Raw genomic sequence first — 69,792 nt, forward strand, 5'->3', positions numbered from 1 at the left:
GGTGGCGCACGCCTTTAATCCCAGTACTCGGGAGGCAGAGGTAGTAGGATCGCCGAGAGTTTGAGGCCACCCTGAGACCACATAGTGAGTTCCAGGTCAGCCTGAGCCAGAGTGAGACCCTACCTCGAAAAACCAAAAAAAAAAAAAGAAAAAAAAAAAATTGAAGGAAGAAAACGAGAGAGAAGAAACTGCCTGAAGTCACCGGAGAGTAGACTGAGGAACACAAAGGGGTTAAAAGTCAATATTGTGGGCGCCTGAGAAATAGCTCAGTTTGTAAAGTGCTTGACTAAAAAGTGCTTGCTAGCTGGGCGTGCTGGCACACACCTTCGATCATTGCACTTGGGAGGCAGAGGTAGGAGGATGGCTGTGAGTTTGAGGCCACGCTGAGACTAACTACACAGTGAATTCCAAGTCAGACTGGGCTAGAGTGAGACCCTACCTTGAAAAAACAAAACAAGACAAAACAATTCAAAGAAAGAAAAGGAGCCTGCACTTCCAGCCTTGGGAGACTGGTAGGCAGATCACTGAGTTTGAGGCCAACCTGGGCTGCAGGGTGAGTTACAGGTCAGCCTGCAGCAGAGTAAGACCCGCCTCAAAGAACAAGCAAGTGCAAGGCAGATCCGTTGAGACTTAGCACTTGATGGCCTAGTTTCTCAGGGCGGTTCTCTGTATGTGTACAACCAACTGATCAAGTGGGAAATCCACCCCCCCTACCCCAGGTAGGGTTTTACTCTCGCTGAGACTGACCTGGAATTTCAATACATAGTTTCAGGATGGCTTTGAACTCACAGCAACCGGCTACCTGTGCCTCCTGAGTGCAGGGATTAAAGGTTTGCGTGCCATGCCTGGCTCAAATGAAACATTCTCTATAAAACCAGAAGTCGGGCTAGAGAGATGGATTAGCTGTTAAGGTGCTTGCCTGTGCTTCCCCAGGACCCACGTAAACCAGATGCACAAGGAGGCACATGCGTCTGGAGTTCCTTTGCAGTGGCTGGAGGCCCTGGGGTGCCCATTCTCTGTATTTGCCTTTTCTCTGTCTCTGAAATTAATGAATAAATAAACATATTAAAAATAAAAGCCAGAAGCGGGGCGTGGTGGTGCACGCCTTTAATCCCAGCACTTGAGAGGCAGAGGTAGGAGGATCTCGGTGAATTCAAGGCCACCCTGAGACTCCATAGTGAATTCCAGGTCACTCTGGGCTAGCGTGAGACTCTACCTCGAAACCCTCCCCCCCAAAATAAATAAATAAAAATAAAGATAAAAGCCGGGCGTGGTGGTACATGCCTTTAATCCCAGCACTAGGGAGGCAGAGGCCACACTAATTCCAGGTCAGCCTGAGCCAGAGTGAGACACTACTTCGAAACACCAAAACGAATAAAATAAATAAATAAAGCCAGCAGTCTGGGCCTCACCCCACACCTTCTGACTAGGCAAACACAAATGAGCTGGAACAGGACCCCATACACGTGGATGGATACGAAGGTCACTTGCGATGGCCTAACAGACAGCATGCTCAACATAAAGGAATGCAAAGGACACGTGCAGAGGCAGGTGAGGGGCTCCTCAAAACTGTGAGGGGCCTCGGTCCTGGTCTGCCCCTTCACAGAGGCAAGAGGGAACAAGAGAGGAAGGCAAGAGGAGCCCCAGACACCAGGGCTCTCCTTTCCTTCTCGCTCGCTGCTGCAGAACGAGCCCAGGCGGTGTGTTTCTGGATGTGCACCCTGGTCTTGGCAAAGGAGAAGGCTTCCGCCCATTTATGGTCACAGTTAACTTCAGTTCTTGGTTAGACCTCGCTTTCTTTCTGATTTTGTCGACAATTTCGTACATGTCACTCGGGACACGACTCATTTTGCGGTGTTTTGTTCTAACTTCCCAGGTCCAGCCGATCAGGCACGTTCCGTCAGTTCATTTACAGAAACTGTCCCTTTAAAACGTCCCCCCCCACCTTTGACACCTTCCAGGTGGCCCGCCCTCCCTTTCCCGACATCACTTGCGGTTTCTAAGCACGCACCACATCTCCCATAAGTCTTAGCGCTCCAGACGCTACCCTGGGGAACTTCAAGTACCGAAATGCCCTCCTGCCTGGTTCCGTGACCACCAAGCTGATTCATGGGGTTTGTAGTAACGTAGGCCTTGCCGGAGGACTGCAAAAAATAAAAAATACAAACATAAAAATGAAAAAATTAAAAAAGTATCCCAGGAATCCCTGTGCTACAGCGTTGGGTTTCCCTTCTACCTTTCTGCTCGTAGCTTGTTCCTCTCCCTGGAACTCCATCTCCCGCCATGCTTTGCGCTGACATCCCTGCGGCGGAGAGGAGTTATGGCCGACTAGTATCCTGGGAGTTGTAGTTCCTGTATTTGTGATCCGAGTAGGAGGCGGAGTGTCTCGGCGGCCATTAGCTGTGTGTAGTTGTCCGGGACTCGGGAGCTGAAGTGAAGAAGGAAGTCTTTCCTTGGTGGAAATCAACCATGGCCACGGACTCCTGCAGCAGATAATCCTAGAGTACGGAGCAGACGGGCTTTTCGGTTTCCCGCCCTGCCCAATTGGCGGGGCCTAACTAGGCCTCCGTACATCCCCGGTCCCAAGTAGGCCTAGTCGGCCGGCCGGGACTCTCTAAAGGCGGGAGGCGCCATGTCGCTGGTTGCTTACGCCAGCAGCGATGAGAGTGAGCCGGATGAGCCGGAGCCGGAGGAAGAGGAGGTGGCCACCCCGACGCCTGGACCCACTTTAGGGGGCTTGTTCTCTTCCCTCCCCGCACCCAAGGGTCCGGCCTTGCTGCCCCCGCCCCCCCAGATGCTCGCCCCTGCCTTTCCCCCGCCGCTGCTGCTGCCTCCGCCCACCGTGGACCCCAGGCTCCAGCCTCCTCCGCCCTTGCCCTTCGGCCTGGGGGGCTTTCCCCCACCTCCAGGAGTGAGCCCGGCTGAAGCGGCGGGAGTTGGGGAGGGGCTAGGGCTGCCGTCGCCCCGAGGCCCTGGCCTCAGTTTACCCCCCGCCGTGGGCGGTGCTGGACCCCCCCTGGGGCTTCCCAAGCCAAAGAAGAGGACCGAGCCCGTGAAGATCGCGGCGCCCGAGCTGCACGAGGGGGATGTGAGTATCCGTGGAGGGCACTCCCAAACCACAGCGGGTTTGCATGCAGCTGTCGGAGGGACTTGGGGCGATTATGGGGGCTCCTTGAAAATGCATCGGCTGATTGAAAGCCTCCGGAATCCTCTTACAGTGCGATTAATTCAGTTGATGTTGTCAACTTCGGGGAGTTAGGGTATTGGCCATGCGTGTTTCTCATGTCAATCCTGGAACGGACAGGTCCTTGCTTAGAGCCGCTTGCTCCTCCTCCTCAGCTGTGCAGGACTCTTCCTCCCTCTTCCCATACCGAGGACAGGATGAAAGGTGCACGTGGAGAAATGACAGTTGTCAAGACCCTTGGGTTCTCTCTGGAGTCCAGGATCATCTTTGTTTACCCTTGCCTCTAAAATCATCAGGGCCAATCTAGAGAAGATTTTAGAAGGATAGAGTTCTTGGATTCTGTTTTTGTTTTTTCCTAGATGTGTGTGAGCGCGTGTGGAAGTTAGAGGTGGATGTGTGTGCATGCGTGTGGAGACTAGAGGTGGACGTGTGTGTGCATGCGTGTGGAGACTAGAGGTGGATGTGTGTGTGTATGCGTGTGGAGACTAGAGGTGGACGTGTGTGCATGCGTGTGGAGACTAGAGGTGGATGTGTGTGTGTATGCGTGTGGAGACTAGAGGTGGACGTGTGTGCATGTGTGTGGAGACTAGAGGTGGATGTGTGTGTGCATGCGTGTGGAGACTAGAGGTGGACGTGTGTGCATGCGTGTGGAGACTAGAGGTGGATGTGTGTGTGCATGCGTGTGGAGACTAGAGGTGGACGTGTGTGCATGCGTGTGGAGACTAGAGGTGGATATGTGTGTGCATGTGTGTGGAGACTAGAGGTGGACATGTGTGTGCATGCGTGTGGAGACTAGAGGTGGACATGTGTGTGCATGCGTGTGGAGACTAGAGGTGGACGTGTGTGCATGCGTGTGGAGACTAGAGGTGGACGTGTGTGCATGCGTGTGGAGACCAGAGGTGGGTGTGTGTGTGCATGCGTGTGGAGACTAGAGGTGGATGTGTGTGTGCATGCGTGTGGAGACCAGAGGTGGGTGTGTGTGTTCATGCGTGTGGAGACCAGAGGTGGGTGTGTGTGTGCATGCGTGTGGAGACCAGAGGTGGGTGTGTGTGTTCATGCGTGTGGAGACCAGAGGTGGGTGTGTGTGTGCATGCGTGTGGAGACCAGAGGTGGGTGTGTGTGTTCATGCGTGTGGAGACCAGAGGTGGATGTGTGTGTGCATGCGTGTGGAAGTTAGAGGTGGATGTGTGTGCATGCGTGTGGAGACTAGAGGTGGACGTGTGTGTGCATGCGTGTGGAGACTAGAGGTGGACGTGTGTGCATGTGTGTGGAGACTAGAGGTGGATGTGTGTGTGCATGCGTGTGGAGACTAGAGGTGTGTGTGTGTGCATGCGTGTGGAGACTAGAGGTGGATGTGTGTGTGCATGCGTGTGGAGACTAGAGGTGGACGTGTGTGCATGCGTGTGGAGACTAGAGGTGGATATGTGTGTGCATGCGTGTGGAGACTAGAGGTGGACGTGTGTGCATGCGTGTGGAGACTAGAGGTGGACGTGTGTGCATGCGTGTGGAGACTAGAGGTGGACATGTGTGTGCATGCGTGTGGAGACTAGAGGTGGATGTGTGTGTGCATGCGTGTGGAGACTAGAGGTGGACGTGTGTGCATGCGTGTGGAGACTAGAGGTGGACGTGTGTGCATGCGTGTGGAGACCAGAGGTGGGTGTGTGTGTGCATGCGTGTGGAGACTAGAGGTGGATGTGTGTGTGCATGCGTGTGGAGACCAGAGGTGGGTGTGTGTGTTCATGCGTGTGGAGACCAGAGGTGGGTGTGTGTGTGCATGCGTGTGGAGACCAGAGGTGGGTGTGTGTGTTCATGCGTGTGGAGACCAGAGGTGGGTGTGTGTGTGCATGCGTGTGGAGACCAGAGGTGGGTGTGTGTGTGCATGCGTGTGGAGACCAGAGGTGGATGTGTGTGTGCATGCGTGTGGAGACTAGAGGTGGACGTGTGTGCATGCGTGTGGAGACTACAGGTGGATGTGTGTGCATGCGTGTGGAGACTAGAGGTGTGTGTGTGTGCATGCGTGTGGAGACTAGAGGTGGATGTGTGTGTGCATGCGTGTGGAGACCAGAGGTGGGTGTGTGTGTGCATGCGTGTGGAGACCAGAGGTGGATGTGTGTGTGCATGCGTGTGGAGACTAGAGGTGGACGTGTGTGCATGCGTGTGGAGACTAGAGGTGGACGTGTGTGCATGCGTGTGGAGACCAGAGGTGGATGTGTGTGTGCATGCGTGTGGAGACTAGAGGTGGACGTGTGTGCATGCGTGTGGAGACCAGAGGTGGATGTGTGTGTGCATGCGTGTGGAGACTAGAGGTGGATGTGTGTGTGCATGCGTGTGGAGACTAGAGGTGGACGTGTGTACATGCGTGTGGAGACTAGAGGTGGACGTGTATGCATGCGTGTGGAGGCTAGTGGTGGACGTGTGTGCATGCGTGTGGAGGCTAGAGGTGGACGTGTGTGCATGTGTGTGGAGACCAGAGGTGGACGTGTGTGTGCATGCCTGTGGAGTCTAAAGGTGGATGCTGGATGTTTTCGTCAATCACACTCCACTTTATTCATTCTAAATTAGAGCTCACCAAGTGGCTACCCTGGCCAGCTTGGGAGCTGCTGGAGTTCTTGTGTGGTGACCCCAGTGTAGGAGTACAGGTTTGTACCAACATGAGTTGCATGTTACATGAATGTTGGGTGTCCAAACTCAGATTCTCATGCTTTTGCAGCAAGCACTGAGCCATCTCTCCAGTCCTATTTTCTTTTTCTTTCTCTTCTCATCACTCTCTTTTTTCTGTTTTCTTTTCTTTTTTTTTTTTTTTTGAGGTATGGTCTTGATCTAGCTTCGGCTGACCTGGAATTCACTATGTAGTCTCAGGGTGGCCTCAAACTCACTGCTCTCCTCTTACTTCTCCCTCACAAGTGCTGGGATAAGAGGCATGCACCACTATGCCTTTCTTTCTTTGTTTTTGGAGACAAAGTGTCATGAGTATCTTTTTTTTTTTAACATTTAATTTATTTTTTTGGTTTTCTGAAGTAGGGTCTCACTCTAGCTGAGGCTGACCTGGAATTCATTGTATAGTCTCAGGGTGGCCTCAAACTCATGGCAATCCTCCTACCACTGCCTCCAGAGTGCCGGAATTAAAGGCATGTGCTGCCATGCCCAGCTATTTTATGTAGTTTTAAAAATATATTTTATTTATTTGACAGAGAGAGAAAGAGAATGGGCACGCCAGGGCTTCCAGCCACTGCAAACGTACTCTAGACGCTTGCGCCCCCCTTGTGCATCTGGCTTACGTGGGTCTTGGGGAATCGAACCCGGGTCCTTTGGCTTTGCAGGCAAACACCTTCAGCCCTATTTTATACTTATAATATTTTATTTTTTATTTATTTGAGAGAGAGAAGGAAATAGGCAGAAAGAAAGGATGAGTCTGCCAGGGCCTCAGCCACTACAGACACACACACCACTTTGTGTATCTGGCCTAAGTGGGTCCTGGGGAATCGAACCTGGGTCCTTAGGCTTCCCAGGCAAGTGCCTTAACCGCTCAGCCGTCTCTCCAGCCCTAAACATTTTATTTGTTTACCTGAGAGAGAGGAAGAGAGAAAGACTGGTCATGCCAGAGCCTCCTGTCACTGCAAGTGATCTTTAGATGCATACACCACTTTGTGCATCTGGCTTTCAGTGGGTACTAGGGAACTGAACCCCGGGACAGTAGACTTTGCAAACAAGCATCTTTCAAAAGCTGAGCCATCTCTCCAGCTTGACCTTTGTGCACGCTAGGCAAACGCTCCACCAGCTGAGCTACAGCCCCACATACAACCTTTTTAAAAAAAATTTTTTTTGGAACTTTTATTTATTTAAGAGCGACAGACAGAGACAGAAAGGGGCAGATAGAGAGAGAGAAAGGGCACGCCAGGGCCTCCAGCCACTGCAAACGAACTCCAGATTCGTGCTCCCCCTTGTGCATCTGGCTAACGGGGGTCCTGGGGAATCGAGCCTTGAACCGGTGTCCTTAGGCTTCACAGGCAAGCGATTAACCACTGAGCGCCCCCCCCTTTTTTTTTTTCAGGCAGTGTCTCACTGTAGCCCAGGATGACCTGGAGACCACCCTGAGACTACATAATGAACTGTAGGGCAGCATGGGCTAGAGCAAGACCCTATCTTGAAAAACAAACAAACAAAAAGATCCTAGTCTGTATGAACTTCAGTTTTCATTTAGGTTTGGTCAAACTTAAGTGAACATTTGGGTGCTATTTCTAGAGGTAAAGCCAAACTCTTGTTGTTTCAATATGTTAAAGAGGAAAAACCTGGGCGTGGTGGCACACGCCTTTAATCCCAGCACTCAGGAGGCAGAGGTAGGAGGATTGCCATGAGTTCGAGGCCACCCTGAGACTTCATAGTGCATTCCAGGTCAGCCTGGTAGTGCATTCCAGGTCAGCCTGGGCTAGCGAGACACTACCTTGAAAAACAAAAACAAACAAACAAAACCCAAAACATAAAAAAATGAAGAAGAAAATTCCAGGTGTCTGTGGAGTGAGAGCTTCCAGGGTGAAGGAGATTGTCAGCTTAGGAACAGGTGGTGTCTGAAGGTTCTTTGCTTTAGTTCAGTCCTCAGAGAAGTCAGTTGGTCAGTCCAGTGCTCTGCTTTTTTGTTTTTCCCTACTTTCCAGTTCTGTTGAGGGCTTTTTCTCTTCTTTGCATTTTCAGCTTCTTGCCCATGTCCCAGTGTTCATTTCTTTGTCAAGTCATGTCTTCGAGGTGTGTTCTCAGTGAGGACGTCCCTAGCCTACCTGGGTAAATTGCAGCCTCTGGTCACCTGCCCTCAGCCTCTGCTTTGCTTTGTTTTTCCTCTGTAGCACTTAAGCACCATCTCACATACTATATAATTTGTTTCTTTTCCTACCAATAGTATACCAGCTCCTAAAGGCAGAGGTTACTCCTTCTAATGCATTGTCATTCACTGTAAATGAATCTCTATTCATTGTAAGTAGTGCCTGGTGCATGGGGAAACTCCGTATTTTTTCTTCTCTGTGAACTCCGTTGAACGTAGATTCTTCCTGTCTCCCTCTCTATCTGCTTCCAAAACTTTAAATTGTTTTTGTTTTTGCTCGTTTGACACAAGAGAGAGTATGGGTGTGCCAGGGTCTCTTGCCACTTCACACAAACTCCAGATGCATAACTTGATCTGGGTCCTGGGCAATCAAACACAGATCGACAGACTTTGCAAACAAACACCTTCAACTGCTGAGCCATTTCTCTAACTCAAACCTTTAAAAAACAAAACAAAACAAAACTTTATTTATTTGTGTATTTGACAGAGAGAAAGAGAGAGAGAGAGAGTGTCAGAGAGAAAGTCATTATGGGCATGCTAGGACCTCTTGCCACTGCAAACAAACTCCAGACACACATGCACCACTTTGTGCATCTGGCTTTATGTGGGTACTGGGGAATTGAACCTGGGCCATCGGGCTGTGTAAACAAGTGCCTTTAACTGCTGAGCTGTCGCTGCAGCCTGTGGCCAGGGCACATTGTACACACGAGTGAAGGTTGCGAGTAAACAGTTGTTTAGGGGCTCATTCCTCCCTCCCTTACTCCCTGTTGCAGTCCGGTTCGCATTGCTGGTAGAAATCACCTAACCAAGAGTAGCTTCTGGGAAAAAGAGATTTATTTTGGCTTACAGGCTCGAGGGGAAGCTTCACGATGGCAGGGGAAAACGATGGCATGAGCAGAGGGTGGACATCACCCCCTGGCCAACAGAAGGTGGACCACAGCAACAGGAGGGTGTGCCAAACACTGGCATGGGGAAACTGGCTATAAAGCCCTTAAGCCCGCCCCCAACAATATACTCCCTCCTGGAGGCATTAATTCCCAAATATCCATCAGCTGGGAACCTAGCATTCACAACCACCTAAGTTTATGGGGGACACCTGAATCAAACTACCACACTCCCTTCCACAGAACTCCTACATTTTTTGTTTTTTTCAAGTTAGGGTCTCTTGCCCAAGCTACCTGTAGTCCAAAGCTGCCCTCAAACTTAACAGTCATCCTCCTGTCTCTGCCTCTCGAGTGCTGGAGGAAAGGTGTGTGCATCCATTGTCAGGCCCTCTTCTATTTTGATGTCTTCCCCCCCTCACATTATGCAGGTCTTGTGCAGAGAGTGACAGTCACTGTGAGGTCATGCATGCAACAGCCACTTTGTGTCTGGAAGACAGCATTCTGAAACAGTCCTCACCATCCTTTGGTTCTTAACATTCTTCCCATCACCTCTTCCACAGTGGTCCTTGAGCCTTGGAGGGTGTGATTTAGCCAAACAGCAGTAGTAGTTTCTCCCACAGGGCTTATGACCTTCCCAGTCATAGGCTTTTGACTAGGTTTTCAGTACTAGGTATGAATTCCCTCCCATAGAGTTGACCTCAGATCTAATCAGAGAGCTGTTGGTTACTACCATAACAGACATACCGCTATTTTATGAGTGGGCACATCTTGCCTGACTGACCAGTTAGTTATGTAGCATGCAGGGCCCACTGCTAGTTAAGACCCCAGCAGGCCCCATAGCACTTTCCAGCACTTTGACAGTTATTAAAAAAAAACTTATTTGCATGTATGTGTCTGTGGGTAGACCAGGGTCTCTTGTCACTGCAAATGAAGGCCAGATGTATGTACCACTTTGTGTCTGGCTTTAAGTGGTTGCTGGGGAATCGAACTTGGGTTAGCAGGCTTTACAAACAAGTGCTTGAGCCATCACCCCAGCCTCCCAAACTTTCTTCGAGATTAATTATCTCCTCCTTGAGCCTGCCATTTCTAGGACTTGAATCCTAAAAAGCTTCTGTTGCTTCACTGGTTCATGGATGCAACAGGAAAATCATGCATTTCCTTGGCCTCCTGTTTTCTTTCCTTTTCTCCCTGGCCCCAGGCTTTATCTCAGCCTGCTGTGATGTTTGGGGTTGAATGGGAGAGGCGGCGCTTTAAGCCAGTGTGTCTCCCTCCACAGTGACTGCTCAGTTCTAGCTCTCTGAAGGCAGCGTTAGAAAAGGTCAGTGGGCCAAACATGTTGGCACACAATATAATCCAGGCATTTGAGAGGCTGAGGCACGATTGCCCTGAGTTCAAAGCCCACCTGGTGTACACAGCCAGCAAGCAGGGCTCAAATAAGGCAAAAGTAAAAAAGAAAGGGAAGGAGAACTTCATGATAGAGGCTGAAGGGTCTTCATTTAGGTGGCAGAAGTGGCCAAAAACTGGAGTCTTAACTCTTACCCTTGTAACTATACCACGTTCTGAGGTACGGGACAATGCAGCCAGTCGAGACCCAGGCCTTACGTGGTTGTTTAGTTTTATTCTGTTCAAGTTGGTAGTTAATTGGTCTCTGAACATATTTCTTGAGGAAAGGCAGCCTAAGAAGAGAATTTGGTAGGCAAAGATAGGAGGATTGCCATGAGTTTAAGGCCACCCTGAGACTAGCAAGAGAATTCTAGGTCAGCCTGGGCTAGAGACCCTACCCAAAAATCCAAGAAAAAGCCGGGTGTGGTAGTGAACGCCTTTAATCCCAGCACTCAGGAGCCTAAGGTAGGAGGATTGCTGAGTTCGAGGCCACCTTGAGACTACATAGTTAATTCCAGGTCAGCCTGGACCAGAGTGAGACCCTACCTCGAAAAACCAAAAACAAAAACAAAAAAAGTATGGCCTTGGAGAGTTTGGTGCTAAAGCTGACCTCTCTTTTCTCATTCAGTCCTCTTGTGCTGCTTTGTACCTAGTGGGGAACATGGCAGGCTCTGCCCCAAAGTGGCCTAAGGCTTTAGGGAGACATACAAAGCTGTAGATTTTCTCATGGTGGAGCTGGTGTCCTGGGAGTAGCCATTGAAAGCTCTGATCCAGTCCAGGGTGTGAAGAAGGCAGAGCTCAGGCAGGTGAGCCAGAGGCAGAGGAGAGAACTGTGCAGAGAACTGTGCACATGGCTGGGGAAGAGCAACAGGTGCTTGGGGGAGCACTCGGGTGGGGGGCAGTGGTGAGCTGTAGGTGGAGACTGTGGACCTTAGATATGTGCTGAGGTCTTTGCCATGTGTTCTGTGTCACTGAGGAGTCTGGAAAGGCTGATCTCCTTTGTCCCCAAGGCTACATCCACTGGGAGCAGGGCTGCTGCCTGGAGGAGGGGACCCTAGGAGGACTGGGAAGTGTTCAGAGGTTGGAGGACTGACTGGGTGTCCTCACTGAGGGAGAGGAGGCAAGGTGATCTCTGTGCCTTTGACCTAGGCAGAAGGGAGAGGGGCCAAGCAGGTGGCAGTTAGAGTTCATTTGTTGTGAAGTGAAGCCAACTTGGAGTCAGCGTCAGCTTAAATGCTACAGCATGGTGAAGACACTGTGGTTCCCAGGAAGGGTGTGGAGTCAGGAACCGAGGTGTACGGGGTCCACACAGCTGCTCATGGAGACACTGTGGTACCCAGGAAGGGTGTGCAGTCAGGAACCAGGGTGTGTGGGGTACACACAGCTGCATATGGAGACACTGTGGTACCCAGGAAAGATGTGGAGTCAGGAACCAGGGTGTGCGGGGTCCACACAGCTGCTCATGGAGACACTGTGGTACCAAGGAAGGGTGTGCAGTCAGGAACCAGGGTGTGCGGGGTCCACACAGCTGCATATGGAGACACTGTGGTACCCAGGAAAGATGTGGAGTCAGGAACCAGGGTGTGCAGGGTCCACACAGCTGCACATGGAGACACTGTGGTACCCAGGAAGGGTGTGGAGTCAGGAACTGGGGTGTGTGGGGTCCACACAGCTGCTCATGGAGACACTGTGGTACCCAGGAAGGGTGTGGAGTCAGGAACCAGGGTGTGCGGGGTCCACACAGCTGCACATGGAGACACTGTGGTACCCAGGAAGGGTGTGGAGTCAGGAACCAGGGTGTGTGGGGTTCACACAGCTTTTCATGGAGACACTGTGGTACCCAGGAAGGGTGTAGAGTCAGGAACCAGGGTGTGTGGGGTTCACACAGCTTTTCATGGTGACACTGTGGCACCCAGGAAGGGTGTGGAGTCAGGAATCGTGGTGTGCGGGGTCCACACAGCTGCTCATGAAGACATTGTGGCACCCAGGAAGGGTATAGAGATAGGAACTAGGGTGTGCGGGGTCCACACAGCTGCTCATGGAGACACTGTGGTACCCAGGAAGGGTGTAGAGTCAGGAACTGGGGTGTGCAGGGTCCACACAGCTGCTCATGGAGACACTGTGGTACCCAGGAAGGGTGTGGAGTCAGGAACTGGGGTGTGTGGGGTCTACACAGCTGCTCATGAAGACACTGTGGTACCCAGGATGGCTGTGGAGTCAGGGACCGGGGTGGATGGGGGCCATACAGCTGCTCATGAAGACATTGTGGTACTCAGGAAGGGTGTGGAATCAGGAACTGGGGTGTAGGGGGTCCACACAGCTGCTCATGAAGACATTGTAGTTCCCAGGATGGCTGTGGAGTCAGGAACCTGGGTGTACAGGGTCCACACAGCTGCTCATGAAGACATTGTGGTACCCAGGAAGGATGTGGAATCAGGAACTGTGGTGTACAGGGTCCACACAGCTGCTCATGAAGACACTGTGGTACCCAGGATTGGTGTGGAATCAGGAACTGGTGTGTGCGGGTTCCATCCACACAGCTGCTCATGAAGACATTGTGGTACCCAGGAAGGGTGTGGAGTCAGGAACTGGGGTGTACGGGATCAACACAGCTGCTCAAGAAGACATTGTGGTTCCCAGGATGGCTGTGGAGTCAGGAACTGGGGCGTGCGGGGTCCACACAGCTGCTTGCTCTTGACACTCTCTCTGCAGACCTTTATTCTTCTTCTTACCTACCCTACTTTGCTGGTGAAAGACAGCCACCTACACCTCCTTGGTTTCTATTTCTTCCTTTTATAGATCAGCCCAGACTGAACTATAATTAGTCCCTGTTCTAATTTTCCAGAGAATTTGATTCATTTCATTTGGATCTATAGTAAGGGTTGCACCAAGTTTTCCTTTTAGGTGCATCTGAGTCAACGTCAGCTAGCTCTTTTTCTCCCTCCCTCCCTCTTTCCCTCCTTCCTCATTGTGGAGAGGCGCCCCCACACCCATCTGTGGTCAGTTGTCCCTCCAGTTCCTCCCTTACTCCTCCTTCTCTGACTCAAGCTACATGTGGGTTTCATAGGCACAGGGATGTAGTTTTCCCAAATCAGGGTACAAAACATAAAGTTCAGAGAGCAAGTCTACTGTGAGTTTTCTTTCAAATAATGTGCATTCCAGTACAATTTAGAAATTTTTAGGGTTGGGCTTGGGTGTGTCTGTGGCAGAGTACTTGCCTAACAAGTTCTAGGATCTGGCTTCCACCTCCAATGTGGCAAAAAGAAAAGACATAAAAGAAATGTTAAAAAAATTAAAAAGCTAGGTGTGGTGACAAAAATTGGTGAAATAGTCTTAGAGTTTTAAATTTTTCACTACTACCTAGACAGTCTGAACACAGTAGTAATACTAATCTGGATAGTCCTAACATTTTTTCAGTTACTTATTTATTTTGTTTATTTGTTTGTTTTGATTTTTCAAAGTAGGGTCTCCCTTTAGCCCAGGCTGACTTGCAATTTAATTCACTATGTAGTCTCAGGCTGGCCTTGAACTCAGTAGGACTCCTCCTACGTTTGCTCTCAAGTCTGGGATTAAAGGAGCGCATCACCATGAGTGGCTTTTTGTTTTTTTTTTTGTTTTTCAAGGTAGGGTTTTTAGAGATTTTATATTTTATTTATTTATTCGAGGGTGGTAGACACAGAAAGGACGAGAGAGAGAATAAGGGCGCCAGGGTCTCCAGTCACTGTAAAGGAACTCCAGATACATGTGCCACCTTGTGCATTTGGCTTATGTGGGTACTGGGGAATCAAGCCTCGAACTGGGGTCCTTAGGCTTCATAAGCAAGCACTTAACCATCTCTCTAGCCCCCTACAACTTATTTTTAAGGTAGGATTTTACTTTTAGCCCAGGCTGGCCTGGAACTCACAGTGATCCTTCGACCTCTTCCTTCTGCGTGCTGAGATTAAAGGTGTATGCCACCATATCTGGCTTTAAAAAAATTATTTATTTGAGACAGAGAGAGAAGCAGATAGAGAGGGAGAGAGAGAGGGTGCACCAAGGCTTTCAGCCACGAAGTCCAGATGCACGTGCAACCTTGAGCATCTGTCTTCTAAGTGCTGGAATTTAAGGCGTGCACCACCGCCTGGCTTTTTGTTGTTGTTATAGGCTCTCACATAGCGCAGGTTGGTCTTGGAAGAAAAACCACCTTGAACTCCTGATCCTTCTGCCTTCACCTCCCCAGAGCCTGGAGTTACGGATGTGAGCCACCGCAGCCAGCTCATTGCTCGGCACTTATTCCTAAGATGCTGAAATGGAAACAAGTTTAGAGAACACAAGTGATTTGCCCAAGTCACACAGTTTGAAAATGGCAGAGGTTGTATTTGAAACTAGGTTGTGGTTTTTTTTTTTTTGAGGTAGGGTCTCACTCTAGCCCAGGCTGACCTGGAATTCACTATGGAGTCTCAGGGTGGCCTCGAACTCACAGAGATCCTGCTACCTCTGCCTCCTGGGTGCTGGGGTTAAAGGCGTGCGCCACCACGCCTGGCAGTTTTTTTGTTTTTCTTTTCCCCTCTGTCTTAGTACCTACTATAAGAGCTATGGGCAGCTAGAAATCAGAAAGTGGTACAAACAAGGAGTGCAAAAATAGAGAAAATGTGCTAGGCGTGGTGGCGCACACCTTTAATCCCAGCACTTGGGAGGCAGAGGTAGGAGGATCGCTGTGAGTTCAAGGCCAGCCTGAGGCACATAGTGAATTCCAGGTCAGCCTGGGCTAGAGTGAGACCCTATCTTGAAAAAACCAAAACGTAAAAATAAAAAATAAATAAAAGAGAAAATGAAATCCTAAGCAAAGGGTGAAAGTAGAAGATATTCGAGGACAAAGAGTTGAAGTTGATGAATGAGGCTGATGGGGTCCCTGGGGATCCTGGGGAGCTCGGGCGTCTGGTCTTGGACACTGATTTCCTCTTTGGCTTCTGGTCCTGACAGCTAGTGACTGCTCTTTGGAGAGGGAGACTCAGAAGCAGGACCTGGGAGATAAGCAGGAGGTTGCCATGGAAGCGAGGCGCCCAGATCCCACTGGCCCTCACTTAGTGGAGTGTGTCTGCTTCCGCCCTGCAGTTCTGGGAGGGGCTTGTCACCCTTGGCAGCTCCAGCAGCACCGGTGCCCACTGAGGCTCAGGTTCTTGTGAGACCAAAAAGGAAATGTAATTACAGTTACAGTTCCCTCTCTTTTTAAAAATATTTTATTTTTATTTCTTGATTTGGGAGGGAGGGAAAGAAAGAGAGAGAGAGAATGGGCACGCCAGGGCCTCCAGCCACTGCAAGCAAACTCCAAATTCGTGTGCTCCCCTGTGCATCTGGCTAATGGGGGTGCTGGGGAATCGAACCTGGGTCCTTTGGCTTTGCAGGCAAACATCTTAACTGCTAAGCCATCCCTCCAGCCCCAACAGTTCCCTCTCTTTTTTTTCTGAGGTAGGGGCTCATGCTAGTCCAGGCTGACCTGGAATTCACTATGTAGTTTCAGGGTGATCTTCCTACCTCTGCCTCCCGAGTGCTGGGATTAAAGGCGTGCGCCACCACGCCCAGCTTTATTTTTACTTTCTTGAGGCAGGCTCTCACTGTAGCCCAGCCTGACCTGGAGCTCAGTCTCAGCTCTTACCAGCACCATGACAACTAGTCAACATGGAGGCGGCTTCTGGCTTGGCCCCAGCTTGGTTTCTTTGTCCTACAACCAAAGCATGTGCTGTCTTTAGCAATAGGGTGTTCTCATCTCGTTCTGTTGGGCAACTCAGAGCCTTAGCAGTAGCTTGTATTTTGGTGGTCTCAGGGCCCTACCTCCTTGACCAGCAACTCACTTCCCATCCCTGGCACTGGAAGTTTAAAAAATATATTTTATTATTTATTTTTTCAACCATTTTTAAAAATTATTTATTTATTTAGAAAGAGGTAGAGAGAGAGAGAGAGAGAGAGAGAGAATGGGTGGGCTAGGGCCTTCAGCTGCTGCAAATTAATTCCAGGCACATGCACCACATCTTGTGCATATGGCTTACGTGGGTTCTGGGAAATCGAACCTGGGTCTTTTGGCTTTGTAGGCAAGCACCTTAACCATTAAGCCATCTCTCCAGCCCTATTATTATTATTATTATTATTATTATTTTGGTTTTTCAAGGTAGGGTTTCACTCTAGTCCAGGCTGACCTGGAATTCACTGTGTAGTCTCCAGGTGGCCTCGAACTCACGGCAATCCTCCTACCTCTGCCTCGTGAGTGCTGGGATTAAAGGCATGCACCACCACACCTGGCTTTTGTTTGGTTTTTGAGGCTGCCCTGGTATTCACTACATAGTATCAGGGTGGCCTTGAGCGCACATTGATCCTTCAGTATCTGCCTCCTGAGTGCTGGGATTAAAGGCATGCTGCCATCATGCCTCTTTTTTCTTTTTTTCTTATTTATTTGAGAGAGATAAGAAGAAAGAGTCAAATAGAGAAGAGAATGCACAAGCCAGGGCCTTCAGCCACTGTAATCAAACTCCACATACGTGCGCCATCTTGTGCGCATGCGTCACCTGGTACGTCTGGCTTATGTGGGATCTGGGGAGTGAAACAAACATGGGTCTCTAGGCTATGTGGACAAGCACCTTAACCGCTAAGCCATCTCTCCAGCACAGCCCAGCACATTTTGGAGGTTCTTTAATGTTGTGTCTCAGGGAGTCTGTCCTACTGATGTCTGTCCTGGGCTGACATAAGTGTTCTTAGAAGCTTGTACCAGTTGTGCAGAGAGGGACGAGCATAAGCAAGCTCAGCAGTCGCGGACCTGGAAGTAGTCGGGCGTTCTGATGTGTTTCTACAGGGGAGTTTTTGTTTTTGTGTTTTAAACATTCGACTTGGGTTTTCACCCTAATGAGAACATGGTGTGACATTTAAAGAGAAATTGAATTTTCTTTCCATAGCTGATCTGGCCTTCAATTCTATTAGCGTTAGGATACTTTGCTTCCACTCTCACAGTTGTTATGGTTTTTCATAAGATCTGAAAAATAAGGTAATGCTTATGTAATTTTATAAATCTAATGGTTTTAGCCAGGGATGGTGAATCACTCCTTTAAGACCTGTACTGGGGAGGCTGAGGCAGGAGGATGGCCACAAGTTTGAGGCCAGCCTTACTAGAGAGTGCCATCCTGCTCAGAAGACAACCAACCAAGCCAAAAGAAGATAAAGCTGTCACGGTCTAAAATGTCAGTGCTGCGCGGGGTCTGCTGCAGTTTCCACATGCCCTGAGACTGTAGGAGAACCCTGCGTATCCAGGCTTTAGTATGCCCAGACTCCATGAGAACTCTATATGCCCATGGCTTGAAATATCCCAGCACTGGGGAGACAGAGGTAGGAGGATCACTGTGAGTTCAAGGCCACCCTGAGACTACATAGTGAATTCCAGGTCAGCCTGGACTAGAGCCACACCCTACCTTGAAAACAAACAAAAATAATAAATAAATAAATAAATAATCTAAGTATGACCAGGCATGGTGGCACATGCCTTTAATCCCACCACTTGGGAGTCAGAAGTAAGATTATCGCCATGAGTTTGAGGTCACCTTGAGACTCCATAGTGAATTCTAGGTCAACCTGGACTAGAGCTAGACCGTACCTTGAAAACAAGACAAAACAAAAAAGCCCTGAGGAGACTACATTTATGCCCGTGGCTTTAGATATTCACAAGGCACTATGAAAAAACTATATACCTGTGGTTTTAAATATGACCTGAGACTCCATGAAAGCCCTGCATATTCATGGGTTGACATAAGCACTGAGGAAACCTTGTGGGGCAGAACAAGCTGTGCAGGATCAGAAGACAAAAGCCTCTAAGAAGATGTGGGAATCTGAACAGAGAAAGGAGGTGGTTTTTTTTTTTTTTTTTTTTTTTTTTTAACTTTCGAGATAAGGTCTCCCTCTAGCCCAAGCTGACCTAGAACTCACTATGTAGCCTCAGGGTGGCCTCGAACTCATGGAGATCTTCCTACCTCTGCCTCCTGAGTGCTGGAATTAAAGGCTTGTGCCACCACTCCTGGCTTCTTTCTTTTTTGTTCCTTTGTTTTTCTCATTTGTTTGTTTGTTTATTTAGTGTGTGCCACTTTTTGCATCTGGTTTACAAGGGTGCCTTGGACATTGAACCTGGGCTGGTAGGCTTTGCAAGCAAGCCCCTTTAACCACTTAGCAATCTTCTCAGTCCTCTTTCCTTAATATTTAAATTTATTTCATTTATTTTAATGAGAAAGAAGAAGAAAGACGCAGATAGAGGCAGACAGAGAATGGGTGTGCCGTGGCCTTCAACCATAGCAAATGATCTCCAGACACATGTGCCATCTCATGTATCTGGCTTATGTGTCTTGGGGAATTGAGCCTCTGTCCTTTGACTTTGCAGTCATATGCCTTAACCACTAAGCCTTCTCTCCGGGCCTTATCTAATTTTTTACTTTCAGCATCATTCTGGTTGAGTTTTTCTTCAGTATTTGCATCTCTTTATTTTAATTCTGTTTTCATATCTTTAATTGACTCCTTTATTTCATTTAGCTGTTTGTGTCCTCTTGGAATTCATTCAGGAGTTTATTCATGTCCTGCTTAAACTCCTTAAACATATGTACAATCATTCTTTTGAAATCTTTGTCTGGAATTTCTCCTGAGTCACTCTCACTTATGTTTGTTACTAGGGAGCTGGTAATTGTCACAGGGATGTCTCGGCTTAGCTTTTCATAGCATTTGTCTCTGCACAAGGACTTGTGTGTCTGGAGTTAGCTCATTGGATGAGGATTTTTTTTTTTTTTTTTTTGGTCTTTTGTATTATTTTTTGCTCCCTGGTTGAGGATTAAAAAAATTTTTTTTTTGTTTTTATTTATTTATTTGAGAGTGACAGACAGAGAGGAAGAGGCAGAGAGAGAGAGAAAATGGGGGCGCTAGGGCCTCCAGCCACTGCAAACGAACTCCAGATGCATGAGCCCCCTAGTGCATCTGGCTAACGTGGGTCCTGGGGAATCGAGCCTCGAACCAGGGTCCTTAGGCTTCACAGGCAAGCGCTTAACCACTAAGCCATCTCTCCAGCCCAAGGATTTTTTATGTAGTTTGTTTTGTATTGCATTTTGGTGTGGTATGTATGTACATGTGGGATATGTGCAGTTATGTGTGCAGATATGTTCGTGTGCGGAGGCCAGAGTTGATACTGGGTGTCCTCCATTGCTCATTCATGTGTTTCCTTGAGGCAAAGTCACTCACTGAACTTGGAGCTGCTGTTTTCAGTCAGACAGGCTGACCAGCAAGCCCCTGCAAATTCTTATCAGTCCTTTTTTCTTTTCTCTTCTGAGGTGGAGTCTCACTCTAGCCTAGGCTGACCTGGAATTCATTCTGCAGCCCCAAGCTGGCCTCCAGCTCCTTCTAGTGCTGGGGTTGGTAATCTTCTGAGTGCTGGGATTAAAGGAATGCACCACCTTTTCCAGCCTGGATGCAAGTTTAATGTCTCTGTTGTTCACAGAACAGGCACACTTCCTTCTCTCCTCAGTGCGCCAGCAATAGGGAAATCTGACCTTAGAGTGAGTGAGGAAAAGGATGGGCTCACGTATCTTTATGGCTCTCCTTAAATATGGTGCTCGTAGGTGCCCTAATGAAAAGGCAAGGACATAGGGTGAGAGCAGACCTCCCTTTTAAAGGCTGACTCATACCTCGTGTTCATAGACCACATTTTCTTACCCCTCGTCTGCTGAAGGGCACTTCGGTCACTTCCGTATCTCGGCTGTGTCAGTAGCACTGCAGCTCACCATGGGTGTGCAGCATCTCAACGCGGATTTCCAGTCTCGGGCCAGATACCCGGGAGTGGGATTGCTGGGTCATATATATGGTTGGAAGGTTTCTTTTTAGGTTTTATTTCTGTGCGCATGCTAGAAGGCGAGCTCAGGTCCAAACGCTTATCACTGTGGACTCTACCACTTCGTGCCGCCCTCAGCCCATAATTTTAGTTTGACGAGAAGCCTCTGTTGCCATGTTTGAGTGTACGGGTGATCTCCCAGTACTCAGGAGCCAGAGGCAGGAGGATTCAGGACAGCCAAGGCTCCATGGGAAGATTTGGCTCGAGCCCAGGACAGCAACAGCAACGATGATGACGATGATAGAAAGAAAAGCTGCCGAGGTTTTCCTTATTGATGTGCTGGAACTCAAGGGTGTGCTGGAGCCACTCCTGGCCACTTGCGCCTCCCACCGCGATTCTCAGCACTTGTCACACCTCCTACCTTGCACGCTGTCTGTGAGCAGCTCATCACACACAGAACTTGGTCCAGGTTCCATCTGACACAAATGTCCAGGACTCTGAGCGGCCCATGCCCTGCTATGACACTCGTGGGAAACCTTCTTCAGTACTAGATACGTTGTCTTGCATATAGTGTAGCGTCGGTCCTCATGATTGAAACAGACTCCAGAGGAACCAGTGAGATCAAGAGGACTGAGAAAGGCAGGCGGAGGATTTGAATTTAAAGAGTCTTGCATGCGGTCTTGGTTCCTGCCTACTCAGCTGTACTTTATATGCCTCAACAAGGCCATGGAGAGCTTTAAAATTTTGTTGTTGTTGTGTTTTGTTTTTCAAGGAGGGGTCTTGCTTCAGCCCAGGCTGACCTGGAACTCACTCTGTAGCCCCAGGCTGGCCTTGGACTCACAGTGATCCTTCCACCTCTGCCTCCCATGTATGCTTCAAGGTTCTTGGTTAGGGAAGTACTTTTTTTTTCTTTTGTTTGTTTTGTTTTGTTTTTCGAGGTAGGGTCTCACTCTAGTCCAGGCTGACCTGGAATTCACTATGTGGTTTCAGAGTGGCCTGGAACTCACAGTGATCCTCCTACCTCTGCCTCCCAAGTGCTGGGATTGAAGGTGTGCACCACCATGCCTGGCTCAGGAAATAATTTTTAAAAATATTTTATTTATTTATTTGTAAGGAGCAAAAGAGAGAGAAATGAGAATAAGTGTACCAGGGCCTCCTGCCACTGCAAATGAACTCCAGATGAATGTGCCATCTTGTACATCAGGCTTTGGGCCATCAGGCTTTGCATGCAAGCCCTTTAACTACTGAGCATCTCTCTATCCCCCCCCCCTTTTTTTTGGCTTTTTGGAAGTAGGGTCTTATTCTAGCCAGGCTGACCTGGAACTCCTATGCCTGCCTCCTGACTCCTAGGATTAAAAGTGTGCTGGGATTAAAGGTATGTGTCAACATACCTGCCCCCCCCCACTTTTTAAAAATTAAAGCTTGCTATTCATACGCCTTGTATATTTCCTCAACTAAAAGACGCTGATGGTCTGGTACCGAGCTAATAGCAGTTATTTTCAGCATGGTGTGTCTTGCCGAGTCCGAGGGCCAGCACCCGCAGACCGGCTGGCCCAGGCCCTCCCGTACGTCATTCATTTGTCTTCTTCCCAGACAGGAGCAGTGATGTCTGCCAGACAGTAGATCATACTTGGAAAGGGAATGGGCTTCTCCAATGGCTTTGACCTTTAATGCCTCCAAAGAGTAGTTAACACGCCGCTTAATCCCACAGGAGTTCCCCAGCCATGTGGTCATGTAGTCTGTGTGAGTGGTTTTTAAAGTGAAGTCGAGATCGCATGAGGTTTATTGCCCAAATCCTATTCATCTTGGAGTGGAGAGGTTTATAGGGAAGAATGGGTGTAGCTTTTTCCTTTCACTAAGGACAAAATGGGAGGAAATGGTCTCAGTTTGACAGAATAGCAATGGAGGAAGTCAAGGCATGCCTTGGCAGTCCTGGGAAGTGGCTGTCCCCCTGCACAGAGGTGGCCGTGGCAGTCCCGGGAAGTGGCTGCCCCCTGCACAGAGGTGGCCGTGGCCTCTGCGCCAGTGCTGTGTCCCTGTCGCTGAGTGGGTTTCCACACCAGTCCTGTGTCAGTGTTGCTGAACGGGTCTCTTTGACTGCTCTAAAACAGTCATGCTTTATTCCACCTCTTTTCTCTTAGTCAGATTCCGAGGAAGATGAACCCACGAAGAAGAAAACTGTCGTGCAGGTAAGCTTGATGCCATCAGCCATTCCTCCTCGCACACTTGTTCCTGGAAGAAGATGCGTAGCAGTTTTTAGTTAGGGTCCGTGCCCAGGCAAGTACTGGAGGGCTGGAGGGCTGGAGGGCTGGCTTTGGTTTCCCTTATGGCTGGGAGTCTGGTCCCTCCCCTCTCTCCTTGCTGCTTCTTGGTGTTGGCACACTGGGGTTGACACAGCCTGGGCTGGAGATGGAAACTCAATTCACTTCATTACATCTCAGGTAAAAGGATTACTTAGGGTGGGTAAATTGGCCAAAGTGATGTTACAGAAGAGTATCTGTATTTTTTGTTTGTTTTTCAAGGTAGGGTTTCACTCTAGTCCAGGCTGACCTGGAATTAGTCTCAGAGTGGCCAGGAACTCACGGTGATTCTCCTACCTCTGCCTCCTGCGTGCTGGGATTAAAGTGTACGCCACCATGTCTGACTGAGAATCTGTATTTTAAAGTCCTCTGTCTTTCCCTGTCTCATTTCTAACTTGGACATGAACAGTTAAACAGCATCTGCTTGATAACCATGTGTGTCCTAAGTGTTTCACCAGACTGTAGCTGATTCTTACCTCATTAAGGGCCTAAGTCTCAGGTTTTTATCATCCCACTTCACATATGAGGAAATTGGCACCAGGCCAACCATCATGGGTGGAACTGGGGTTACAGCTGTATCAAGCTTTTTGTTTTTTCCTTTCAGGTAAGGTAATACTCTAGTCCAGGTTGACCTGGAACTCACTCTGTAGTCCCAGGCTAGCCTCGAACTCACAGCAATTCTTCTGTCTCTGCCTCACTAGTGCTAGGATCAAAGGCCTGTACCATCACAGACACAGGCTGTGTCAGACATATTAAAGTCTATAGTCCAAGACTAGAGAATCCAAGCAACTGCTGCCCTTAGCTGCTGCTCTGATCAAGAGTGACCCTCTGTCAACCAGCAGACAAAACAAAACAAAACAAAAAGCTGGGCATGTTGGCACACGCCTTTAATCCCAGCACTCGGGAGGCAGAGGTAGGAGGATCACCATGAGTTCAAGGGCCAGCCTGAGACTACATACTGAATTCTAGGTCAGCCTGGGCTAGCGTGAGACCCCACCTCAGAAAACAACAACAAAGAGTGACCCCCGTCATGTGCTCTGGCCTCTGAAGTGTCTTCCACGTGTCCCCATGCTTGACGGCTGGCACACCGGGTCTCATGCTGGTCTTAGGCCCTAGGGGCGTGCCCTACAAGGTAGCCGCCTTCGGGTTCACGTATCTGATGCGGACGCTGCCCCTTTCCCTCTGCTGAGGTGCCACTTCCACCTCTGGGGGGCCGTAGGCGAACCGGGCCAGGTAGTAGTCAGAAGGACGATTGGGAGCACGTGTGGTGCCTGCCTTGGGAGAGGCCACTGAGGGCAGCGACTTGCCGGCACGATGAAACTGAATGAGCTTAGCGTTGTGCTTCCAGGTTGGCTTCCTGGAGGAGGAAGGCTGGGCTGCCGTAGAAGGTACCCACAGCTGAGGAGCCACCTTGTGGGTGGTAGAAAGGGATGAGCTGTAAAGGCAGAATGGGAACGTGGCCCTGGCAGCAGATCGTAGTCATGATTCTGGATGGTGTTGAAGAGCCAAGCACTTCTCAGGTGGCCCATGCAGCGCCCTCCTCCCCAGCACCTTACTCTGATCCTGTGAGCCAGAGTCCGGGCCCTCACATGGCAGGAAGAGGGGCTGCCCTCCTGCCTGCCCAGCTCAGAAGTCCTGCTCACTCATTGTGGTTATTCTTGGCTGAGACGTCTGGGACACCTGGTACACCAGGATAGCGACACAACACCTTCCTCTACTACCACCACCCTCTTTTTTTTTTGTGGTGGGTGGTGGGGTGGGGGAGGGGTTCAAGGTAGGGTCTTATGCTAGCTCAGGCTGACCTGGAATTCACTATGTAGTCTCAGGGTGGCCTCAAACTCACGGCAATCCTCCTGCCTCTGCCTTCCAAGTGCTGAGGTTGAAGGTGTGTGCCACCACGTCTTACTCTACTTTTCCTTTTCTTATTGTGCCTCCAGACTGGCCCTTCAGCATATAGAAAGCAGAATCTAAGATACTTTTTTTTTTTTAATTTATTTATTTGAGAGCGACAGACACAGAGAGAAAGACAGATAGAGGGAGAGAGAATGGGCACGCCAGGGCTTCCAGCCTCTGCAAACGAACTCCAGATGTGTGCGCCCCCTTGTGCATCTGGCTAACGTGGGACCTGGGGAACCGAGCCTTGAACCAGGGTCCTTAGGCTTCACAGGCAAGCGCTTAACCGCTAAGCCATCTCTCCAGCCCCAGAATCTAAGATACTTTTATGAGCAGACAGGGACCCTGGATAAGTGGAGCCAGTTAGCTTACAAGTGGATAGATAAGCTGAGTGCTTGGCTATGGTTTGGCAAGTGATGAACCAATGTATAGAGCTTTCCGTCAGTCCTTGGGATTGTGGCTGCTATTTTTTTTGTTTTTTGAGGTAGGGTTTCACTCTAGTCCAGGCTGACCTGGAATTCACTATGTAGTCTCAGGGTGGCCTTGAACCTGCGGTGATCCTTCTACTTCAAGGCGTGTGCCACCACACCCGGCATGAATGTCTCTCTTGAAGAAACCTGGCCGTTGACCTTCAGTACTTGGGAGAGGCTGAGTAGTGAGCTTGAGGGAGACTTGGTTTTAGGGAAAGGGTGGTGAGTGTTTGCTGAAGACTCTGTTGAGGAAGGGTCCAAGGTACAGGGAAATGGAGCTGCTGGAACAGGACTCAGAAGAGGGATGGCTGCCACTGTGGGAAGTGAGAGCAGCCGCACTGGGCCTGGGACAGGAGAAGCCAAGGGCAGGCTGGAGGCTCTGAGGAGGGAGCAGAGGCTGGAAGGTCGTAGGCTGAGTGCAGAATGAGGTTCTTGTGTTTTGGCTTTGCTGGTACATAATGCAAACTCTCTCTTGTCGCCTTTCTTCCTCCCACTCCAAACTTGGGCTCCCCAGGGATCCGGAGAAGGGACTGGTTTGTCTGCCCTGCTTCCCCAACCTAAAAATCTGACTATGGAAGAGACTAACAGGCTGCTCCTGCCCCATGCCTTCTCCCGGAAACCCTCAGGCGTCTCCTCGGATGCCAAGCCCTCGAGACTGGCTTCTAAGGCCAAGCCCTCCCCCCTTGCTCCTGTTATGGGCACCGCCACCACCACTCCGTCGCCCTCTGCCATCAAGGCTGCAGCCAAGAGTGCTGCTCTGCAGGTGACGAAGCAGATCACCCAGGAGGACGATGACAGCGACGAGGAAGTGGCGCCGGAGAACTTTTTCTCCCTCACTGACAAGGCTGAGCCACCTGGAGTTGAGCCATACTCTTACCCTATTCCCACTGTCCCCGAAGAGCTCCCTCCAGGCATGGAACCAGAACCAGCTTTCCAGGACGATGCAGCCAATGCTCCCCTTGAGTTCAAGATGGCAGCAGGCTCAAGTGGGGCCCCTTGGATGCCAAAGCCTGGGGACGACTACAGTTACAGTCAGTTTTCCACATATGGCGATGCCAATGCCGCTGGTGCTTATTATCAGGTGGGTAGAGGCATGTGGGAGGCAGGGGGTTTGGAGCATGGTGCTCAGGGAGAACTTGAGCCGTGATGTGTCTGTGGCGAGACATGTCTTGATTTTCCTTTACCTACCAGATCTCAGAGCACACCACCTGCCTTCTGAACCTTATGGACTCAGTTACCAAGTCACACTGGTGACAGTTCTGAGGTGACTGATTTGTGGGTTCAGAGGTTTCAGGCAGTGCAGAAGGAGGGGTTGAAGCTAAGAGATAGTGGGGGGCTAGTGTCCCAACATTACTCTCAGGAGAACAGCCTCTGTTTCCTAATGTCCTTCCAGTAAGCCCCGCCTTGTAAAGGTTCCAGTCCTTCCCAGCAGAAAGTGCCACAGGCTGATGGCCAAGCCCTTACCACATGGATCTTCATGGGGACAAATTGTAGCACCCCAACAGCGAGCTTGGTGTAGGAGCTATGAGGGCCTCAGGGAAAAAGTAAGAGGACGGGGACATTTGATGTCGCAGTTAGCTTCTGTGGCAGGCAGTGGAGGGAGAGGTGGGGCTGAGAAGGAAAGGGGTAATCTAGAGGTTGCCAAGGAGCAGTGGTGGTGACGGGCCAAGAGCAGGCCTGTAAGAGAAGGCCCGGGTATCAGGTGGGACATTAAGGTCAGTGAGTGGCTTCTGAGGGCTGTGGGGTCTTGACCCCATGCTGTGTGAGTGTGGGCAGCATGCCTGGCTGCCTCTCTTCAAGTCCCATTCCTCAGCTGTAGGATGAGATTTTTTTTCAAGTTTTTTTTGTATTTTTCAAATTTTTATTAACAACTTCCATGATTATAAAAAATATCCCATGGTAATACCCTCCCCCCCCCACTTTCCCCTTTAAAATTCCATTCTCCATCATATCCCCTCCCCATCTCAATCAGTCTCTCTTATTTTGATGTCATGATCTTTTCCTCCTCTTATGATGGTCTTGTGTAGGGAGTGTCAGGCACTGTGAGGTTATGGATATCCAGGCCATTTTGTGTCTGGAGGAGCATGTTGTAAGGAGCTCTACCCTTCCTTTGGCTCTTACATTCTTTCCACTACCTCTTCAGCAATAGACCCTGAGCCTTGGAAGGTGTGATCAAGATATTACTAAAGTGCTGAGCACTCCTGTCACTTCTTTCCAGCACCATGATGTCTTCTGAGTCATCCCAAGGTCACTGCCATCTGAAAAGAGAAGATTCTCTAACCAAAAGTGAGAGTAGCATTAATATAAACATATGAACATTAAGAGAAGTGCTTACCGGGCAGTTTGGTGAACATAGTATATACATTTAGCTAGACAGCAGCAGACGTTACACCCCTAGGGCTCATGATTACCTGTTTTAAGTTTTCAGTATCAGGGATGTATTCCCCCCGCATTGAGCAGGCCTCCAGTCCAATTAGAGGGCAGTTGGTTTCCACCATGACAGACGTGCCACTATTGTACCTGTTGGCTCATTTGGCCTGGCTGGCCAAATATAAGGCTTGCAGTGTCCACTGTTGAGTATCTTCACTGGTGATTTCTCTTTCTCCCATTGAACTGCATGCAGACTGGATGGCTTCTTCCAGCTTTCTGTCAGCTGGTCTACATGGAGGAGGTTATCAGCTTAGTTCCAGCAGGATTTTTCAGTAGCCTTGCAGGCCAAATATGTGAAGTCTTCAGCAATAAGGTCTTACCATCTATTCCTGGTGGGAAACCAAGGGCCTCAGCAATGGCCTATAATGTTTTGTAGGATGAGATTTTATTTATTTATTTATTTATTTAATTTTTATTAACATTTTCCATGATTATAAAATATATCCCATGGTAATTCCCTCCCTCCCCACCCGCACACTTTCCCATTTGAAATTCCATTCTCCATCCTATTACCTCCCCATTACAATCATTGTAATTACATATATACAATATCAACCTATTAAGTATCCTCCTCCCTTCCTTTCTCTACCCTTTATGTCTCCTTTTTAACTTACTGGCCTCTGCTACTAGTATTTTCATTGTCACGCAGAAGCCCAGTCATCTGTAGCTAGGATCCACATATGAGAGAGAACATGTGGCGCTTGGCTTTCTGGGTCTGAGTTACCTCACTTAGTATAATACTTTCCAGGTTCATCCATTTTTCTGCAAATTTCATAACTTCATTTTTCTTTACCGCTAAGTAGAACTCCATTTTATAATTGTGCCACATCTTCATTATCCACTCATCTGTTGAGGGACATCTAGGTTGGTTCCATTTCTCAGCTATTATAAATTGAGCAGCAATAAACATGGTTGAGCATGTACTTCTAAGGAAATGAGATGAGTCCTTTGGATATATGCCTAGGAGTGCTATAGCTGGATCATATGGTAGATCAATCTCTAGTTGTTTTAGGAACCTCCACACTGTTTTCCACAATGGCTGGACCAGATTGCATTCCCACCAGCAGTGCAGAAGGGTTCCTTTTTTTCCACATCCCCGCCAACATTTATGATCATTTGTTTTCATGATGGTGGCCAATCTGACAGGAGTGAGATGGAATCTCAATGTAGTTTTAATCTGCATTTCCCTGATGACTAGTGACGTAGAACATTTTTTTAGGTGCTTATATGCCATTCGTATTTCTTCCTTTGAGAACTCTCTATTTAGCTCCATAGCCCATTTTTTGATTGGCTTGTTTGATTCCTTATTATTTAACTTTTTGAGTTCTTTGTATATCCTAGATATTAATCCTCTATCAGATATATAGCTGGCAAAGATTTTTTCCCATTCTGTAGGTTGCCTCTCTGCTTTTTTCACTGTGTCCTTTGTGGTGCAAAATCTATGTAATTTCATTAGGTCCCAGTGGTTAATCTGTGGTTTTATTGCCTGAGCAATTGGGGTTGTATTCAGAAAGTCTTTGCCAAGACCAATATGTTGAAGGGTTTCCCCTACTTTTTCCTCTAGCAGTTTCAGAGTTTCAGGTCTGATGTTAAGGTCCATCTATTCCTGGTGGGAAACCAAGGGCCTTGGCAATGGCCTATAATGTTTTGTAGGATGAGATTTTTTATTTTTTTATTATTTTTTTTAAATTAAAAATTTTTATTAACATTTTCCATGATTATAAAATATATCCCATGGTAATTCCCTCCCTACCCACCCCCACACTTTCCCATTTGAAATTCCATTCTCCATCATATTACCTCCCCATTATAATCATTGTAATTACATATATACAATATCAACCTATTAAGTATCCTCCTCCCTTCCTTTCTCTTCCCTTTATGTCTCCTTTTTACCTTACTGGCCTCTGCTACTAAGTATTTTCATTCTCACACAGAAGCCCAATCATCTGTAGCTAGGATCCACATATGAGAGAGAACATGTGGCGCTTGGCTTTCTGGGCCTGGGTTACCTCACTTAGTATAATACTTTCCAGGTCCATCCATTTTTCTGCAAATTTCATAACTTCATTTTTCTTTACCGCTGAGTAGAACTCCATTGTATAAATGTGCCACATCTTCATTATAGGATGAGATTTTTAATAGCAGCCTCCCACAGTTTTCTAGATGGTGTTTAGAGCATAATAAATGATTAACAAGTGGTTGTTACAATAATTTTTATTCACATGTTTTATTCAAATGTTACTTGGAAGAGAGATTTAGATGTGTTCTTGTGGCCTCAGAATGAGCGCATAGACTGGCAGGTGGTAAGTATGTTGGAAGAAGGAGTGCCCAGAGTTGGAGTCTGAAGGAGGGTCTTCCAGTCCTTGGGGGTCTCAGGTGGCCGAGAAGAGGCACTGCTGGCTGTGACCCAGCAGTTTCTGCAGGTCTTACTGGTAGCCTGGGCTTGTTGGAACACTTAGTCCCCTTGGTCATACAGGGAATGAGAAGCCCAGGGCATGGGGGTAAACGTAGTCACCAGACCAGAATTGAGCAGAACAGTTTTAGTAAAGAATATACATTTGGGTGAATTCTTAGAAGGAATTGTGCCCCTGAGAGGAAATGGGGGACTTTCCTAGACAGCCATTAGGAGAAGTCAACCTTGCCTGTCTCTTGGCCATTGTGTGGTATCTATATTAGGATACAAGAGGTGGACAAGCGCACTTTCCTTTTTTCGAGGTAGGGTCTCACTCTAGCCCAGGCCGGCCTGGAATTCACTCTGTAGACTCAGGTGGCTTCAAACTCAAGGCGGTCCTCCTACCTGTGCCTCCCGAGTGCTCGGACTAAAGGCGTGCCCACTACGACCCGTGTGGTTTTGAACTCATGATCCTCTTGCCTTTGTCATCATTTGCTGGGATTAGTCATGCACCACAATGCCCAAATACCTTAGTACCACTTTCTTGTCACGTAGTAACTTTTGAAGGCTCTTTGACCCTTTCTCCTTCTCCCTCTTTCTTCCCTGGCTCAGAGCATGTGAGAGAAATTCTTTGGTCTCCTCCCTCATCCAAGAAAGGTTTTCAGGCTTTACTTTTGCCCTTAACTCTCTCTAAAACAAATCATATAACTTACCCTTTAAAAAGAAGTAGTAAATTATTTAAAAATTTTTAAATATTTTATTTATTTATTTGAGAAAGAGAAAGAGGGCTGGGGGAGAATGGGCATGCCAGGGCATCCAGCCACTGCAGACGAACTCCAGATGCATGCGCCCCCTTGTGCATCTGGCTTACATGGCTCCTGACTCTGGATCCTTTGGCTTTGCAGGCAAATGCCTTAGCTGCTAAGCCATCTCTCCAGCCCATGAAGTAGTAAATTTTATAACCCCAATTGTCTTTTCTGAGACTGTCATTTAAGGTGAGGTGCCGGGGGCATTTTGCATCAGGCTCTGTTTGTCGAAGGCTTCATGAATTGTTGAGTGGGGGCTCCCAGCAGGTAGGCGTAGGGATTTTGCTTTTTGTTTGCTGCCCTTTCTGTCTCCACCTTTCACCCACTTGACGCTGGTCATTATTCTTGAGTCTAGGCATGGATGGGGAAGCAGGCCTGGCCAAAGACTGAACACAGTTGTTTCCTAAATCCTATTGGTATGGTAAACCATGTCCTATGGGCCAGCCAGAGACAGTGGTTCCCCCTCCCCCCAGCCCCAGGGCTATTGTTAGGATAGAAGTAGACAATTCACAGTGGCTTGACCTGGCTAGCAAGAAGAAAATCCCAAGTCTAAGAAACTGCTGATGTTTCTGAATAGCACATTGGGACTATACATTGTTAAACACCATTGATGCATCATTTGCACATTTAAAGCTCCTTAAATATACTTGGGGGGGGGGGTATTCCCAGAAATGTAAGTGTAGTTTACTGTGAATACTATGTTACAAAGTTCAGACTTTGGATTCTGGATTCTTTCTTTCCTTCTCCCTCCTCTCTTCCTCCTTTCCCTTCCCTTCCCTTTCACTTTTTCTTTCCTTTCTCCTCCCCTCCCCTCCCCTCCCCTCCCTCGAGGCAGCCTTGCAGTGTGGACTCCTGCCTCGGCCTCACAAGTGCTGATTGCGGTGTGCACCACGCCACTCCCAGCTTCGCTGTAGGTTTGTGCGTAGTGAGTATTAATCATGCTTCCCATTTAGCTCACTATCACATGGATGTTCTCGCAGGGCCATTTCTTAGTCTCACACAAGGAAGGAATAATTATGGAAATAAGTAGAGACAACCTGGGTATAGTAATCTACTCTTATAATCCCAGCAGTCAGGAAGTTGAGGCAGGAGGATCATAAGTTTGAGATTAGCCTGAGCCACATAGTGAGCAAACAAACATGGCGGCAAGGAGGAAAGGGCTTCTGGACACAGGGATGAGGCTTGCTCTAATCTCTGGGGTCTGTAACCACGCGTGAGCAGCTCCTCTGGGGAATCACCTCACTCCTGCAGTGCAGATGTGATCACCCTCGATTGGTCCCTGCTGTGTAGCAGCAGCTGGTTTCACATGAGAGGGCACTGTGTCCACACCGCTTACAGACAGTCTGCTGGTGCCCAGAGTGCTTCCACCGGAGCCCACTCTTGCCCTCATCCCTGCTCGCAGTGCAGCCGAGGCCCGGGAGCCAGATGAGCCTGAGCCCGAGCCTGGCAGAGGGCATGTGGGGGTCGGTGGTGGAAGCAGGGCTTAGCAGGAGAGAATCTCCACTGCCACCCTTCCCTCATAAATGTCCCTCTGGCTGCTGGGCGTGGTGGTGCACACCTTTAATCCCAGCACTTGGGAGGCAGAGGTAGGAGAATTGCTGAGTTCAAGGCTACTCACTCTGAGGCCACATAGTGACTTCCAGGTCAGCCTGGGCTAGAGTGAAACCCTACCTCCAAAGTCCAAAACCAGCCCCTCTGTCTGGTATGCAGACAGATGAGTGCCTCGGGGCCCGTCGTGAGTGGAGGGTGGGCTGCGGGTCTGGGGCTGTGGGGCAGGTGGCTCTGCACTGCCCTTCTGAGGTCAGCTCCTTCTCAGCAGCCATTGTCCCTCTCTCCATTGTACCCTCAGCTCTGTGTGTGTGTGTGTGTGCTCCTCTCTGGCTACAGGACTATTACAGTGGTGGCTACTATCCTGCACAGGACCTGGCGCTGGTCCCCCCACAGGAAATGGCTCCAGACGCGTCCTTCATCGATGATGAAGCGGTGAGTTGACAATGCCAAATGCGCTTCTCTTCTCTTTCAGGGCTGGAGATGAAACTTAGGGCCTTCTGCATGCAGGACAAGCACGTTACTACATCCTGAACCCCACAAGTGCCCCTAGGATTACAGGAAGCTTATTTTATTTATTTATTTGTTTGTTTGCTTTTTTTTTTTTTTTTTTTTTTGAGGTAGGGTCTTGCTCTGACCCAGGCTGACCTAGAATTTACTATGTAGTCTCAGGGTGGCCTTGAACTCATGGTGATCCTTCTACCTCTGCCTCCTGAGTGCTGAGATTAAAAGCATACACCATCAATCCTGGCTGGAAGTTTATTTTATTTTTTTAAAGATTTTATTTATTTATTTGAGAGCAAAGAGGCAGACACATGCAGAGAGGGTGGGGGAGGGAGGGAGGGAGAAAGAGAGAGAGAGAGAATGAGAATGGGGGTGCCAGGGCCTCCAGCTGCTGCAGATGAACTCCAGACACATGCGCCATCTTGTGCATCTGGCTTTGTGGGTACTGGTTAATCAAACCTGGGTCCTTTGGCTTTGCAGACAAGTGCCTTAACAGATAAACCATCTCTCTAGCCTGGAAAGTTTATTTTTTATTGTATCACTTAGAAGTATATTTGGCTACATAAAACTGAGAGATTTAAATAATAATGATTTGTATAATAGAAACTCAGACTTCTCTCATTTAAAAAACAGCTTGAGGTGAGCCATGTGGCAGCTTCCCAAAATGCTCAGATCTGGTCCTGGGCCGTGGCCTTCTCTGTGTAGGCTCTGGCCTGGTTCGCGTGCCGGCAGCTCACATTAGGGACATTACTGGTCCGCGAGAGCTACACCTGGGCCGAGAGACAGTGAAGAAAGTGATCTCCTTGACCTTCTTGATTTGTTTTGAGGCAGAGTCTCACTGCAGCCCAGGCTGACCTGGAACTCAGTGTGTAGTCTCAGGCTGCCCTGGATTAAAGGAGTGTACGTGCCACCATGCTGGGCATAGTTAAGTTGTAGTTTATTTACACCAAAGAAGGGGCAAACGAGTTGGGTGTGGTGGATAAACCTTTAATGTCAGCACTTGGGAGGCTGAGGTAGAACGATCGCTGAGTTTGAGGTCAACCTGGACTACACAGTGAGTTCTAGGTCACAGTGGGCTATGCAGTGAGATCCTGCCTCAAGAAATAAAATAAAAGAAGAGAAAAGTGGATTTTGGGAGACACTGAGCAGCCATTATCAGTCACCCTGCATTTGTGACTGTGGCACAAAGTACTGTGAAGTAGCCTGGCCTGTGGCTGTCAGCTCAAGAACGAGATATGAAATCTGCAGGGCAGTTAAAGGCTGTTTGGATGGATGGATGTTCTTATGAAAAGTAGCTGTTCTCAGGCTGGAGACATGGTTGAGCAGCTAAGAGCATTCCCTGTTGAAGCCAGATGACCTGAGGAGGTCTGAAAGACGTCTCGAGTTTGATCCCAGGACCCACGCAGACAGCTGGGTATGGCTGTTGCATCTGTAACCCAGCCCTGTAGAGGGACAGAGGCGTGAGAGTCTCCAGAGCTTGCAGGGAAAACCCGGCGAGCTGTGGTGTGGGTCGGAGACTGCTTGGGCTCCTAAATGCTTAGCTCCAGCCGCCACCGCAGGCGAGTGTACGGGTGCCGTGTGGGCACACAAAGGATGTACGCACACACACATGCACACGTGCAAGGAAACAAAGGAAAAATGGGGCTGGAGAGATGGCCTAGAAGTTAAGCACTTGCTTGCAAAGCCAAAGGACCCAGGTTCGATTCTTCAGTACCCACATAAAACCAAATGCCACTGTTCCTAGTGGCTGGAAGCCCTGACATACCTCTTCTCTCTGTCTGTCTCTACCTGCCTCTTTCATTCATTCATTCATACATACATACATACATATATGCATGCATGCATGCATGCATACATACATACATGCATAAATGAAGAGTAGTTATTCTCTACTCAGTTTCCCCAGAAAGGAATCTGTCCTTTGCTCATCTTTCCCTAGGTGACGGCGTTGTGTCCATTTCCCTGAGCACTGCGCAGGGACAGAGCAGCGGCTAGGTGCTTCCGGCCCTCCGCCTGTGCCTGCTGGCCGTGGCCTGTCTCTTGACAGAGCGAGTGCAGGAGGCGCCGGTGCTGAGGGCAGCATTGGGTCCCGCAGTTGCATGTTCATGGCACTGGCTGTGTTGTCCTTTCCCACACCCTTCTAGGCGCAGGCCCACACGACTTGGGTGGGGGTCCTGCTGTTTTGCTGGGTAGTCCGTGTTGCTGTCACACTCACGCAGTCCTCCTGCCGCAGCCTTCCAGTGTTGGGGTTACGGGTATGTGCCGCCATGCTTGACTGTGTGGGGGAAGAGGCAAAGAGAGAACTTGCTAGCCTGTTTGTGAAGCCCTCCTCTGCCAAGCCTGCACCCCCACACTGTCTGTGTGATGTCAGTCTAGTGAGAGAGGTGGGAGATAACGGATTCTTAACCCTGCAGTTTCTTTGTTTTGGCTTTTGAGTCTCCTGCAGCCCAGGCTGGTCTTGATTTTGTTGTATAGCCAAGGTTGACCTTGAACTCTATTCTTTTGCCTCGGCCCTCCCAAATATTGGGATTATAGGCGTGGCCTATCATGAAAGACTGAGAAATGATTCTGTTTTGTTTGTTTGTTTTGGTTTTCGAGGTAGGGTCTCACTGTAGCCCAGGCTGACCTGGAATTCACTATGCAGTCTCAGGGTGGCCTCGAACTCCTGGTGATCCTCCTACCTCTGCCTCCCGAGTGCTGGCATTAAAGGTGTGGGTCACCATGCACGGCTCTGAGAAGTGATTTTTATTTTTACTTTTTATTTATTTGAGAGAGAGAGAGAGGAAGAGAATGGGCACACCAGGGTCTCCAGGCACTGCAAATGAACTCCAGACCCATGTGCCACCTTGTGCATTTGGCTTACATGGGTCTTGGAGAATTGAACCAAGGTCCTTTGGCCTTGCAGGCATATGCCTTAACTACTAAGCCATCTCTCCAGCCCCTAGAAGTGATTTCTAGAGGAGAAATTTTGGGGGAGGAGTCATTCATTCATTCTTCCTGCCTCAGCCTCCTGAGTAGCTAAGACTAGAGGCAGTCACTGTTACATCCAGTTCACCCAGAATTGCCCCTCCCCTTTGTTTGATGCAGAGTCTTGTGTCGCCAAGGCTGGCCTTGAATTTCCAATGCGGGCAAATGTGACCTTAAACTTCTGATCCTCCTGCCTCCACCTCCCATGTTCTGAGATTACAGGCCTGTACTAACCACGCCTGGTTTTGTGTGGTGCTGGGGATAGAATCCAAGGCTTCGTGCACACTAGGCAAGCACTCTACTGACTGAGCCACCTCCCCAGACCATCCAGAACCTCCTGTGTGTATGGTGTATGTGTGTGCGCACACATGTTTGTGGTGTGTGCACACTGTGCCCGTGTGTGGAGGCCAAGGAGGATGTTGAACGTCCTTCTCTGTCACTCCTTTGCCTTGCTTCCTTGAAATAGGATCTTTCATGAACCTGGAACTCAGCATTTTCAGTTCAGTGGCTGGCCAGCAAGCCCCAGCAATCCTCCTGTTTGTGCCCCGCTCAGTGGTGGGGTTACAGGTGTACATGGTTATACCCAGTTGTTATTTTGTTTTCCAAGAGCTCAGGCTGACTTGAAATTTGCTATGTAGTCTTAGGGTGGCCTTGAACTCACGGCCATCCTTCTACCTCTGTCTCCCAAGTGCCGGGATTAAAGGCGTGCACCACCACACCTGGCTTTTTGTGTGGGTGCTGAGAATCCAAACTCATGCTTGGGCAGCAAGTGCTTTTATCCAGAGTCATCTCCCCAGGACCCCTGCCCTGAATTCCCAATTTGAAAACTGTAATCCCAGGTCTTGAGGCAAGAGGATCTTGAGTGTGAGGTCCATTTGGCTTACATAGTGAGCGCCTGTCTCAAAAACAAAAACAAAGGGGGGCTGGAAAAATAGCTTAGGGTTAAGGCCTTTGCCTAAGGTGTCTGACCACCCAGGTTTGATTCTCTAGAAACCACATAAAGTACCCATGTGGCACATACATCTGGAGTTCATTGGCAGAGTGGCTAGACACACTGTGGTGTGCCCATTCTGTCTGTCTCTCCGCTCTCTCTCGCTCTCTCTCTCTTTGCTTGCAAATAAATAAATAAATACTTTAAAATAAAAAGCAAAAGGGAAGAAAACTCTATGCTGTTCCCTCAGGCAGACACAGTTTATGTGTAGTCGGAGCATGAATTCATGCTCTACTGGCTGTGGACACTCGTGTTTAGGCTTCCCTTCAACCTCCCTGTCCTGGGTTGAGAAGACCTGAGAAATAGCCCTGGTACCAAGGAGCTGGGTAGGTGGCAGGGCGGAAAGGGGGATTGAAGAGAGGCACGGCGGGAGTGGGCTGGGGAGGGCGAGAGTTTCTTTAGAGCCGTGGGCCTTAGCAACATCTCCTGCTCTCCCTGCCCCTCACCACTCCCAGTTCCTACACTTCTGATTTGTTTTTTCTTCTTTCTTTTCCAGTTTAAGCGGCTACAGGGCAAGAGGAACCGAGGGAGGGAGGAAATCAACTTTGTGGAGATCAAAGGTGATGACCAGCTCAGTGGGGCCCAGCAATGGATGACCAAGTCACTGACCGAAGAGAAAAGCATGAAGTCCTTCAGCAAAGTAAGCATGAATGGCTGTTGAGCAGCCAGTGGTCTGGTCTTGCTCCCACTGACCTCACGCTACGCAAAGCAAACACTTGCTGCCATGGTACGGGAGTATGCGCCAGGTCTCACAGGGACCGCTCCTCTCTCCCAGAGCTTTGCAGAACTTTACCCGTCTGGCTGGCATTGGATTTTAGTCATAGAGAATGAACTTCTCAGACTGCAGCTGGGAAGACCTCTGACGTGTGGTTCTGTCCCAGTGGACAGCTCTGCCCTTTGCTGCCCTTCCTTCAGTCATCTCTCTCTCCCTGCTGGCAACCCCAGACCATCTTCGAGAGCCTCATAAGTGCTGGGTCTCTGGGCTCCCGGACTTCAGCTCCTCTTGCCTCTCTCCCCATTGCTTATCAGCTGTGGTCTCTCCACGTGCTTTTCTTCCTCTGATCCCTGCCACATTCCTTCCTTCTCTGTGCTGGTTTTCTTCAGTCTGTGTGATGGACGTCATTTCTCCTAGCAGCTGAGTACAGCAAGTGTGGACACTAATGAGGCTGTCAGGGTGAGGGGTAGTTGGGGAAGAGCTCTGGATTTGAGCCCAGCGCCACAATGCCAAGGTCAAGGACTTTATTCCTTCTCATCTCCCCATTTGGTTTACTTTGTTCTGTGGTCACAGATGGCCATCCAGGTCCCCTGCTGTTTGTTTTAACCGAATGCTGGTGGTCATCTAGGACGAAACAAAGGATCATGGTTAGATGAGCACAGATCCATCATTGTTTACTGGAAGAGCCACTTAGGAGAGAGGGCTGTACTGAGGCGGGGCGGGGAAGCTGCTATCACGGGGTTGTAGCTGCCGTTATCGGTCCTCACTGTGGACTGACCCTGGGTGTTTTACGTATGGCATCTTTACTGCCATACTAAATGATGTTCAGTAGCAGCAGCAATTAGAATCTTCTGTTTTCCCAGGCTTTCTTCCCACCTCATTGTATTGAGCTTGCTTTTTAAAAGAGAAGGAGATATTGTTCTTGTCCTTGGTGTTGACAGCCTCTTTGTAGAGATTGAAGGACACTTGCGTGTAAATGACTGCAAAGCGCATTGATTACATAAGTGCTTAGGAGACTCTGGAGAGAAGTGCTGAGAGTGGGTGGGGCTGGCGAGGAAACTGCTAGCCTGAGACAGTTCTGACAGAAACCACAGAATGAGAGGCCAGACCAATATAGACTTTGACAGTAAATCGTTTGGATCAAACTTTGGTTAGGGGTCCAGTGTAGTTATGGATGGAGGCTGGGAGATTGTGAACTTTCCAACTCCAGGGACACTAGTAAGGGAGAGGAGGGATTCCAGCCAAAGGTGACTGATGGGAGGGCATGGTAAGCATTAGGTAGGAGTCAGGCTAGACATCTGGCCTGCCTGGGGAGGAGGGGACAGAGATGGAGAGGGTATAAGGGCACATGGGTGTAGGGCTCATGAGGAGGCTTGGAGAGAGGCACAAGACCACACCACCTGGCACGGCAGCCGTCCTGGACCTTCGGAAGGTGATGTCTGTGGTGGGCAGAGCCTGGAGCTTGGTGCTGGAGGTAGGGTCATGAGAGAAACAGGACAGTCCTGGCCTTGAAGTATTTCTAGCCAGATGGAGACTTAGCAGACTGTTTTTGCAAGTATTGTGAGCTTGGGTGACTAACGCAATAGCTTTAACAAACATATCTGTATTGTACGTGTGCAGACATAAAAGGTTCACTCCCCCCAGGCTTCGGGCTGCAAAGCTGGTTTCTCGGTTCTCCAGCCTTACGCTGTCCTGGCACATGAGACACTTTGCTTCCTTGTGTGGATTGAGGACAGTGTTATCTTTATCTTCCCTTGCAGAAGAAAGGCGAACAGCCAACAGGTCAGCAGCGGCGGAAACATCAGATCACATACCTGATTCATCAGGTGAGGAGGCCCAGGGCCCGCCCCTCCCCACAGGGTCCCTGCAAATCTGGGGCTGGATGGGAGGCTGGGCTCTGGACTAAAGAGCCCAAGTGCCAGCCAGCATGTTCTCCGTGTGACCACTAGGGGGAGATGTCCTCCAATGTCACTGCACCTTATTACATACATGGAAGACTCAGATAAGAGGTGCTTAAACTCTGCTAAGTAAACATTTACATGTACAAAAAGACATAATTTAAGAAGGGCGTGACATGGTTTATTATAGTGTTCTTTTTGTTTAGTTCTGAGCTAGGGTCCCACTCTAGCCCACTCTGACCTGTTACTCCCTCTAGTCCCAAAGGCTGCTGGCCTTGAACGCACAGTGGCCCTTCTGCCTTTGCTTCCTGAGTCCCGAGATTAAAGATGTGTGCTGCCACACCTGGCTCTCAAATGAGCTTTTAAACTTTAGTCTAATTTATTTATTTGAGAGAGAGAAAGAGGCAGAGAGAGGGGGAGAGAAAGGGCACACCAGGGCCTCTAGTCACTGCAAACAAACTCCAGACGCATGCACCCCCATGTACGTCTGGCTTATGTGGGTCCTGGGGAATCGAACTGAGGTCCTTTGGCTTTGCAGGCAAACACCTTAACTACTAAGCCATTTCTCCAGCCCCCTAAAATGATTCTTAATGCTTATTTATTTATTTTTTGGTTTTCTGAGGCTGACCTGGAATTCACTGTAAAGTCTCAGAATGGCCTCAAACTCATGGTGATCCTCCTATCTCTGCCTCCTGAGTGCTGGGATTAAAGATGTGTGCCACCATGCCCGGCTTATTTTTGTTTTTTGAGGTAGGGTCTCACTCTAATCCAGGCTGGCCTGCAATGCATTATGTAGTTTCAAGGTAGCCTTGAATTCACATTGATCTTCCATTCTCTGCCTTCTAAGTGCTGGGATTAAGGGTGTGTGATACCATGCCTGTCTGTCTTCTCTGTTTTTACAAGAAAATATTTTTATTTATTTATTTGCAAGCAAAGAGAGGCAGAGAGAGTGAGTACTCCAGCTGCAGCAAACACACTCCAGACGGATGCACCACTTTGTCCATCTGGCTTTACGTGGGTCCTGGGGAATTGAACCTGTGCTGTTAGGCTTTGCCTTAACCACTGAGCCCACTCTCCAGCCCCCTTTTTGTTTTGAGGTAGGGTGTTGCTCTAGCCCAGGTTGTATGTACTCTTGGGCTGGCCTCAAACTGGGACTACAGAGTGAGTTCCAGGTTAGCCTGGATTTGAGTGAGATTCTGCCTCAATAAACCAAAAGGATGGGCTGGAGAGATGGCTTAGTGGTTAGGACATTTGCCTGCAAAGCTAAAGGACCTTGGTTTGATTCCCCAGGACCCATGTAAGCCAGATGCACAAGGTGGCGCTTGTGTCTGGAGTTTGTTTGCAGTGGTTGGAGGCTCTGGTGTGCCCATTCTCTCCCTCCCTCTCGCTCACTCTGTCTCATTCCCTCTCTTAAATAAATAAAGTAAAATATTAAAAAAAAAAAAAAAAAAGGATGATGACACCATGACTACTGGTGACGAGTAAGTTGCCAGGTGCCCGGTGGCGGCGGCGCGGGCGAGAGCCCTTGCTGTGCAGGGTGAGCACGAGCCCGCTCTGTAGTGCTCACGCAGAGAGAGAAGAAGCCAGGCCCGCAGCTTCACCCACACCTGTGGCCCCAGAGCTGGGAGGTGGGGAAGGGCTCAGTGCCCAGCTCCTCTGGTCTCCACAGCCTTAGTGGTCAAGCCTCTGAGGCTCCCACTCCTCTGGCCAGGTAGCTAAGACACCGGTTTGTCCCCTTCAAATGCCCTCTAATTCCGTTTGTCCACCGTCTGCTTGGGTTTCTTGGTTGTAACTGCCAGAGCAAGCCTCAGGCCCCAGGCCGCGTGAGTCTGTCCCCCCAGGCAGGTGCTGTCTGGAGGCCTCGTGTTCTAGAACCAGTGTGGTGGGAGGAGGATTTTCAGCTGAAACGCAGAGAGGCAAGAGGCAATGCCGGTGGGAATTCAAGTTTAGGGACTGGGTGTGCTCAGTGGTACGCTGCAAACCTAGCATGTACACGTCCTGGTTTGAGCCCCAGCCCGTCAATCCGCTGGTTGAATTAATCCACCTGTCGTGATCTTGCCGCAGGCTAAGGAGCGGGAGCTGGAGCTGAAGAGCACCTGGTCGGAAAACAAGCTCAGCCGCCGGCAGACCCAAGCTAAGTACGGGTTCTAGGCTCCGCTGCTCCAGGACCACGGCCTGGCCCCCAGCTTCTCCTCCGGAGCTCCAGCTGCTCTCTGTGCAGGACCTCTTCCCCGAGGACCCAGCCTCTGCCTCTGTGAGAAGGAGCATATTTGATAGAATTTTCTTATATAATGAGTTTGAAAACTTAGCTCCTTTCTGTGTTGGAGCTAGCAAAGACTCTAGTAATGCCTCCAGGGGGCTCTGAGTTCTCCTTGGGAGTTTCGCCCCCTGTGGGGTATGATGAGGTATTGAACTCTCCCTCACCATTTTTTTTTTTTAAACCAGGGATGTCTGTTGAAATAAAACACTCGGTCTGAAAGACGTTGTCTGCTGTGTCTGGATTGTGTTCAGCTAGGTGACGCCCCACCCCCACCCCACCCCACCTCCTAGTATCGCTGCCTTGACCACTACTTTGTTCCCCTCAGCCCGCCATTTATACTGGCTCCACAGCCCATGGGTACCCTAGGGACAGGATAAGTTTTAAAGTACACTCGATCCTAAACATGGGGGAGATTGTGACTTTCAGTGTCTCTGAGGATGGGAGATGTTGGAGGGTATTTCTGTGGCACAAAGGCCTTTTCAGGCACACATGGTCTATGATTCTAGTACTCAGAAGGCTGTAGCAGAAGCATTTTACACGCAAGGCCAGCCTGGGCTGTGTGACAAGACCCTGTCCATTAAGAAAAAGAAAAGCCTTAATAGATGGAAAATGATACCCAGTAGGCTATAGCAAAATACCTGTCCCCAAAGGTCATTGGCCTGGGCCAATTTATAAGCTTGGCATAGATCTTGGGGGCTAGATAGAGCTTCTGGAGACTTCCAAGTTCCTGGTCGTTGCTGTATGAAGGAGGATGTGTAGACACAGTGCTGTGGGGCACTGTGATGCTCAGAAGGAATGGTCCAGAGTGCACCCCTCCAGGGCAGGGTTCGAGTAGGCCTGGTCGCGTGATCATGGGTCAGCCGGCAGGATTCCCAGAGGGACTGTACTGTCTGAGGAGTGGACTGTTGAAGAGACTCCAACCGGTGTCAGCAAATCTTTGGCAAAGATTCTTCAGACCACTGTTACAGAGAAGCGCGGGGCGGGGGTGAGCGGGATTCAGCTCTCCTGTTTCTAGCAAGGCACCTAGGTTCCTCCAGAGGAACCAATTGAAGAGGGTAGATGACAGGGGATGAGGACTAGAGGATGAGGAGGGTGGCGGTGGGGACCAGAGAATGAGGGTGGTGGGGACGAGGGATGTGTGTGGGCAGTGGATCATTTCACTGCTGCTGGTTTTCTGTGCGGGGTAAGTTGAGGAGTCTGTTTCTGATTAAGGACATTGGAGGGTTTCATCACTTACAGGAAAATCACCCGCTTATCTGAAATCTGACCTACTTCTTCGGGTTGGAGCCAGACAGGGTTCCTGCATCCCACAGGGATGCTCAGACTATAGTTGTCCAAATCTGTGTATGCAGCCAGCCTTCTGTAAGGAAATCTGCCCGACCACACCGTACCTTTTCACAGACTGGAGCTAGGGCTGAGATCTGCCCCCAAAGAGTATCTTAGGGGTCAGGTGTGCCCAGGATTCTGAGACCCCTTGCACTTGCTTTCCCGGGTCCAGCTTGCTGCGGATGTTAGCTGCTCACCCGCGTTCAGTAGCCACTTCAGAGACAGCACCATGATGTAGCCGGAAGTGTCCTAGGCTTTTACTCAGAATATGGAGGGAGGCCGGGCGTGGTGGCACACGCCTTTAATCCCAGTACTCGGGAGGCAGAGGTAGGAGGATCGCCATGAGTTCGAGGCCACCCTGAGACTCCATAGTGAATTCCAGGTCAGCCTGGGCTAGAGTGAGACCCTACCTCGAAAAACAAACAAACAAAAAAACCAGAATATGGAGGGAGAGAGAACCAAGTCTTTGGGAATGAATAAAATTAGTAAAATTAGGCTTGATACCTCTCAGGGTCTACTTGCCTCTTAACATTAGCTCTCAGGGAGTCTGCCACATTTGATCTGGTGTGTGTGTGTAGCATGTGTGGCGTGTTTGCTCACATGTGCCCACGTGCTGAGATGCTGTGCCTTGTGCTCAGGCCAGAGGAGGCTGTAAGGAGCCCTTGTCTACAGCTCTCTGCCTTGTTTCCTTGAGATTGAACCTGACCAGTGAGCTCTCGAGTGCTGGGATTAAAGGCGTGCACCACCATGCCCAGCTTTCTTCGGTATTCTGAAAAAATATTTTATCTATTATTTGTTCATTTATGTATTTGACAGAGAGAGAGAGGGAAAGAGGTAGATAGAGAATGGGCATGCCAGGGCCTCCAGCCATTGCAAATGTACTCCAGACACATGTGCCACCTTGTGCATCTGGCTTATGTGGGTGCTGGGGAATTGAACCTGCGTCCTTGGTCTTCACTAAGCAAGTACCTTAACTGCTAAGCATATTTCCAGCCCTTTTGGTATTATTTTTTTTGTTTTATTTATTTATTGGAGAGCAACAGAGAGACAGAGAAAGAGGCAGATAGAGAATGGGCGTGCCAGGGCCTCCGGCCACTGCAAACTAACTCCAGATGCATACGCCAGCTTGTGCATTTGGCTTATGTGGGTCCTGGGGAATTGAGCCTTGAACCGGGGTCCCTAGACTTCACAGGCAAGCACTTAACAGCTAAGCCACCTCTCCAGCCCCTTTTTGGTATTTTTTCAATTAAAAAATTATTTTTTTATTAACTTCCTTGATTGTGAACAATATCCCATGGTAATGCCCTCCCCCCCTCCCAGTTTCCCATTTGAAACTCCATTCTCCCTCATATCCCCTCCCCCTCTCAATCAGTCTCTTTTATTTTGATGTCATGATCTTTTCCTCCTATTATGATGGTCTTGTGTAGGTAGTGTCAGGCACTGTGAGGTCATGATATCCAGGCCATTTTGTGTCTGGGGGGAGCATGTTGTAAGGAGTCCTACCCTTCCTTTGGCTCTTACATTCTTTCCATCACATTTTCTGCAATAGACCTTGAGCCTTGGAAGGTGTAATAGAGATACTGTAGTGCTGAGTTAGTTTTCAGTGGCTGGAGGCCCTGGCAAACCCATTCTCTATCTGCCTCAAAAATACCCGCCTCCTTTAAAAAAAAAAAAAAAAAGGCTGGAGAGATAGCTTAGCAGTTAAGGTGCTTGCTGGCAAAGCCAAAGGACCCAGGTGTAATTCCTTAGTACCCACATAAGCCAGATGCATAAGTGGCACAGTGTCTAGCGTTTATTTGTAACCCATTTTCTCCCTCTCTCTCTCCAAAATAAATAAATAAAATATTTTTAAAAATATCAAAAAGGGGGCTGGAGAGATGGCTTAGTGGTTAAGCGCTTGCCTGTGAAGCCTAAGGACCCCGGTTCAAGGCTCGGTTCCCCAGGACCCACGTTAGCCAGATGCACAAGGGGGCGCACGCATCTGGAATTCATCTGCAGTGGCTGGAAGCTCTGGTGCACCCATTCTCAACCTCTCTCTCTCTCTCTCTCTCTCTCTGTCTCTTTCTCTCTCTGTCACTCTCAAATAAATAAATAATGAACAAAAAAATTTAAAAAAAAATCAAAAAGGGGCTGGAGAAATGACTTGGCGGTTAAGGTGTTTGCCTGCAAAGCCCAAGGACCAAGGTTCGATTCCCAGGACCCACGTAAGCCAGATGCACAAGGGGGCACATGTGTCGAGTGCTGAGCACTCCTGTCACTTCTTTCCAGCACCTTTTTGATATTTTTAAAGTATTTTTCTAACTTTATTTGTATTTATTTATTTGAGAGAGAGAATAAGGCAAAGAGAGAGAGAGATAGAATGGGCCTGCCAGGGCCTCCAGCCACTGTAAATGAACTCCTTTTTGATATTTTTAAAAATATTTATTTATTTTGGAGACAGGGAGAAAATGGGTTACAAATAAACGCTAGACACTGTGCCACTTGTGCATCTGGCTAAGCTATCTCTCCAGCCTTTTTTCCTTTTTAAAGGAGGGGGGTATTTTTGAGACTGTGTTACTCTGGCATAGGCTGACCTGTAACATACTCTGTAGTCCCAGGCTGGCCTTGAATTCACAGCTATCCTCTACCTCTGCCTCCTGAGTGCTGGGATTAAAGGTGTGTACCATCACATCCTGTTTAGGGTGATTTATTTTTACTTTTACTTATTTATTTTATTTATTTATTTGCAAGCAGAAAGAGAGAAAATGAGATAGAAGAGAGACAGACAGAGAATGGGCATGCCAAGGCCTCCAGCCACTGCAAATAAACTCTAGACACATGTGCCCCCTTGTGCATCTGGCTTACATGGGTCCTGGGAAATCAAACCTGAGTCCTTTGGCTTCCCAGGCAAGTGCTTTGACTTCTGTGGTGGTTTGATTCAGATGTCCCCCATAAACTCAGGTGTTCTGAATGCTAGGTTCCCAGCTGATGGAGATTTGGGAATTAACATCTCTTGGAGGCAGTGTGTTGTTGGGGGTGGGCATATGGGTGTTATAGCCAGTTTCCCCTTGCCAGTGTTTGGTCCACTTTCCTGATGCTATTGTCCACCTTATGTTGGCCAGGGGGGTGAGGTCACCCCTCATGCTGTCATTTTTCTTGACATCTTGGAGCTTCCCCTCCAGTCTGTAAGCCAAAATAACCCTCCCAGCTTTTTATATTTTTTCCCCACAAGCTGCTCTTGGTTGGGTGATTTCTACCAGAGACGCGAACCAGACTATGACAACCGCTAAGCCATCCCTCTGGCCCAAGGGTGATATTTTTTTGTTTATTTATTTTTATTTATTTATTAGAAAGTGACAGAGAAAGAGGCGGATAAAGAGAGAGAGAGGGAATGGGCGCGCCAGGGCCTCCCGCCACTGCAAACGAACTCCAGACATTTGTGCCCCCTTGTGCGTCTGGCTAACGTGGGTCCTGGGGAATCGAGCCTCGAACCGGTGTCCTTAGGCTTCACAGGCAAGCGCTTAACCGCTGAGCCATCTCTCCAGCCCTAGGGTGATATTTTTGGGACAAGGTCACTCACTGAACCTGGAGCTCATTGATCTGGCTAGACTAGCTAGGGAGGAAGCTTCTGAGATCTTGTCTCTCCTGCCGAGCCCTGGGAGCACAGATGCACACCGCCATGGTTGGCTTTCTTGTGGGTGCCAGGATCAGAGCTCAGGCTCTCATACTTGCGTGGCAAGCATTTTACAGCAGATGGAGCCGTCTCCCACCTGTTTGCTGGCTGATCCTTTCCCTCTGTACACTATGCCTTGGCTTTTTTTTTTTTTTGCCTCAAGGAGCTCTCACTGGGCTGGAGAGATGGCTTGGTGCTTAAGGCATTTGCCTGCAAAGCTAAAGGACCTAGGTTCAGTTCCCCAGGATCCACATAAGCCAGATACACAAGGGGCACATGTGTGTGGAGTTCATTTGTGGTGGCTAGAGGCCCTGGCATGCCCATTTTGGTGAAGTGGCCGATGGCCTCAGTCTCTCGTGAGATCCCTCCTGTGCTTTTCGCTTCCCGATTGTAGCGGGCCATCTGCTTTCCATTCCCTCCTTGTTTGCGAGGGAGGTGGACTGACAGACAGACTGCAGAGCCCAGCACCGTTGACTCAACCCGGTGGAGGAGGGAAGCCACTCTTCACTGCAGCTGGGTGGCGGCTGTGTGCTGGAGACAAGCGCCTGGGGTGCTTGCCCTGCCTCAGTTAGGAACACAGCCCTTTGGCAGGCACAGGCTGCCCTGACTGCACCCTGGCAGGACCAGGTGCCCGAGGTGTGAGGAGCGGGCCAGCTGTGCTGGGGGCTGAGGAGGCTGCAGCCCACCCCCACCCCGAGAGCCTCCAGTGTGAGATGAAAGCAGGACCCAGGGCCGGCTCCTCCCTGGCCAGAACCCAGAGTGGAGCTTTGCTCAGGGCAGGAGGCTGGCCCTGGCATGGGGCTGGCAGAGAAGGGAAAGAGCATCTGGGAGAAGCATGAGAGGAATGGCTTTTTTTTTCAAACTTAAAAAAATATATATTTTACTTATTTATTTATTTGAGAGAGAGAAAGAGGTGGAGAGAGAAAAAGAGAAAGAATGGGCGTGCCAGGGCCTCTAGCCGCTGTAAATGAACTCCAGATGCGTGTGCCCCCTTGTGCATCTGGCTTATGTGGGTCCTGTGGAATTGAACCGAAGTCCTTTGGCTTCGCAGGCAAACACCTTAACCACTAACCCATCTCCCTAGCCTTCCCCCTTTTTTTCTTTATTTGAGAGCGAGAAATAAGCAAAGGAAGAGAGAGAGAGAGAATGGGCGAAGCAGGGCCTCCAGCCGCTGCAAAGGAGCTCCAGATGAATGAGCCCTCTTGCACATCTGGTTTACATGGGTCCTGGGGAACTGAACCTGGGTCCTTTGGCTTCTCAGGCAAATGCCTTAAACACTAAGCTATTTCTCCAGCCGGAGGCATGAGTCTTGAGCAAGGCAAAGGGTCTAAGCCCAAGAGGCTAGGAAGACATTCTGGAGTTGTTTCAGCATTCCCAAGGGGCTCACACTTAAACTTACAAGGCCACAAGGCCACTTTCCTCACCCCCATCACGAGCTTGGCCGAGGGACAGCATCTTCCCTCTGCCCAGCACTTCAACCACCCTCTCTCTCTCTCTCTTCCTCTTTCTCTGTTTTGGAATTCCAGGCTGACCTGGAATTCACTCTGTAGTCTCAGGGTGGCCTTGAACTCACGGTGATCCTCCTACCTTGCCTCCTTGGTGCTGGGGTTAAAGGTGTGTGTCCCCATGCCCAGCCTGTGTCTTTCTTGAGAGACACTCCCAGATGATGCAGCCACCTCTGCCTGTGGCTGTCCATTCAGCCCGCTGCAGAAGAGGAAGGCACGCCTGGCAAGGGGAGCTCTGTGTCTCCCCGCCCCCAGCCGAACCACAGTGACAGTTCAACCGTGATGCGAGTGTGGGTATTTTGAGACTGAGGCAGAAGGAGCTGGGAGGGCTTGGATCCATGTGGAGGGAGGCTGTTGGCGATGATTTATTAGCCAGATAAGAATCAACAAACAAATTTTAACATCTGTTCTCACCAAACCATCCCTCAGACAATAGCAGCATTGGGCTAGGGCCCAGACACAAAAGCTTAGAGAGCCAAGGCCTCCTACAGTTCAAGTTCTTTTTTCTTTTTTTGGTTTTTCAAGGTAGGGTCTCACTTTAGGCCAGGCTGACCTGGAATTCACTCTGTAGTGTCAGGGTGGCCTCAAACTCATAGCGATCCTCCTACCTCTGCCTCCTGAGTGCTGGGATTAAAGACGTGCGCCACCACGCCGGGCTCCTTAGTCTAGTTTCTTTAGGAGAAAAAACTAGGGCATGAGAGAGAGCAGGGTCTTCCTAGCACTTCCTCTCTTCCTTCCTCCCTCCCTTCCTTCTTTCCTTCCTTCCTTCTTTCCTTCCTTCCCTCCCTTCTTCTTTCTTCTCTCTCTTTCTTTTTCTTTTTTCTTTTTTTGGTTTTTCAAGGTAGGGTCTCACTCTGGCCCAGGCTGACCTGGAATTAAGTCTGTAGTCTCAGGGTGGCCTTGAACTCATGGTGATCCTCCTACCTCTGCCTCCCAAGTGCTGGGATTAAAGTTGTGTGCCACCACGCCTGGCTCTTTTTTTTTTTTTTAATATTTTTATTTGCTCTGACCACTTGGGAACTTCCAGTTGTGGGTGAGTTTTCCCCTGGCTGGGCCTGGACTAGCTCAGCTCACCTCGGCTCAGGCCCAGGCCCAGTGGGGAGGGCCCCAGCCCTTCTCTCTGCATGGGTCATTATCTCCTCCAGCTGCCCACATGACAGAAGCTCCTTGAACTTTCTTTTTTTCTTTTCTTTCCATGCTTTTTTCCCCAGGCCCTGCACGTGGGATCTTTAGGGTGCCTTTCCTTGGTTCTGTACTTCCCTCAATAAATATAATAATTTAATAATAAAAATGTTTATTTATTTATTTGTAAGCAGAGAGAGGAGAGAGACAGAGAGAATGGGTGCTGGGGCTCCTAGCTGCTGCAAATGAACTCCAGATGTATGCACCGCTTTGTGCATCTGGTCTTACACGGGTCCTGGGGAATTGAACCCAGAGGGTGAGCTTTGCAAGGTAAGCACCATAACTGCTGAGTCATCTCTCCAGCCCACTTTCTTGAAGTCTTAGAGGATCACTCAGCACCAAGCCCTTGAGTTCTTGGGGACTCTCAGCAGGGAGCCAGTGCATGTGTACCTAAGAGGAGACTGACCTACCGCTTGCTCCGCTGACCTGCAGGCCTCTGAGCTGGCAGGACAGCACTGTGAAGGGGAAGGGCCAAGGTGGGATGCTGAGGAGGGATGCGGTACTTGAGCCCCTGTGTGGCAGGACTCTGGCTTCCTATGTGAGGAAATGTCTGCTTTTCCCTGTGGAAAAGTGAGAGGATGTGAGGTAAGGAGCAGAACACTGAACAAGGGTCAGGAAGCCTGGGTTCTAATCCTTGACCCTGGCCTAGTCACTGTCCCTCTCGGGCTTTGTGCACAGTGAGGGGTGAGCGGGACTTGGGAAGGACGGGCACGGCGCCTGCCCTTCTCTCCCCTCCCGCTCTCCTAACAGACACATCACTGATCAACGCGGTGCTGTTTCCGCTGAGCTCAGATGTGACCTCAGCATCTTTCCCAGTGCCGCGCTCTGGGCTGGCACAGCCAACGGATGGGAGTTGGCACGCAGGATGACACGTCTTTGCTATCCTTGTAATAAATGGGGCTGAGGGCCTTTCCAGCTTGCTCATCTATGACCTGTTCCACCTGCATTGCTGGGGTGTGCTCAGGAGCGTGTGAGCATCTCTGGATTGATGTCCCACACTGTGCTCCCCCCAGCTCAGCTTCACCTCTGAGGAGGTTGAGGGGGAGCCATGCCTGGAAGATTGTGGGGGTCAGCGTGCCTCCAGGGAGGTGCGGCTGCTCAGGCAGGGCAGGGCCTCTTCTAGCCACAGAGGTCTCAGGATGGCTTCTGCAGAGAGGGGAGCCCTGGGTTACACCCCTGCCCTCTGCCTTCTGGTCTTCAGACTTTGGCCTCCAGTACAGGAATTTAAACATACATTCATTCTTTTTGTTTGTTTGTAAATAGTTTATTTACTTATTTACTTGAGAGAGAGGTATACAGAGGGAAGGAGAGAATGGGCACACAAGGGCCTCTAGCCTCTGCAAAGGAACTCAGAACACATGCACCACCTTGTGCATCTGGGTCCTTAGGATTCACAGGCAAGTGCCTTAACCACTAAGCTATCTCTCCTGCCCCTTTTAATTTTTATTTTATTTAATTTTTTTTGAGGTAGAGTCTTACTCTGGCCCAGGCTGACCTGGAATTCACTATGTAGTCTCAGCCTGGCCTCGAACTCACAGTGATCATCCTACCTCTTTTATTTATTTATTAAAATTTTTTTTTTGTTTATTTTTATTTATTTGAGAGCAGCTGAGAGAGAGAGAAAGAAGCAGATAGAGAGAGAATGGGCGCACCAGGGCTTCCAGCCACTGCAAACGAACTTCAGACGCATGCGCCCCCTTGTGCATCTGGCTAACGTGGGTCCTGGGGAATTGAGCCTCGAACCGGGGTCCTTAGGCTTCACAAGCAAGCGCTTAACCGCTAAGCCATTTCTCCAGCCCTTATTTATTTATTTATTAGTTATTTATTTATGACAGAAAGAGAGAGGGAGAGAGAAAGGATAGAGAGAAATGGGCACAACACCAAGGCCTCAGATGGAAGCATCACTTTGTGCGTCTGGCTTTAGGTGGGTTCTGGGGAACCGAACCCCGGGCTGACGGGCTGTGCAAAGCAAGCGCCTTCAATCGCTGAGCCATCTCTCCAGGCCCCGATTTCAACATATCTTTCCGGAAGGGGTGTGGCAGCTTAGGGGGGCCTGGGGGGCGTCCTGGGCCTCGATCCTGAGGTCCCGGGTCAGGCTGGCGGGCGGGTGGCTGGTGAGTGTCCCTCCCCTAGGGCTAAGGAGACTCGCCCCAAACCGCGGGTGGCCTGGAGGAAGCGGTGGCAGTAAGTCCGGCCCCGGGGACAATGTCACTTGGGGTCAGACTCGCCATTCGTCCCCCGGTCAGGGTCTATCCGGGTCCTTCCTGGGGGCGGGGCCACCCGTAGCCCCGCCCCGGCCCGCGAGTCCCGCCCCTCCGCATCAGCACCAAGGCCAAGGCCGGTCCACAGCCGCCTCTTCCCCGTGGGCGACGAAGGTGCGGGCTCTGTTCTGACTCTGGCCGCCTCCCCTTTGGCCTGCCGGGTTCTCAAGAGGGCCGCTCCACCCCGGCCTGGGCTTCATCCTGCAGGGCAGACCCGGAGGGCAGGGACGGATTTCAGAAGTCCCAGGCTGCGCTGGGAAGGGGAAAGGATAAGGAGGGCTGAGGCATGGAGGGGACAGAGCAGCTGCGAGGATGGGAAGAAAAGTGACTGGGCCGCAGAGGGCCAGAGATAAAGGTCCAGGGAGAGGGCTGGAGGGATGACTTAACGGTTAAGACACTGGCCTGCAAAGCCAGGGGACCCAGGTTCTATCCCCCAGGACCCACGTAAGCCAGATGCACAAGGTGGCGCATGCATCTGGAATTTGTTTGCAGCAGCTGAAGGCCCTAGCTTGTCCATTCCCTCCGTCTGCCTCTTTCTCTCTCTAAAAATAAAAATCCAGCAGAGGTAGAAGGATTGCCATGAGATCGAGGCTACCCTGAGACTACGTAGTGAATTCCATGTCAGCCTGAGCTAGAGTGAAACCCTACCTCGAAAAGCCAAAAACACATACATACATAAATAAATAAATATCCAGGGAGAGAGGGTTAGCGGGCAGCGCCACTAGGATAAGGAAGTCTAGAGAGGGGCAACTGAGACACAAAGTGGGCTGGGCCAGGAACTGCAGGCTCTGGGACCTGGAGTCCTGCATAACGTCCCCCGAGCTCCTGGCTGGCAGTAGGATCCAGTGTCCCTGCGCACTCTGGGGGTTCCCTCCTCTGCCCCTCATTTCCGTGTGATGAAGCCGACCACCGCTCCGCGTGGAGGGGCCGGGGGCCTGAGCGTTGTGGACCCATGCAGCCTTTCTACCCTGACAGCGTCCTTGGGGGCTGGAGCTGCGGGGAGAGGCTGCCATGATTAGTGGACGTCTCCTGACTGCAGGCTTCCTCCTTCCTTCTCATACCCAGCCCCCGCCCAGCACGAACAGTGAGGTCGAACTGCCCAGAAAGCACTTCCGTGGGCTGCTGGCTTCAGTGACTGCCCCTGACCACCGGGAGCACACAAGTCCCTGCGGGATGCAGAGTCGTCAGGTTGGGGACAGGGCTGGGACTTGCCTCAGGCAAGAGTAGCTGGGGAGACTGAGCTGACCCCAGGGAAGGTTCCTGCTGGCCGAGTGAGCCAGTGAGTGACCGAGACTGGGCAGGGAATGCCTGGGCAGAAGGAGGTGCCCACACAGGCGCACAGATGGCTGCATCTGGGATTTAGAGCTTGGTGCCCTCATTACCCACCAAACCGAGCCTGAGCTTCTCCCCAGGGACAAAGAACGGGAGGGGTGAGCGGGCATCCCTGCTTGGGCACTCACCACCTCCTGCCCCATCTGCTCCCAGCCTTGTCCACAGCCGAACGTTAACATCTGGCTCGCTTTCTTGGTGATCTGCTTCCATATGCATGTTCTCAACCCTTGGGAGGATAGGAGCAGATGGGGCATTGGTACCCTCCGTGCTCCGACTCATCACAATGTGCGCTGCCCTGTCGCTGGCCTGAGCATCCTGGACCTTCAGATCCTGCCTGTGTGCTGGGCTTCGGGAGCAGATGCAGGCCCTGGGTCAGGTCCATGGGCTGCAAGATAGGGAAGATTGAGGAGGTTCAGGACTGTTGGCACGAAGGGGCTGGTGGGATTTTTTCCTTTCCTCTGCCTCTCCAACTTCCCACCCCCACACCTGACTCACAGTGACTCTTCCTCGCCGCCCCCCCACCCCCCAAGGTAGGCGCTCATTTTAACCCAGGCTGGAATGGCTCTACTTTATTTTATTTTTGGTCTTGCAAGGTAGGGTCTTTCTCTAGCCCAGGCTGACCTGGAATTCACTAGGCAGTCTCAGGGTGGCCTTGAACTCACAATGATCCTCCTACCTCTGCCTCCTAAATGCTGGAATTAAAGGCGTGCACCACCATGCCCGGTTTCTTCTTCTTCTCCTTCTTCTTTTTTTAAAAAATATTTTATTTTTATGTATTTATTTGACAGAGAAAGGGAGAAAGAGAAAGAGGCAGAGAGAAAGAGAGTGAGAATGGGCACGCCAGGGCCTCCAGCCACCGCAAACGAACTCCAAACGCATATGCCTCCTTGTGCATGTGGCTAATGTGCGTCCTTTGGCTTTGCAGGCAAATGATTTAACTGCTAAGCCATCCCTCCAGCCCTTCTTCTTTTTTAAAATTTGGGGCTGGAGAGATGGCGTAGCAGTTAAGGCACTTGCCTGCAAAGCCAAACAACCCAGGTTCAATTCCCGAGGACCCACATAGGCCAGATGCACAGGTGGTGCATGCACCTGCAGTTCATTTGCAGCAGCTGGCCCTGGTGCGCCCATTTTCTCCATCTGCCCCTCTCTTTCTCAAATAAACAAATAAAGATAAAATACTAAAGCCATGCATTTGTTTATTTCTTTGAGACATAAGAGACTGGGTGAGTATGGTCATAGCCATGGCAGCTGAGAGAATGAGTCTCAGGACTTTGCTTTCAGGGGACATGAGGGAGGGGACAGAGTGGAAGCAAGAAAATGAGTCATATTTCTGAAAGGTCTTTTTGAGGTCATGTGAGATCACTGAGAGGACGAAGAGTCGATGCAGCTGGATTGGGGTATAAGCAGGACACCTTGGAGGAGGGAAACACTTCCTGTAAGCAGGTCACGATGTGGGCCCAGCAAGTCATCAGGGTTTGAATCTGAAAGCTCCCTAGGCTCAGGACCCGAATGTTTGCTTGACAGCTGGTGACCCTATTTTGGGAGACTCTGGGGCCATTAGGATGTGGGGCCTGTCTTCCAGAAGTAGTGATGTAGGGTTTTAGGGATCAGGAGGAGTCTCCCAAAGATGTAGAACCTATTTTGGATCCTTAATCTATTTTGTTTTTAAAATTTATTTTATTTGAGAGACAGAGAGGCAGAGAAAGAATAGGCATGCCAGGGCCTTCAGCTGCTGCAAACGAACTCCAGATGCATGTGCCACTTTGGGCATCTGGTTTATGTGGGTCCTGGGGACTCAAACCTGGATCCTGTGGCTTTGCAGGCAAGTGCCTTAACCACTAAGCCATCTCTCCAGCCCTCTTTATTCTATTTTAACAAAGAATTGAGAAAGATAAATTTTGAATTATTGAGTTTATTTAGAGAGAAATCATAATTTGTGAGATTTATTTAGGGGAAATTAATATCTAGGAAAAGGCTGGAGCAGTTCCGTATTAATGTGGAAAACCAAACAGGGAAATTCTTTCAAATAACAGACCAGTGGGGTGTGGTGGTGCACGCCTTTAATCCCAGCACTAGGGAAGCAGAGGTAGGAAGATTGCCATGAGTTCAACCCCATCCAGAGACTACATAGTGAATTCCAGGTCAGCCTGGGCTAGAGTGAGACCCTACCTCAAAAAACCAAACCAAAACAAAAACCCACAGACCAGAGAGGATTAAGAACTAGTGCAGGACTCAGGGGTCAAAGACAAATCTTACGTGTAATTAAGGTGAGAAGGTAGCCCCAAGCATGACGCAGAAGGCAAGCAGAAAAATACCGAAGAAAGGTAAGTATTATGCCCTTCCCAGCCACGCCATGTTGTGAAGGAAGGACAGACTGACTCAGTGTGGGGGTTCAGGCCAGGTCACGGGGCAAAAGGAAGAAAGATGCCTGGGCATGTGCGTAACCTTCTTTTCCTGGATCAGACGTGATTGGTTTGTGGATTCGGTGGGCTGACCCAGAGAGGCAGAGATGAAGAAAAAGGAGAAAGTTTCTACTGGGCAGGTCATTTCAGAGACTCGAACCTGAGTCCGTAGGCTTTGAAGGCCATTAGGGTTTAAGGGCAAGCGCTTTAACCCTGGAGCCATCTCTCCAGCCTAACTTTTATTTATTTATTTTTGATTTTTTTTTTTTTTTAAAGAGAAGCCCACCACAGCTTCTGGCTTTTTTTTTTTTAAATTTTTTTTTTGTTGTTGTTCATTTTTTATTTATTTATTTGAGAGTGACAGACATAGAGAGAAAGACAGATAGAGGGAGAGAGAGAGAATGGGCGCGCCAGGGCTTCTAGCCCCTGCAAACGAACTCCAGACGTGTGCGCCCCCTTGTGCATCTGGCTAACGTGGGACCTGGGGAACCGAGCCTCGAACCGGGGTCCTTAGGCTTCACAGGCAAGCGCTTAACCGCTAAGCCATCTCTCCAGCCCTATTTTTGATTTTTTTTGAGGTAGGGTTTCAGTCTAGCCTAGATTGACCTGGAATTCACTATGTAGTCTTAGGCTGGCCTCAAACTCAAGGGGATCCTCCTGCCCCTGCCTCCCAAGTACTGGGATTAAAGACATGTGCCATAATTCTCCCCCTCCTCTCAAAATAAATAAAAATAAAATAATCTTTTTTTTTTAAAGGGCTCACGCTGGGCGTGCTGCATGTCCTTAATCCCAGCACTTGGGAGGCAGAGGTAGGAGGATCGCTGTGAGTTCGAGGCCACCCTGAAACTCTGTAGTGAATTCCTGGCCAGCCTGGGCTTGAGTGTAACCCTACCTTGAAAAACCAAAATAAATAAATAAATAAAATAAGTAAATAAAAAGGGCTGGAGAGATGGCTTAGCTGTTAAAGTGCTAGCCTGCAAAGCTCAAGAATTCCGGTTTGAATCTTCAGGTTCCATGTAGTCAGATGCAGTGATGCAAGTGTGCAATGCTGCACATGTGCCACAAGGGGGCGCACCCATCTGGAGTTTGTTCGCAGCAGTTGAAGGCCCTGGAGTGCCCATTCTCTCTCTCTCTCTCAAAAAAAGGCTGGAGAGATGGCTTAGTGGTTAAGCGCTTGCCTGTGAAGCCTAACGACCCACGTAAGCCAGATGCACAAGGTGGCGCATGCATCTGGAGTTCATTTGCTGTGGTTGGAGGCTCTGGTGCACCCATTCTCTCTCTTTCTCTCTTTGCCTCGTTCTCTCTGTCACTCTCAAATAAATAAATAAAAATAAACATATATAAATATATATAGGAAAGGCGAGTGGCAGCTGCAAGTGTTATCCTGACCTGAGCTGTCAACGTCTTCCCAGGCTGCTCTAGCATGATTTGGAGGGCCTGTGGCCACAACCAGCTACAGGTCTTGGAAGCATGCTGCAATTCCCCCATTGTACTCCTTCCAAGTCCCGGGCCATTCAGCCAAACCCTTGGCCACAGCCCACGAATCAGAATCTGTTTGCACATCTGGCCATTTTTCCTTCTCAGTAATGTGTAACCACATCTGCCACCCATCTGCCCGTCGTGAAGACGTCCCTTCACTGCTGTTTTTCAGGGTTGCCCCAGAAAGGGACCAGAATGCTGCAGCTGTCCACTTCTCTGAGGTGCCTGCATAGCGTGCAGAGCCAGCTGTAAGCGTCCGGTGTCTCTTCTTCAGTCAGCTGATCACAGGGCACACCCCATGTGTGGTTTATATTGACTGTCACCTCCCCCAGCTGAGGAGCTCCACAGAGCCCAGTGACTGGAATCTCAGGTCGTCTGTACTCTGCTCTTGAGAGTCAGTCCTGGCAGCTCGTGGTTTTGCTGAATAAAAGCTTCCATCTTGGGCTGGAGAGATGGCTTAGCGGTTAAGCGCTTGCCTGTGAAGCCTAAGGACCCCAGTTCGAGGCTCGGTTCCCCAGGTCCCATGTTAGCCAGATGCACAAGGGGGTGCACGCGTCTGGAGTTCGTTTGCAGAGGCTGGAAGCCCTGGCGCGCCCATTCTCTCTCTCTCCCTCTATCTGTCTTTCTCTCTGTGTCTGTCGCTCTCAAATAAATAAATAAAAATTAAAAAAAAAAAAAGCTTCCATCTTTGCCTTGGAGTGGTCTCCGTGGTCTTGGTTACTCCCGAACCTTGCAGTAGCCTCCAGCTGTAACCCAAAGTAAACTTTCTTCCTTAAGTTCTTGTCAGGTATTTGTTCATAGTAAAGAGAAAGTAATGGGCCTGGAGAGATGGCTCAGTGGTAAGGTGCTTGCCTGCAGAGCCTGACAACCTGGGTACAGTTCTCCAGTACCCATACAAAGACAGATGTACAAAGTAGTGCATACATCTGGAATTCCGTTTGCAGTGGCTAGCGACCCTGGTGTGCCCATTTTCTCTCTCTCTGCTTGCAAATAAATAAATAAAAAATAAATAAAAAAACTAAAAAAGGAAAGCAGCCAGGCGTGGTGGCGCATACCTTTAATCCTAGCACTCGGGAGGCAAAGGTAGGAGGATTGTCATGAGTTCAAGGCTGCCCTGAGACTACATAGTAAGTTCCAGGTCAGCCTTGGCTACAGTGAGACCCTACCTCAGAAAAAAAAAAATAAATAAAATAAATTAAAAAAGAGAAAGTAACTAATATAGCCCATGAGACCATAGGGGCATGCTTGGGACAGAAGTTTGTAAAATGATTAGGAACCATAGCTTACTTGTGCCTCAGGACCTGTTTGGGTCTGACACATACGTTCCACCTCCACTCGACAATGGACGGCTGCTGTGCCTGTCTGGCTTGATGGCCTGGTGGGTCAAGATGGGTAGCTCAGGTCACAGGGTAAATTGGTGATCCATTGTCTAGTGGTCAGTTTCCACCAAGGCCCAATAGCAGGCTAAGAGCCGTCTCTCAAAGGGACAATAATTGTCCGCAGGTGATGGCAGGGCTTTGTTCCTCAATCCCAAGGGCCTCCGCTGTCATTCACCGAAGGGGACCTGCCAAAGGCTCCAAGCTGCATCCCTATCTGCCGCCGACACCTCAAGTACCATCGGATCCGCTGGATCATACGGCCCAAGTGGCAGAGCAGCCTGCACAGCAGCCTGGATCTGCGGAAGAGCCTTCTCGTGTTCTGGGCCCAACTGAAAACCAGCGGTTTTCTGAGTCACTTGGTGTATGGGATGGACTAATACCACGTGAGGAATGCACTGCCTCCAAAATCCAGATCAGCCCACTGGACGTTGTGCTTTCTGAGTGGTAGGAGGGGCCGGTGCAGCCACTTGTCCTTCACCTCAGAAGGAATGTCCCTGCGAGCCCACACCGCTGAACTCAGAAATGTCCCTGCGGTGGAAGGCCTCGAACCCACTGTGATCCTCCTACCTCTGCCTCCCGAGTGCTGGGATTAAAGGCGTGCCCCACCACGCCTGGCCTATTTTATTATTTCCTTATGTGTGAAAGAGAGAGAGGCAGATAGAGAATGGGTGCACCAGGGCCTTCAGCCATGGCCCACCTTGTACATCTGGCTTACGAGGGTCCTGGGGAGTTGAACCTGGGTCCTTTGGCTTTGCAGGCAAGTGTCTTAACCGCTAAGCCATCTCTCCAGCCCCACAGCAGGAATTATGAGAGAAGTACAGGCAGAGACCAGAAGAAGCTGTGGCTGAACTTGCATCTGGGTCTTTTACAGCCTCTGCTCTGGGATCCACTATGACAGTCAATCTTATAGAAACAAACTAAGAAATTCAAAAGAAAAACAAACTATGTGAAGATATTTTATCTATTGGATGTTTGTGGTGGTTCAACTGCATTGCTCACTTGAGTGCATTGAGAATCACCATAGGAACACGCTTCAGAGTATACCTGTGAGGCTGTTTCCAGAAAGATTAACCTGAGCAGGGAAGACCCATCTTGAATGTGGGTGGGATAATCCCAAGAATAAAAGAAGGAAGCAAAGCCGGGCACGGTGGCACACGCCTTTAATCCCAGCACTCAGGAGGCAGGGGTTAGGAGGATTGTTGTGAGTCCGAGGCCACCCTGAGAATCCAGGTCAGCCTGGGCTACAGTGAAACCTTACTTCAAAAAAATCAAAAAAAGAAAAAGAAAAAAGAAAAAAATAGGTCAGTCGGCTGAGCACCAGCATTCCTCCTTGTCTGCTTCCTGACCATGGACACATGTGAGCAGCTGCTTCAAGCTCCTGCCGCCACATGGCCCTGTCAGGATGCACCGGGCCCTCAAGCGGGGCTCAGATCAACCTCATGGTCCCTGTCAGGATGCACCGGGCCCTCAAGCGGGGCTCAGATCAACCTCATGGTCCCTGTCAGGATGCACTGTGCCCTCAAGCGGGGTTCAGATCAACCTCATAGTTTTTGTCAGGTATTCTTCCCCAGCAACTAATACAATACAATAGTTTTTGTTGTTGTTGTTGGTGGTGGTGCTTGTGGTGGTTTGATTCAGGTGTTCCCCATAAACTCAGGTGTTCTGAATGCTAGGTTCCCAGCTGATGGAGATTTGGGAATTAACACCTCCTGGAGGGAGTGTGTTGTTGGGGGCGGGCTTATGGGTGTCATAGCCAGATCCCGCTTGCCAGTGTTAGGCTCACTCTCCTGTTGCTATTGTCCACCTTATGTTGACCAGGGGGTGATGTCCACCCTCTGCTCATGCCATTGTTTCCCCTGCCATCGTCGAGCTTCCCCTCTAGACTGTAAGCCAAAACAAACCCCTTTTTTCCCCAAAAGCTGCTCTTGGTCGGGTGATTTCTGCCAGCAATGCGAACCTGACTGCAACAGTGCTATAATATTTTATTTTAGTTGTTACTTATTTAGTTTTTGGTTCTGCAAGGTAGGGTCTCACTGTAGCCCAGGCTGACCTGGAATTCACTATGGAGTCTCAGGGTGGCCTTGAACTCATGGCGATCTTCCTACTTCTGCCTCCTGAGTGCTGGGATTAAAGGTGTGCGCCACCACGTCCAGCATAACATAAAATTTTATTAAAGGGGAAAAAAAGTTTATTTTGAGGTAGGCCCAGGCTGACCTGGAATTCACTCTGTATTCCCAGGCTGGCCTTGAACTCACAGTGATCTTTCTACCTCAGCCTTCCAAGTGCTAGGATTAAAGGCATGCACCACCATGCCTGAGAGAGAGAGAGAGAGAGGGAGAGAGGGAGAGAAGGAGAGAGGGAGAGAGGGAGAGAGAGAGAGAGAGGGAGGGAGAGGGAGGGAGAGAGAGAGAGAGAGGGAGGGAGAGGGAGGGAGAGAGGGAGAGAAGGAGAATGGCACACCAGGGCCTCTAGCCACTGCAAATTCCAGACAAATGTGCCACTTTGTGCACATGGCTTTACATGGGTATTGGGGAATCGAACTCAGGTCATTAGGCTTACATATTTCCCACCCTATCACCTTGCCTACAAGGTGCCCCATAATAGGCCTGGAATGTTCCAGGGATGGGTGGGTGTGAGTCCTTCTGGGAAGGAACGGTGACATATGGCCTCAGCGACAAACAGCCTGTAACAGCGTTGTGCTGCGTGTCCACTCGCAGCAGCTCCTGAAGTGAGCGCAGGAAGCGCAAGCACAAGCCGCAGCCCTGTCCTGGGGCGCTGTCGGACAGGGAGGAGGCCCGCACACACCTAATAGAGCACCTGTGTCCTGTGGGGCTGTGCAGGAGCCAAGCGTTGCTAGAGGGAGCCAGTGAGGGTGGAACATTGAGCCTGGCACCCTAGCTGGCCACCCGCCACCCCGCCTCCAGGGCCAAGTGTGGCAGAGTACATCTGACAGGGGAACTGGGCCCAGGTGACGCTGTGCAGCGGTTTCTAGTGGGCCAGGCTTTACCAGGGTGACAGCGTGACCCAGCCTCCTCCAGTGCTATGCAGCGGCACCCTGCTTATCACATGTGATCTGGTAGGCAAACCCCCCTGAGCCTCTGGAATTTCCCACCTGTAGTCCCCAGTCACATTACCCAGAAGTTTAACCCACCAATAGTGTAAAGAGCTCAGTGATGGGGGCTGGAGACATGACTTGGCGGTTAATGCCCTTCCTGGCAAAGCCAAAGGACCCACGTTCCATTCCCCAGGACCCATGTAACGCCAGATGCACAAGGTGGTGCATGTGACTGGAGTTTCCAGGGGTTGGAGGCCCTGCCATGCCTATTCTCTCTCTTAAATAAATTATATACATATGTGTGTGTGTGTGTGTACATACATACATATATGATTTTTTTTGTTTTTATTTTATTTTTATTTATTTGAGAAGGGAGAAGAGACAGAGAGAATGGGCGCACCAGGGAATCGTGCCACTGCAAATGAACTCCAGACACATGAGCCACCTTGTGCATCTGGCTTACATGGGTCCTGGGTAATCGAACCGAGGTCCTTTGGCTTTGCAGGCAAGCGCCTTAACTGCTAAGCCATCTCTCCAGCCCATATATGTTTTTTTTTTTTTGAATCGGACTGCAGACTTCCTGCTGCAGCTCCGGACAGAGCTCATCACACGCATGTGAGCATGCGTACACTCAAGGAATAGGAAGCCCTGCAGGTGACTTGGGCCACGTGACCTGTCTGAGGCATAGGATAGACTTTCCACTTGACCATCATGATAAACAGGGGCGTGGACAGCCAGTCTGGCAAGCATGGGCAAGACTCAGCTTCAGTCTGGCTAGAAAGGTGTAGTTTTTTCTTCTTTCCTTCTGCACTCTCTATCCCAGGTGGTGTGCCGTCATTAATTCTTCAGGCACGCCGAAAGCCTGTCATGTCCTTTATCAGAGAGGGGGAGACGCAGGCGGGGAGGGTCCTGCAGCAGCTGGCATGTTACCTGAGCTGCAAGCATGGTGACTGGGCAGAAGAGGGCTGGAGCAGGGTGACCCTAGAACAAGACCGGCAGAGGGCGACAGTCACGGCTGGCTTCCTAGAGGAGGCGCCGAGGACAGCGCTGGTTTGAGGAGGGCGGTGGCCCCTGTGATGAGCAGGAAGGCCGAAATGAGGGCGTTGTAGTGCTCAGGAGCCAGTGATGAAGGCGGGGAGGCCGAGAGCAGCCTGGCCTTCTGGGCCCACAAAGCAGGAGCCTTCAGAGGGGAAGCCAAGAGAACCGTGGCCGGCAGGCTGCGCCACTTGCTCCTGGTGTTGTGGGAAACTGAGGCACACAGAACTGGCACCAGAGTGGAGAATCAAGATGAATGTTTATTATCACAAAAATATGGGCCCAGCACTGCTCTCTGATGAGTCAGAGATTTTATATACAGCATGACAGGCAGTTTGACATCACTGAGTTCTTTTTAATTTTTTTTTTGGGGGGGTTTGTTTTTCTTGTCCAGGCTTACCTGGAAATTCACTATGTATTCTCAGGTGGCCTCGAACTCATGGCGATCCTCCTACCTCTGCTTCCCTAGTGCTGGGATAAAAGGCATGTGCCACCACGCCCGGCCTTTTTGAATTTTTTTTATTAGCTGGGCGTGGTGGCGCATACCTTTAATCCCAACATTTAGGAGGCAGGGTAGGAGGATCGCCATGAGTTCGAGGCCACTCTGAGACTATATAGTGAATTCCAGGTCAGCCTTGGCTAGAGTGAAACCCTACTTCAAACACACACACACACACACACACACACACACACAGAATCAATGAAACAAAGAGTAGATTTTAAAAGGATAGACAAGATTAATAAACCCTTAGCAAAACTAAGCCAGCATCACTCTGATACCAAAGCCAGATAAAGACATGACAAAGAAAAATGTTAGGGCCAGAAACATGGCTTTCTTTAAACCCAACACTTGGGAGGCAGAGGTAGGAGGATCGCTGTGAGTTTAAGGCCAGCTTGAGACTGCATAGTGAATTCCAGGTTAGAACAGGAGACCCTACCTTGAAAGAAAAGAAGGGTGAGGGGGAAGAGGAAAAAGAAAGGAGAGAAGAAGGAGAAGAGGAGGAGGAGAAAGGGAACAAAGAAAAGGCGCTGGGAAGGCGCTCGCAGTTAAAGGCACTTGCTTGCAAATCCTGCCGGCAAGGGCTCCATTCCCAAACCACTCACGTAAGCCAGATGTAAACAGTAGCACAAACATTTGGTCCTTATTTGTAGCAGCAAAAAAGAAGACAGGCATATTTATGCCCCCATGCAAATAAATACATGAATTTAAAAAAATTAAATTATAAACTGATTTCTTCAGTGAACATAAATGCAAAATCATCAACAAATACTTGTAACTTCTTGTGAAATTAATACAGTAATACATGAGGAAGGTCATAAAAATCACCATAATTAAGTTGGTTTTATTCTAGAAATGCAGGGATGGGTCAGCATATGCAAGTTGGTAAATATAATACAATATACAAATGGATCAAGGACAAAAATCACATGATTTTTTCAATAGATGCAGAAAAGGCATCTTAAACAGCCAATAGAAGGAACATGTCTCCATACAAGTTAGGTTAGATGCAATAATCCATAACCAATATTATACTAAATGGGGGGAAATGTTCAGTAATGTTCCAGAAATTGCAAACAGAGCAATAAGACAAGAGAAGCAAATAAAGGTTAAACAGATAGGAAAAGATGTTAAATTACTCTCCCTTGCAGATGACATGATTATACACTGAGACCCTAAAGAATCTACCAGAAAACTGATAAGTTGATAAACTCTTACCAAAAGCAATCTACAGATTTAATGCAATACCCATTAAAATTCCAGTGCCATTCTTCACAGCAGTAGAAATAAACAAACTTAAGCCTTTAATCCCAGCACTTGGGAGGCAGAGAGGCAGGAGGATCACTGTGAGTTCAAGGCCACCCTGAGACTACATAGTGAATTCCAGGTCAGCCTGAGATAGAGTGAGACCCTCCCTTGAAAAACCAAAACAAAAATAAAAAATAATAAATGGGAGGCACTATTGCTGGGTGGGCATGATGGCACATACCTTTCCCAGCTGAGGTAGGAGGACCTCTGTGAATTTGGGCCCAGCCTGGGGCTAGAGTGAATTCCAGGTCAGTCTGGGCTAGAGTGACACTGCCTTGGAAAAAACAAAACAAAACAAAGCAAAAATAAAAAAGGGCCATGGAACTGAATTGAGAGCTCTCAAAAGAAAAAATGCAAGTGGCCAATAAATATTTTAGAAAGTGCTCAATATCTTTAGCCATTAGGGAAATGCAAATTAAAACTACTTTGAGATCACATCTCGTTCTGGTCAGAATGGCTATCATTAAGAAATCAATTGACAAGTGGGGGTGAGGATGTGGAGAAAAGGGAGCCCTTGCCCACTGTGGGTGGGAGCGCAGACTGGTGCATTCACCGCGGAACTCAGCGTGGCCGTTTCTCAAAACGCTAAAAGTGGAATTTCCATATTACCCCGTGACACCACTCCTGGGCCTGTACCCTAAAGACTCTCCACTTTACTGTGCACCCACGTTCGCTGCTGCTGTGGTCACAGCAGCTAGGAAGTGGAGCCGGCCCAGATGCCCCTCAAGTGACAACGATGACAAGGGCGTGACGCAGACAGTGGAGCTTCATTCAGCTGAAAAGAAAAAGGCGATTGCGAAATTTGCAGGAAAATGAACAGAACTGGGGAATGTACTAACGTAAACCCAAGCTCAGAAAAACAAATGCCACATATTATTGTCTTGCATATGTTGATCCTAGCTTCAAAGTCCAGGCTTTCCGTGGGAGTTAGTGTGAGAGTCAGTAGAGGTCAGGAAGCTAGAAAGGGGCCATGCCGGGGCGGGGGCGGGGCGCGGGGGGGGGGGAAGAGAAGGGAAGGGGATCGTAGGGCACATTAATAAGAAAGTGCAGGATGGAATACTGGAGGTGGAAATGTTTAAGTGTGGATAGGGATGGGTGAAAAGGGGGGTGGGAGAGGGTTAACCAAAATTAAAGATTATGAAAAAGCCATGGCTTTTTGTTGACTAATTAAAAATGTAACTTAAAAAATACAGGTAGGGGGTTGGAGAGGATGGTTTAGTGGTTAAGGCATTTGTCTGCAAAGCCAAAGGGCCCCAGTTTGATTCCCCAGGACCCATGTAAGCCAGATGCACAAGGAGGCGCTTGTGTCTGGAGTTCATTTGCAGTGGCTGGAGACCCTGGCACACTCATTCTCTCTCTCTGTCTTTCACTCTCTGTCTACCTCTTTCTCTCCTCTCTCAATTAAATAAATAAAGTATATTAAAAAAAGGGGGGGGCCTGGAGAGGCGGTTTAGCAGTTAACTGCTTGCCTGTGAAGCCTAAGGATCCCAGTTCGAGGCTCATTTCCCCAGGACCCACGTTAGCCAGATGCACAAGGGGGCGCACGTGTCTGGAGTTCGTTTGCAGAGGCTGGAAGCCCTGGTGCGCCCATTCTCTCTCTCCCTCTTTCTCTCTCAAATAAATAAAAATAAACAAACAAGAAGAAGTCTGTTAGGGAGACAGCTCGTGGATAGAGTGCTTGCCTCACCACTGTGAGCGCTTGAGTTCAGATCCCAGACAGCCGACAGACACCAGAGGCTGTGGCCGGTCTCTGTGATCCCAGCGCAGGCGCAGCAGGAGGGGAGGCAGAAAATGGAGAGTTCCCCGGAGGCTCATGAATGGCGTGGCGGACGAGAGACCTAGCCTTGAACTAGGTGGAAGGCGAGGACCACCCCAAAAGTCCTCAAACCCTCACACGCAGGAGCCGCCTGGCACGTGTGCCCTGCACTCACACGTGAATGGGCATGCACGACACCCCCCAGGCGAGTGAACGAACGAATGAATGAATGGATGGATGACTAGCCCCTAAAAAGTAAAAAGGGGCTGGGGGTGGTCTAGTGGTTAAGGTGCCTGCCTGCAAAGCAAAAGGGTAACAGGACCCGTGAAAACCAGATGCAAAATGTGGTATGTCTGTCTGCAGTTTGTGTGCAGCGGCTGGTGGCTCTGGCGCCCTCGTTCTCTCTCTTTCTCTATTTTTTTTATTTTTATTTTTGTTTTGCTTTTGATTTTTCGAGGTAGGGTCTCACTGTAGCCCAGGCTGACTGGAATTCACTCTGTATTCTCAGGGTGGCCTTGAGCTCATGGCAATCCTCCTACCTCTGCCTCCCCAGTGCTGGAATTAAAGGCGTGCGCCACCACACCTGACTTCTCTTTCTTTCTTTCTCCCTTCCTTCCTTCCTTCCTTCCTTCCTTCCTTCCTTCCTTCCTTCCTTCCTTCCTTCCTTCCTTTCTTTCTTTCTTTCTTTTTTATTTGTTTGCTTTTCTAGGGTATTACTCTATAGCTCAGGCTGACCTAGAATTCACTATATAGTCTCAGGGTGGCCTCAAACTCACAACAATCTTCCTACCTCTGCCTCCCAAGTGCTGGAGGTGTGCGCCACCACACCCAATTTGAATTTTTATAAAAAATTAAACTCTATTTCCCCTTTTCCTGAGAGCCCTTCTCAGTGGGGCCTCAATTTGAATTTTTATAAAAAATTAAACTCTATTTCCCCTTTTCCTTAGGGCCCTTCTCAGTGGGGTTGTTGGTATTCACTGTGGGGCCATGAAGGCCTCATTCTCTGTGGAGGGACTATGCCTCAGGACAATCCTACCCACTCTGGGGTTCTTACACTCTTCCTGCCCCCTCTTCCGCAATGTTCCTCGAGCCAAGGTGGACCTATTAGCAGTCCGAGTTAGTGTTGGGTCCTCTGTGTTTTTGCTTTGATGGGATTTGATTGGCCACAGTGTCTGTCACCATTTCCCTGGAGCCGGACTTCGGGCTCACAGCGAGAGCAACGCTGTCTCCGCTTCCTCTGCAGCGTCTCCTGGGACCTGGCAGATGGGGCACGTCTCGTGTGATGGTACTGTGGGGTATCTTTCTCCTCCTTTTCTACCCTGGTTTCTTTGGCATGGCTCCTATCCTACTATGTTTTTCTTTTAAAAACTATTTAATTTATATGTGTGTGAGAGAGGGAGGGAGGGAGAGAAAGAGAGAGAGGGAAAGAGGGAGAATGGGCATGTCAGGACCCCCATCCATTGCAAATGAACTCCAGACGCATGCACCCCCTTTTACATCTGGCTTACGTGTGTCCTGGGGAATTGAACCTGGGTCCTTCGGCTTTGCAGGCAAGTGCCTGAACCAGTAAGCCATCTCTCCAGCCCTTATTTTCCATCTTAGCCAGAAATCCCAAGTAAGACTTTAAAAAAGTTTTGTTCCATTTCCCAGGACCCATGTAAGCCAGATGTACAAGGTGGCACATGTATCTGGAGTTCATTTGCAGTGGCTGGAGGCCCTGGTGCACCCAGTCTCTCTCTCTCTCTCTTTCTATCAAATAAATAAAGTACTTTTTAAAAGAGTTTGAGCTGAGGATGTAGCTCAGTGGCTGAGCACTTGCTTAGCATGCGTGAGGCCCTGGGTTTGCGTCTCTGCACTGTAAAAAACAAACAAAAAAGGGTTCGGACAGAAGTACCTTGCATGGGGGGATAATGTTGTACCCGGAAGTCATAGGTTTTTAAAGGACAATTCTAATGCCAAGGAAAGGATACCTCCCAGTGAGTTATTGGTCAGAAGGTCTCCTAGGTCCCCCCAGACAACGCAGGCTATAGTCAAGGCCCTTGTTTGCTCGCCAGAGCTAGATGGTAAGACCCTATTCCTGAAGACTGCACGTTCTCTGGTTCGGAACCCAGAGAAATCAGGTGGGAGCAGAGCGGGGAGCTTTCTCCCTCCTGGCTGGCGGTCCTGGGGCCGGAAGGTGCTTTGCGGGCTGCCAGGGCAAGGTGTCAATAGTTTTACCCAGCAGAGGGCCCTGCGTGCTCCACAGCTCAACCGCCAACACGTGCCTACTGATGCGCAGCTGGCATCACGGTTGCGTGGGTAACCTACTGCTTTCGGGTCAGACTGGGTGCTGAAAACTTGGTCCCAAGCCCATGGTGGGGAGGTCGTGGGCCTGAGGAGGGAAGCTACTAGTGTTGTCTAGCTAAATGGATTTATTGTGTCCACCCGAGTGCCCTCTGAAAATGTCCGTGTTTCTGCCCGCAGTTGACGCTGTTCTCAGCTTTGGTCAGAGAAGCTTCTTTTCATAGCAGGAGGTGATTATTAGGGAGACCCAGGACTCATCAAAGTGCCGTGAGAGGCGGCTGAGCGCTCAGTGTGAAAATGAGGCATCCGCATCAAGGCTCGGGGAAGGTTGCCAAGGGGGCCGCGGAGCATGGGCATGGCACTCAGGAGCCGACCTCCCTGGCACAAGACTGGTCCCATCAACATTCTGTCAGGGATGGTGGGCACGCTCACAGGACCCTGCCCCTCCCTCAGGACTCGCTGGCAGGTAATGGCTGCTGGGGGACCGAGGCATTTCCCTCAGTTCTGTAGCCACTGTTACCTTGCCCGTCTTCGGGTGAACAGCCTACTCATGCTTACACTCATGCAGGCAAGCCTAGTGAAACTCAGTGGCACACACACACACACACACACACACACACAAACACACACGTGCAACATCAAAGTAGAAGTGGGGCTAGTTTGGGAGAAGAAGGGGTTCAGCGGGAAGTGGAAAGGGGCAAAAGGAGAGTATAGGAGGTGAAATGACCAATCCATACACATATAAAAATTAATAATCAACCAACTAAATTTTATTAAAATTTTTAAAATTTATTTGCAAGGAGAGAGAGGGCTGGAGAGATGCACTTACCTGTGAGGCCTAAGGACCCATGTTCGACTCTCCAGATCCCACAAAACCCAGACTCACAAGGTTACACATGTCCCTGGAGTTCAACTGCAGCAGCTGGAGGCCCTGACGTGCCAATTTTTCTCTCATTAAAAAAGAGAAAAAAAAAATACATAAAGAGAAAACGCAGGTCAGCAAAAAGAAGACACGGATCACTCACAGTCCTATCACCGTGACCTGTATTCGGACCCCCAGATACTTCCGAGTTTATACGTGTAAATCTCACCATAACTGATGTCATTTGTAGCTTTTCACCCCGCCGATTGCCACTGCTGTCTTCCACGTCTTTGTACACACTCCTGTGGCCTCTTCCCCCCCCCCCCGCAACAAGGTAGGGTCTCACTCTAGCCCAGGCTGACCTGGAATTCACTATGTAGCCTCAGGCTGGCCTTGAACTCATGGCGATCCTCCTGCCTCTGCCTCCCCCGTCCAGCGCAGGAATTAGAGGTGTGTGCCCCCATGCCTGGCCTCCTGCAGCATCTTTTCAGTTGATGGCCCGCTTAGACAACCCCAGGGCAGTGGCCCTTACAGTGCTCCAGAGCTTCTAAAGCACACGGCACCGACTTCTCATCCCACCATAGCACCCTCTCACCGTGTCGTCCCGTCTCTCTGCGGTCGCACCTTCAGGTTTCCTGTGCGGCAGCAGTCCATGTCCAGTCACACGGACAGTTGGATGTCGAAGCTGGCTGGGCACCTCCGCCCACTCCACGTTCTGTCTGAGCCTTGGTCAGCTCTGTCCTCCCTGTCTCTTTCCCTCTTCCTGTTCATAGCTTCAGGATTGCCTCCTGGCTGTCATCCTTGTCCTCTGGGCCTCATCCCTCCATCTCTTGCCCCTCTCCCCTGCACCTCTGCCCTGACTCTCCTTCCATAGCCGGACACAGCCTGAGAACACAGGACGCTGGGGGGGGGGCCCTCTGCTCCCTCAGGAAGGGACCCCTTCACCTCTGGGAATGAGCAAGCACAAGGCCTCTCGACCGTGACCAGCGCTGCAGCTCAGAGGACAGGGCAGGCTTCTTCGCGGTGGGAGAGAGGCTCCCCTGCGTCCCTGGGCCTGGCTCCTTCCTCTCCTCTCAACCTGACCCCCCCCCCACACTGACCCCCTGATGCCTGGCAAGCTGCCTTGTGCTTGAGAGCAGCTGGAGAGGGTGGGGGCAGGCAGGAAGCAATGCCCTGTGCCTTGGGCTGCACTTTCAGGTCTTTGGTCCCAGGACT

The 69,792-nt window shown here is 49.7% G+C and overlaps 1 protein-coding gene and 1 non-coding gene across 4 annotated transcripts; one reads left to right on the forward strand and one right to left on the reverse strand.

Moving 5' to 3' along the window:
• The first annotated feature begins 2,349 nt into the window (after window positions 1–2,349).
• On the forward strand, window positions 2,350–41,482 carry Prcc (proline rich mitotic checkpoint control factor). 3 transcript variants are annotated; one of them, XM_045138742.1, is made up of 7 exons: window positions 2,351–3,088; window positions 22,226–22,273; window positions 25,262–25,828; window positions 32,299–32,361; window positions 36,885–37,028; window positions 38,864–38,929; window positions 41,066–41,482. In XM_045138742.1, the coding sequence occupies exons 1-7, from the start codon at window positions 2,633–2,635 to the stop codon at window positions 41,150–41,152; spliced, it is 1,431 nt and encodes a 476-aa protein (XP_044994677.1). In that variant the 5' UTR covers window positions 2,351–2,632; the 3' UTR covers window positions 41,153–41,482. The 3 variants fall into 3 exon arrangements, with proteins under 3 accessions (XP_044994678.1, XP_044994677.1, XP_004667347.2); XM_004667290.2 differs by having other exon boundaries at window positions 2,352–3,088; window positions 32,266–32,361; XM_045138743.1 differs by lacking the exons at window positions 38,864–38,929; window positions 41,066–41,482 and having other exon boundaries at window positions 2,350–3,088; window positions 32,228–32,361.
• A 14,785-nt stretch (window positions 41,483–56,267) lies between these two features.
• Window positions 56,268–56,397, reverse strand: LOC123456151. The gene has a single exon (XR_006634365.1). It is a non-coding gene; the product is annotated as a small nucleolar RNA SNORA44 (small nucleolar RNA).
• Between the last annotated feature and the right edge of the window lie 13,395 nt (window positions 56,398–69,792).

Source organism: Jaculus jaculus, chromosome 19, assembly GCF_020740685.1.
Source record: "Jaculus jaculus isolate mJacJac1 chromosome 19, mJacJac1.mat.Y.cur, whole genome shotgun sequence".
NCBI classification, from domain to species: domain Eukaryota; kingdom Metazoa; phylum Chordata; class Mammalia; order Rodentia; family Dipodidae; genus Jaculus; species Jaculus jaculus.

Excerpts from the sequence above, each read along its gene's own strand:
- Prcc (XM_004667290.2), top strand. The coding sequence starts at position 2,633 with ATGTCGCTGGTTGCTTACGCCAGCAGCGATGAGAGTGAGCCGGATGAG. Across the intron at positions 22,274-25,261 it reads AGAAGAAAACTGTCGTGCAG|GGATCCGGAGAAGGGACTGG; the intron begins GTAAGCTTGATG and ends TGGGCTCCCCAG. Across the intron at positions 32,362-36,884 it reads CCTTCATCGATGATGAAGCG|TTTAAGCGGCTACAGGGCAA; the intron begins GTGAGTTGACAA and ends TTTCTTTTCCAG.